Raw genomic sequence first — 72,089 nt, 5'->3', positions numbered from 1 at the left:
CAAATTGCAGGGCGTCCTGAGCTTATCTCATTGCAAAGAACAAATGTATTGACTACACTACGTTAGAAAAATGGTTGAGTTGTGGTTAGCACCATTATTTTTTACTGCGCTCATCAGGATATGACTTAGGGCCCGTATGCTGGAATTTGAATATTTAATACATTTTGGAAAATACATTTTATAATAGAATGATTTTTAGATTTTACCTAAGTATGTCTAGATTACAATTGCATCGCGCTATGGCAATGGGCCGCAAGACTTTAGGACGCGAACATAAGGACGCAGACATTGGGACGCGGACATTTGGACGCAGACATTAGGACCATTTGTGATTAGAAATCATTCTCCCCTTTACGGCAAAAAGTGTTAACAAACAACAACTCGGTGCACATATCAAACAATTCATTCTCTTCCACATATTTTAACGAATGATCAAATATATAAATTTAACCCCTTCTAATAAAATCGCGCATTTGCCAGCTGGCTAAGAATGAACAACATGGCGAAATCGGGCAAATTTGGAAACTCGAGCCTGTTTCCTATGTGAGAAGTGAGTCCACTATGCATTCGACGTTTTTACGCTAAGACATTTCAGGTCGCCTCTAATTTCCGCCTACAACTAAGCCGCACATCTATTCGTATAAGTCTTTCGTAGTATCTTTTCCATCGTTCCTTTTAAGTTTTAATGAAAAATTGCGCTTGAATTTACTTTCGTTGTAAGGTGTGTTGCCTATCTGTAGGGGTCTAACACAAGCTTTTTCTTCTTATTGGCGGCAGTCTAATTATTGTAATTGTCCATATATATTCAAAATACTTGATGGGATGCATATAACTTCGGGATATTTCTTGGCAAACAGCTGTGCATTACGCTTGAGGAGAAATAAAGGAGTGGTAGTCGCACATGTCATCCGAAAATCATAGCTTTCATTGTATATACATACAGGTTTCTCTACTGTAGAAATATAGCATCTTCTTCACGAATTACTACCTACTAGATGAAACATTTCTTTGCAAATCGTCCGAAATTTATAGTTAGCGAAGAATTGAAGGACTCGGGACCATTAAAGAAAAGCATGGTTTAGGCTTTAGGCTCACTCGATTCGCTCTTGCTGTTCATAGGACTTCTAGATGGCGCCGATAAGTATATCGTCTCGTCTGCATCCCGAAGAGCCGAAGCGAAGATAATTACCTAGGTAGTTGGCGTTGGCTCTTTGAGTCATTGAGTCAAGGGGATGATTTCGTTAATTAAGTTTTCTCCTAAGAGATGTTTATAATAAAAGTATGTGCGGCTATACTAATATCTACTCAATAAGTATAAAAATTATTCCATCTTTTAGAACAAACAGAGAATATATTCCACACCTATCGTAAATACATAATAACGTTATCTGTTCTATATCATAAATACGTAAACATTAATACGTGCTGAAGGAGCATATTTTGGATTTTAACCCCATTTGCTGATAATAACGTAGCGCCAGTAGACGTCAGAGTACGTAATGGGAAATGATAATTAATGACGACAGTTTTGAAATGAGTATTCGACCTCTATTGTTTACTAAATAAAATGTTGACTGAGATCAGTAAAATGTTGGAAGTTACAACATCGAAATTATCAAAATTATCGCGCAAGTCACTAAATAGAAGCAGGTGCGCCAACCCTAAAATACTTTAGCTCACTAATACACTCGCAATGTGTACTCAAAAGGGGTGTTGCGAGTTGCATTGGCCATACATGTTTCTTGGGATGCGCAGTTCGAATCTGAGATTTGCATGATGCAACAACGAAAATATATGTACCTAAATCCGTAAACAATGGCATTTGTTGGTGATTTATTTGCTTCACCAGCCCTTTGCAGCCGAAGCTGCTAATCTGGGAAACACAGCAAGAAGTTGTAATCGGATCTCAAGAAAGTATAAGCGATATTAGGTATAAAATACATTATAAAGAGAAGGTCAGATATATTTACGTGTGCACCTTTGTGTAGAAGTACCTACCGGCAGCATATATTTCTTCTATTTTCATTTTCAAGAGATCATGGAAACGGGAAACCCCATAGAGGTTAGCTTTCAGTGACCTTGGAATGAAAAAAGTTGGCCAGTCTCGAACGCTTGTCTTAAAATCATACCTACTTAAAATTTGTAAGATTGTTCATCCGTGTTTCTTAATGTTATATACTAAGTACTAATAGTTTTCAAGCACAAGAACTACAAAAAAGGGAGATTTGTGTGGTTCTTTTTTAAATTTATTTTGAAATGGTGCGAGGGTAAATGATAGAAAACTTCTTGCCCCACAAACTCCTATGGTTGGGGTCAGCTATCTCAAAGTTCTTTAAATAAGTTCGGTACACTAAGTGATCATCAAAGAATTCTCATCTCGTATAAAGAAATCTCTTTGCGTTGATTATCGATCACGCAAACGACGACATGTGTAGTGGAAACTTCCACACTAAACTATCCACATGAATAAATAACCTTTACTTTTTTTGCAATAAAATGTGTATTGCAAATACTTATTAATAAGTGACTAATGACCTTATGATTGTATTATGTAATTAATACTTATATTTACCGTTAATACGAAACCACTCTTTCTACGTCGGTTTCTTAAAATATAATAACTCGGAATACAGGGTGTCCCTTCTCTTTAAGCTGTATTAAATTGGCGTTAGCGTGTAGCAAAGATCATACCTACTACAATTGATCTTTGATCTTTGCAAGTAACAAAGATCATACTACACCCTGTACTACACTGATCTTTGCTAGTAAGAACAAATTAGCAAGTTCAAGTTCACATGTAGGTATAGTCTACGTGTTAAGACGTAGAAAACTGTAGCTGGAAGGCGGTGTTCCACCTCCTCTTTTATATTCCGGATAGGTAACAATTCTTGACGACCAACACTCAGAATAAAGGCAATGGATTAAAACCACTAGAATTAAAACAGTGAATATTTGTATAGCAGGTTTTTTTGGTTCACCCGATTTTTCTGATTCTGCGTTTCTCTGGATTCGGCAATTTGTTAAAAACCGTCCAAATCTTAACACCTTCTTTTCTGGGGGTTTTTCACATTCTTCGATGTCAGCGTTTTTTAATTCATGTTGCTTGTTATTGCTTAGATTCCTCTGACTTTTCGGATCCTTCCGTTTCTTCTAATTTTCTTCCGATTCCTTACTTTTTAAAAATCTCCGTTCCATCAGGCTCGGGAGGAGAGAAGGAATGCTTCTGTTTCTTTGAATTTTTCCAACCCGCAGCCACATTTCTTAAGATCATTCGCATCGTGTCTTTAGATTCTTTCAAAAGCTTCAAATGTTCCTTCAATAATTTTTGCGGATTTTTCCATTTCTTCGAATTCGTACACTTCTGACCCTTTAGTCTTTCCAATATTCTTCAGATTCTTGAACTTTTTAAAATTCTTTAAAATTTAAAAATCTGTTGAATCTTGGAAAACTTCTTCGGATTCTTCCGTTCCTTCGAGTTCATGAGATTCTTCAGCCTTTATTATAAAGATTATAAAGATTGATCAGATTCTGTAGATTTTTGTACTTTTCTATAACAAATGAGATTCTTAAAAATATTCAGATTCTTTAAAATCTTTTTTTACTGCGGATTCTTTTCATTCTTCAATTTCTTTAAATTCTTGTTGATTATTTTTAGCGCATTTTCCAATTCATGTTAGAAGGCGCTATTATGGCCACCTCCTTCCATCCGTGCGTCCGACGCCTTAACTAGTCCTGCAGTTTTTAAGATATTTAGTGCGCTCTTTTTGCATTCGGTAGGTTATAGCTCTGACGGCTGAACAAAGAAAAATGTTTACGATTAATGTGCGCATGCAATGTCAACTTCTTATTTGTGGAGATATTTTTTTGAAATTTTAACCATAGATGCTTCTAATAAAGGCAAACATATCGCATATTTTAAACATGGGGTGTGCGCATGCGCACATAAATAGTCCGTTAGGTGACCTTTGAGAAAGTGCTGATCAATTCATGGAAAATGCGCTATAGTTACTCGCCTTAAGAAGAAATCCTTTTTTTCATTTATAATTCGTTAGATTCGTCTGGTTGTTCGGTTTCTTCTGATGGTACACATTCTTCTCTTTTCCATGTGTTTAGTTTTCAGATTCTTCGGAATCTTCAGTTTCATCATATAAATTAAATGATTCAGAATTTAAAACTCCAAAAATTTTCCGTTTCTTTGAATCTTTCTAATCCATAATTAAAGTGCTTCAGTTTATTCGCATTCTTCTGTGTCTTCAGACACTTCGAGTTCTTTAATTCTTCAGATTCCTAATTGTTCGGTTTCTTCGGTTTCAGATAATTTTGGGCCCTTTTTCAAGTTTTTAAATTTTCCAAATTATTCAAATTCTGTCAGAAATTCTTCATCCTAAAATACTGTCAATTTTTTCTATCCTAGAATTACTTTAATTTCGTACTTGGGTTTTTAGATGCTTCAAATTCCTTCGTTCCTTCGATTTCTGTTCGATTTTTTTTATTTTCCAGGTCCATCAGATTCTTAACATTGTTGCATTTTTCTGTTTCTGCAAATCGTTCCTATGCTTCTAATCTTACAATCCGTGCTTTATTTCAAAATAAGTATGCGGAGTCAGGTAATAAAGATATTGGACTTAATTTCATATTTTAAATAGAACACCCTGTATTATTTTTTAAAGAGATAACATTAAATTCTCATTTGGAAATGTAACACTAAAAAATTCAATGTTAGTTTAAGAAGGTTCACAAGAGGTTTTAAACAAATGTAATAAATTTAAAACTCTTTTTGAAATTTTTTGTTTTTTTTAAATCATATTTAAACCGACACTTTTTAAGTTCTTTTTGAATCTTTTTCGAACTTGTTTTAAATATCATCTCCGGGGTTTGTATATATTTGTATATTGTATATTTTGGAAAATCGAATTTAATACGCTATGTGTTTAGATTATAAAATACAGGGTGTTCCATTTAGAAAAATGAAGTTAGGTCCGATACCTTTTTAGGTTACCCCGTATACTTATTTTCAAAACGGCAGATTATTCAACAATTATTATAAGAAACCTTTGTGTATCTCCTTAACTAAGAAAATATAGGATCATTCTGAAATTGATAATTTTTGATTTTCCCCTGTATCTCTTAAAGCGAACGAATATGTTCCGATTTTGATTTTACCATTTTAAGTTTGATCCAATGAAAGCACTTGACACCTATATTACTTTTTTGATACATGCTGATTCTGTATCAATTGAACCGTATAAAGAATTTGAGGAATCAGAAATTTAGAAAATAAGCTGTGTCATTACAATCTTACGAATTTTAGTTGCGGGTTGAAAGAATTGGAAGAAACCGAAAATCCAAAGCGAAGGAATCTTCGGGTAAAGAATTAATTTTAAAAAATTGGAAGAATTTTATTAATTTGATGAGTTTGAAGAATTTGAAAGATGAACAGTTGTGTCTGTGACAGAGGTGTCTGAAGAAGTTCAAAAATGTGATGAAACTCGTCCTTTCGACTTGGGTACATAAATCTAAGTAAAAGAAAGAGAAGTAAGAGAAGAAGAAGAAGAAGAAGTAAAGGGAAGAATTTTCTTAAGGTGAAGAATCGGAAAATTCCGAAAGATCATACAAATTTTAGCTAACAAAAAGATTAAAAAGATGTAAGCACTCGCAAGTACGTAATCAATTTTAATTTCAAAAATTCGGAACGGAATTGAAAAGCGTAAAAAATTTCAAAAACTGGAAATGTTCAAATTTTCAAAAACTTTAAAAAATATGAAGAATCTGCAGAATTCGAAAATTCCCTGAAGCATATAAATTTCCTGGAAAATGGAAAATTTCTCCGATAGGCATTCTCGCACGATTAGGGCGTTATGCGAGAGTGCACCATCGTGTTGAAACCGAAAGTTTCCAATTTCTGTTTTTTTGTGTCGTACATCGTTGTATTCGTAATAAAAATACAGCATGTAGGTACTTTTTTACGGGCCACATAAAAAGTAAAGTTGATGATGATTTCTCCGAAACGAAATGTTGTGTTGAAAATCCCTGAACGTTGCCTTGTAGAGCTCAAATAGTGGCAATTAGAAAATGTTTTTATTTTTTCGCATGTCTTCAAATAACGCCAGAAAAAATAGAAACAAACATTTAGGTTTTTCCGTCAATCTTCGGTAGCAATCAGAATGTTCTGGTTTTTATTTACAGCATGATAATTAGCCTTTAATTGCGCAACTTTTGCCTAATTTTCAATGGAATGGAAAAATCCAAAGGGTTCTAAGGTCTGAAAAATCTGATTGACATGGCGAAACGGAGACTAAGAAGCCTAAGAAATTGAAGAAAAATGAAAAATCAGAACAATGTGAAACATCAGGTGAAACGAAAGAACCTGAAAAACTTGAGGAATCTTAAAGAATTTGAAAACATTCAACAAAAATTTAGAGAAACTGAATGGGAAACTCACTGCAAAAAGGTAAAAATGTTAAAGAATCCGAAGATTTAGGGCAGTTTGAGGAATTCCGGGAAACCAAAAAAAGAAAAAGAAGTGAGGATTTCGAAAAATTTGACGGAAACGTGATTTATAAGTGCATTTTCAACCATAAACGGGACTTTTTGTGAAACTACGGTTTAGGTAGGTACCATGACAGTTTTCGTCGAGTACCTACTCTCTTTCAGCTACTACTTTCCACAGTCATTGTCGAGGTAAACGCCAATCTAAATTACAGCGTTATCTCTCCCTTACCGCGTAATTGATGAATTACTGCAAACATTTTTTGAAATTTGGTGTAGGTTTTCTGTGCCGTGCTCCTTTTGAGAATTTTAGGGAAGTCTCTTTTACTAACTTTTGGGCATTCATGCTGGAGGTACACCCTGTACATAATATGTATTTAAACGCGCACATTGTTTTTCCATGTAAATTTTGAAAAATAAGATAAACATTCTTGAAGATCGGCTAGAGGTCAATTATTAATCACTTAAGGCGAAGGATGTTAAGAAATATTGCAAACAAATATTCACTGATGAGAGTGGTTAATTAATCGTTTTTCTTTTTTGCGCGAAACGTCCTGTATCTCTACACGTCCAAGGATAAACAAAATTTGCGAGTGTTGCTTCGCAATTAGCTACAGGGCATTTCAGAAATTGTAAAGTAACCAAAACGAAAGGGTGTTGGTGGACTAGCGATCAGGATCGTGCAAATTTGAGATCGCCTTGGGATGGTGACGATATGATGTAACGATGATAAAATAAAAAATAACGTTAAGGTCGTGCGTTAACCCCCAACGCAATAAAAATTAATTGTTTGGAAATTCTTTTAGTTGCGAGATAAGACCATATGATAAGACGATTACGTGCGTTTTGAAGCATATAGTTGTCAAGAGACATTCTGAGGCCTCAAAACCAATCACTTTTGCAGCTTTTCCAAGGGTGATATGTACTTTCTGTACAAGTTTAAAATGATGTAGGTAAAATATAGTAAAAATATAGTAAACACCATATTATCGCGAAATCATGAACATTGGATCGGAATAACACAAAAAAAGACGATAAAATTACAATACAATTATCGATAACTGCTATTTACATTTTAAATGAACTACAAAATTACTTAAAGGAAATATCTCAGTATTACATGAAAACATGTATTTATCTCATTTTCTCACGTTTTACGATACAGTTTTCTATTTTCTAAAAGCCGTTTTTTCTTTCTAAATTCCGCCTTGAATTTGCACGGAAAACAGATTGCTGTTACATTTCTCCTACTCCATGATGCGACGTGCTAGTTAGGCTTCGTGCAAACTATTTGCCAACACCCTATATAGATAATTTAGTCTCTGCAGACAACCTTGATTAAGTAAAACTGATGTTTTCTTCTTTAAGTACAATATTTTGAAAACATATACGTTCTTGCACTATTGACTCAACAAACAAGATAAGTATCTCTACATTCTCGAGTTATGATTGTAGATCCGGTAATTAACATTTCGAAATCACATTATTTGCCCCAACTGTAGAGTTCAAAGGTGACGCTAACGATAACTTCATCAGTTTATCAGACTAGAACCTTTCCCAACTTGTAGCATGGGCTTTTTTTGTCTGGTTTCGTATCGGCCGTGTAATCTTTTTCGTTTTTTTCCTTAAAGTTCCAAAATTGAAATCAACGGTTAGTAGGTAGGTACCTACTTGCCGTTGTTGTAACTTGGTCAAGAAACGAGTATGGGGTAGCTACGTGTTAATCGCCACGTTTTCTGAGCAACAACTTTGAATATATTCAAAGGCAACAGTCCGATACTAGATAAACATGCAATCCAGAAAACTTTCCGGTTACACTAAAATTCACGTGCCATTTCAAAAGTTTCAATCGCTGCTGGATGTAAATTTGGACCATACTACGTCGTTCCTAATTCCTATATACGTTGTGAAAGTCGATTCGAAAATTAAGTAAATAACACACAAGTAGAACGCAATAAAAATTTGACACCTAACGAGGTTACGCTCCCCACACACAAGGGAGAGAACTATCAAGAAACCCCCAACCTTAATTAAAAGGAGGTGGGTAGGTACATAAATTTTACCAAATAAGATAATACTCAAATTTACTTAAGGTAAACTTGATTAAAATAGACGAGAACACGCTATAAATATAGCAAATGTAAAATAAATCTCTTATAATAATTAATATGTAGTAGACACATCTTGACACTATTTGCAAAATAAATAACAGCGAAATGCCAGCGGCTACCACGTCTGATCAGCTTTTGGAAATTGTGACCTTGATGTTTGTGTTGTTTTTTTTTGTAAAAATTTTCGAGTTTAATTTTGTACAGTTGAGGCTCAAAATACACACAGGAACGATAAAAAAGATAATTGATAGAGAGAGAGAAATATTTTAAATTATAAATTGGATGATGATTACTATACCATTCTTCAGAACTTAAATTTTTCAAGTTTAATTTTTTACCATAAAAGAAGTGATTTTAAAGAAATTATTTAATCAGTCATGGGCGTTCTTAAAAATACAGAAGCAATCGAATAAGTTGATTCGCCGAACTAAGAATCGGGTCAATTTGTAACTATTATTATTGTTGCAAATAAAAGTGAAGTATTAAATAGTTAAGAGTGAAACTTTTTTTTTTCCATATGATATAAGTTAAATAATCCGAGCGAAAAGAGTGCGGGGGAGGAGAGGAGAGAGATGTTATATTGCAAACCTACGCCACTCTTAAATAATGGCACATACTCATTTCGAATTTTACATAGAAGAAAAAGCGTTCAAGCAAAACAACTAAATGATTCAATAGGTACGTACTTACGTATAACTTTTCCTAGTTGTTATTGTTGTTTAAAACAGCCTTTTATCAGATTCACACTCAAAAGGGGCGCAGAGCAGAGATAATAATGTCACTATAATCGTGTAAACTCTAGGATAATACCTTAATGTTAACACGTCTTTGGACAACCGAATACTAACACGAAATAGACAGTATTTCTTAGACAGTGCAATTAAGAACGTGATTTTCTAAACGCATTCGAACAATGTTAACCTTACAACGTTGAGTGAAGAAATGCAGGTAGAGGCGCAACGTATATACTTGAAATCGTCACGAATGTAGGCTCTGAGATTTACATGGCGCTTACAAGTTTCTAGCATATATACTTCTCTTATATATATGGTTTCTAGTCGGCGTTCCAGTACCTACGTTGGATAGAGCAGGGAAATGTAAGAGAGTAAGAGATAAAAGAGACTACGATCTGTCTTATGAAGGTTGCGTCTCTACTTGATTTGTTCACTCAACGCTTACAAACTCAAATCGTTATATATTGGCGAGTTTCGATCACGTGGTCGATGATGTTTTTGGAAACTTATTTTATTGTCTCTGAGACTTTTGATTCGATCGATTAATTTATTGTGATTTATACTAAAGTCACTAGATATAGAAAGTACCGCAATCATCCGCCATTTTTGGGCAAATTTGCTGCCAACTTAAAAAAATTTACAAATAAAATCTGAATAGCTGTCATTTTTTATAACCTAACTTCATATTACTGTCATGTTTTATAAAAATATATACAGATATCTCCAAACAGGTGGAACAATCCCTAACATTAAAGTTACTAGAATCTGGTACCTTTCGCCATTTTTGGGCAAAAATCATGCGTTCTCTCTCTAACACACGAGCCCAATGGATTGCGGTACTTTCTATAGTTAGTGACTTTAACCTAAACCTAAATTACAGTAACTGTATAAAGATAGTATGACCATAATGCTCCATGCCGACCGTGTTTTTTCCAATTTATCATTGAGCTGATCGGTTTATCCAAATTAGTGGATGCTATGCTATGGTTACAATAATGCTCTTTCAATTGTGTCCAGCAAGATAAACTTACCATCTTGGTTTTCAGATTAATTTCTACCAATCCGGTGTAATTGGCCAAAACATGGCGGATCATCCAGCTACTAACATAACTACACTGAAAATAACACCACCGCATGACCACCTGTAACCTTTAATTTTTACAGTGGCAATTTTGCTGTCATATTAATTAATTGGAATTACTTTGGCTACGGTATTTTTATTTTCCTTCGTGTGCGATGTATTCAACTGAAGCAGAAGTTGCTATTGTCAATTGGTGTAGTGTAATAATTTAAGGAGTGTAAGATACTTATTTTCTGTATCGATCACTTTAAAATTGGTGGTTATTTAAATGCGATCCACATAAGAAACCGTAAGCAACCCTCAATTTTAACGGAGGATATGAAACTGAATGTTTTAATTTTTGTGGAAGAGGATCCCATAAGAAACTTAAGGGAAATAGCGTCCGAATTTAATATCTATATATGATACATGATATGTAATATATGATATGTGATATACGATAGGTATACTCCATCTATCGAATTTATGGCGCAACTTCATATGAAAATATTTCTTATTAATAGTAGTAATTCATTTTATCGCGGTTCCACTATGACCCCGTAGCACACCTAAATAGAAAAATAAAAATGATTTTCACTAAATATTGTAGCGACATCGAGGCGCCATCAAGTCGATAAAAAATTAGTCACCGGCGGTAAGGAATTTAAAGCCGATCCGAATAATAATTAACTGTTACAAATTAATCTGGTTTAAGGACCGTTATAAATTTATTAGTAATCAATTAAACATAAATAAATTACATTTATTTCATACTATCTAGTAATCGCCGCTTTCCCAGACTGATTTGAGTCTGGTAAATCGTATTTTACCAGACTGAAAATTTTTACCAGACTGGAAATGTTACCTAGCAACATCAACTGACATCCATCTAAACCTATATATTAATGTGTCAAACAACTGTCAGATCAAACAAATCAAGTGATCGACTTTTACTTTCATTTGAACGCGTACACATTCTAATAAAAAATTATATGGCATTTTAATTAAAAAAAGAGCAGTATGAAATAATAGTATATTAAAGTACAAGTGTCATTTGGCGAAGATTGTCGCACGAGGTAGTTTGCCGCATAAGCTGCGTAGCGGCGAATGCGGCAAAAGCCGAGTGCGACAAGTAGTCAAATGACACGTGTGCTTTATACTATTTTTTCTATTTCGACTTTTAAATAATATATACAAATTATAAATATTGCCTTTAGGCGTTGTTAGGTAATTTTAAACTATCATTCAGTGTATGTTGGTAATAGACACAGTTCATTTATTTTCACGTTGGCTAACCTGATTCCTGTATTTTCAAACTTCAAACTTTTAATTATTTGGTCATAATTCCATTTTGCGGCAGTTATGATGAATACGGATGACAAACACGTCTCTTGTACAATAAATTGTCATACCTTTGTTTATTTGAAATTTAGTTAAAAAGTCCTCTCTCGTACTTTATTTACACGTTACAGATTATGTTTAGTTTTGATTTGACGGATACCGATGACGGCAAAAAAGCGAGGGGTACCAATCCAACAAAATAAAAAAAAGAATACGTTTCTATTTCTTTCAGCATCATTTTTGTCTAGAAACGCACGCAAACTGAACCAATCAAGTACGGTTTCGGTATTGTTTCCACATCGAAATAGAAAAAATGTTTTACATTATTTGTATGTTAAATCAGTTAACGTTACTCGTTTCGAAATTCCTGCCTCAGCTACGCTTCGGCAGCAAACATCTCACTCGTTAACGTAAACCTTGATTTACCATACTCATATGTAAATAACTATTACGATACAATATTGACATTTGAAAGGCATTCTTGGATTCAAAAAAATGTTCAGAATTTAAAAATGCAATAATATACAAGGTGTTTCATTTAAAAATCCAAAGCCATCGGCACTTTTGGCGAAACCACAAGTAATAAGAAATGTAGTTATATGTCCAATAGCAATAGTCCTACTTGCTATGATTATAACACGTCCGAAATTTTAACTAAATATATTCATAGTAAAGTAGGTAACCATAGTCTTGTTACACCCGGTATACCTCCCTATCGAACCCTGCAGTACAGTTAGGTAACATACCTAATTAAAACAAGTTGTAAATCAGCATATGCATGATTAAAGCGCATTTTTGGTCATGCAGGTCAGTATTTTATTAGCGAAGTTTAAAATTATCGATCTCACGAGTAATTTTGGCTGCGTTAAATAATTAATTTTATTTAATTTCAATTGACGGTACGTCTTCATTTTGTAAAACAAATCATAAGGTAGGTAAATAATAAGTTTTTATACTGGTAGCGCTATCTAACGGTAAAATTATAGCACCTCCGAAACCCATATCGAAATTATTTTCTTCAATTAATTATCGATCTCACAAGTAATCTAACTCAAAATAGACTAGTGCCTGCACATCTACACTATAGCAGAAAGCTTTTTGTGAAAATTTGAATTCTCTAGCTATTGTAGTTGTGGAGATCTCACGCGGACAGCCGGCCTTCCAGCAATAACGAATATAATAGCGTATTTTTTTCAAAAATGCGCTAAAAAAAATAGTGGTTCCGGTATAATAAATTTTCGTCTGAATAGGTAGGTAATGGCATTGAATTTATGATAAATTCAATGGTAATGGGTAACGTGTGTCTTATTTTAGTTGCGACTGCAATGTGTATCAACTGTTTTTAAAGGTAGAGATTTGTGGTGTGTCACTTTTTTGTGAATCTTTTAATACCACAAACAGAATCGATTTAGAATCGATACAGGGTGAAAACTAACAGTTTAGCTTTTGGGGATGTTATTGTTATCGTATCCGACTACCCATGTAAGATAGAAAAATGGTAAAAACTACGCTATTTTAGATATTTTTACGTAGAATCCAGTGGCGTAGTTAAAAAATTGAACACCGATTCTGAGATTGGACCCAATGTTGCTATTTTTCAAATGCAACACCCTAATATATCTCAACGTCAATTATTTGCATTCGTTTTCCTGAATATACATATAATCTTGTATATCATATTTTTCAAAATTTTGAAATATCATGTTATTCTACCGTCAGCCATTTTTATTGATTGGTATCTGTTGTCATGAATACCTACAAAATACCTAGGTACGGTTTTTATTTTTGGTTCAAGGCTAAAATTTAAAAAAAATATAGGTTGCGATAGGTACATCAATGTAATTAGAAAAAAGAATGCAAAAAAATTGATGTTAAGATATACAGGGTGTTGCAATTCAAAATTAGGCCAGTGTAAAAATATTTAAAATAGGCAGTTTTTACATGGGTAGTAAGATATAACTTTCCATCAATGATTAAAGTGCTGCGCATTACCACCACGCGCCATAGCAATTAATCTCGCCACCAAAACGAATCGTTTAATTACAAAATAACGTGGGAAAAATAGAGCGAAATTCGTCAATTATGTATAAACATTGAGTTCACAACTTAGTCAAAGCTCAAAGGTTACTAAAATATGCTATTCCTGGAACATTTCCCTCGTATTACAGCAATATTTGACGTTGTTTTTAATAATGTAATCTACAAAATAAGTTTTTTATAGGACGAAAACAAACAGACTGTGTTGATATTATGTAAAAAATAAAGCCATTCATAACATTAAGTAATGGCGTTGTTCGTTTTTTATGGTCGGCGTCTCGACGATACTTGCTTTTGTTTATCAACAGAGCGACTAACAACCTCAATTTCATTAGGTAGATACCTGCGTTGATAATTTCGATTTGGAGTAGGTAATAAAGAGTAGGTAATAACTTTATGTCGTTATCATCAGAAACCTTCTCAGAAACATTCTGAACGGACTCTCAGCAATGAAAAGTTGTATCCCGTGATAAACACAGACTCAGTTTATTTAAGAAGAAGAAAGAATTGTTCCAAACTACTTCAGAACCTTTCCCCTGTTCTGTACCGCATCGATCCTGCATTTCAGTTTTCAACTTGCCCCTGCTCTAATGTCCAAATGCAGCCAAGAAGCATGCTGTTCATTAAGCTACTACGAGTAGAATGGAGAATGGAGAGGAGTTTCACCCCCAGGTTCTACGCTAACTTCGCCCTACAAGAACACGAAAAAAGTTAACCCGGCAACGTTTAAAAAATGGCCACCCGAATGACCATTCCCTCCAAAACTAAACAAGATCCCGCTTAAATTTGAAAAGTGGAACGTGATAAAACATCTAAAGCACAGTAGGGAAGGAACGTAAAATAAAACAAGTTTGTTTAATAATGTCGCAATTATTAAGATTGTGAAAGCACGGAAATGTAAGTCGAAATAAATTACATTGCAAAAATAAACTTTGAAAATGGTAGTTCACCGAATAAAAATAGAAATAGGCACATAGATTCTAAACTGGAGTTTGATTAGCGTAATCCCGCTCCGGCAAGATGGGTAACCCGCCCCTGGTTTCGGTGTTTTGAGCCTACAGTTGAATATCGAAGACAATTATGGAATTAGGTGTCGTAACTCAATGTTGACTAGTTTTTTCCCACCCCCGTGACTGCTTCATTCACGGAGAAAATTGTTAGTAACAAACAACAAGTCAGTACATACATCTACAATTTCCACATACGAAACAAACAACAAGTCAGTACATACATCAAACGAATCGGCAATTTCCACATATTAAAATAAAATGAAAACTTATACGAATGTTACTTCAGGGACAAGAACGATTACAAACAATAGCATAACGGTATCACCTATGTGATTATGCATTGCGGTTAAACCAAGTAAATTTTCAAAAACAAAGATTCGATCAAACACACAAAAAATATAAAATGTGCCATACAAAACACAAATACGATATATAAAGAAATGCATATACGCGTTATCGCTGCAAGATTAAATAAACACAAAATAACAACAAACATTTATGGAGCGACGCGTTCACCATCGCCATTCAAGACACGATGCCAAACGTAACCCCTTTAGATGGCGCAGGCAGCTTTTTCCCACCTAGAAATTGCATGGTTGCCAACTCTCAAAAATGTATGTATCGTCGTAAGTTGTATATACAGGGTGGAACCTCTCAGTACCATAGGATAGAAGATTTAAATACCTTTGACATTTTCCTTCATATATAGCAGCATTAACGAACGATACAGTTAACAGTTGGTCGTAATTCCTATTCATCCACGAAAACAACTTTTCATAATTTCATATTCTTTATAATAGGCTTGACTGGATGTGAATTTTGCACCTACCAATTTTTCTTCTGCTTTTGCAACAAGCCATTAAATGGACGGTGTAGACATTTATTCGAGTATAACGTCAATACGATTTGATTTTATTTCTCTTATTTTTAAATTTTATTGCAGTATAATAACTAAAAATACTATAATAAACACGTGTATAATTTAAAGCACTTGCAACATGGTATTTCATGACACAAAAGTTTGACATTTTTGACGTCATGTGCGTCAGACAAAAAGGTGCCCCGTACGCAAAGCTTCGGACTAAAGCACGACGCGCAATGAATCGACTCGACGCCACCGATCGATTTGCTATGCAAACATTTAAATAGGCATCCGCGCACTGCGTCGGTTCGGTTACGATATCATCGACCGGTTCGGATCGACTACACGCGGAACCGTGACCGTGACGGTCAAAACTCTTGACTGTCTGTCGGCGATCGACAATTTTTGCCTCTTCGGCCATTCTGCGTTGTAGTCGATCCGAACAGGTCAATAACCAATTCGACGCAGTGCGCGGATGTCTATTTAAATGTTTGCATAGCAAATCGATCGGTGCCGCCGAGTCGTTTCAATGCGCGTCCTGAGGGCATCGATTCCCGAAGTTAGTCGATATGCTCCGTGATGTGACCGGGCTGCCATGACGTCATGATCGTATACGATAGGGATAAGTTCAAGTTTAGCTGCATTCCCGACTCATGGACAAACTTTATGCGTTAACCAATCACAGACAAAAATTGAACTGTCATTTGTCATTAATAACCAGAAAATCCTCGAACAATTTCATCTTTTATTTCACAGAAAATATGTATAGGTTAGGGCACTGAATAACCCCTAGCAAAACAGCTGCAAGATCCGTCCTGTAGCTGCAACTGCGCATGACTTTCACGCAACGAGTGGTCTAGACCGTCGTTGCGTTCGATTAACTTATCGCTCGATTTGGTATTCTAGGTTCGAGAATGCAGTCACATTCACGTTCACATAAAGGTCAGTCGATGTAAACCCCAGAACAAAAAACTTAGAAGGGAAACGTAAACGGGAACAACTGAGTACAAACATAATTAGTTTGGAGAACATTCAATAGAGGGCGCATAGTTAGCGTGCGTGTTAAAGTTACTAAATCTAGTAACTTTAGTGCGTGTTCGCCATTATGACAGTTGAATTTTGAATTTTGATTGACGGCTTATTGTGCTTTAAGTATAATTACTATTCGTTATTACAATGAATTCTGCATACACAAGTCGAGAACGTACATGTTGTGTGACAAATTGTGAAGACGTTTCCCAAAAATGGAGCCCGAAGTTTTTAAGAATTGGTTTAGAATATAATGTGGAAGAAATTTACACAAAAGTTTTTGGTTTGTGAACGTCATTTTTCTGGATGCGGTTTAGAACCTGGAACACGAAGAGATTTAAAGCGTGTGGCAGTTCGCACATTATATTAGCAGGTAACACTAATTGAATTGTAATAAATTGCCACATAGGTATTTTATTTTTAGAACGATCTGGAGAGCATCATACAGTAGAGTTCCATGAAGTTGATCTTGTATCTTATATAATCGTATTAAATTAAATATAACTCCTTGATTGGATTAATTGGAGTTGTTACTTATAAAACAAGTGCCCTGTACTCTTTGAAGGCCCTGACTGGTGAGGTGCATCCGCATTAAACTGAATTTATTTGGAACCCTAACAAATAAAATTGGACTTCACTGGCTGGATTCATTTACCTTTTAGGTTTCAGCTAGTCAAATCCAATGTTATTGTTACAGATCCGGAGAAATTCACTATAATGCGGACGTAGCTTACATTTAATATTTAAATTTGGCGCCATTCACGCAAAAGCTGCTGAGAACATACACGAGATGGCGCGTCATTTTTACATTACACTACAGTTTCCATTCTAAGTTTGTTGTTCTATGGATGTAAACAAAGCACATCTTCGGGAATCGACGCCCACTGCGCTTTATTGTCGGCGAAAACTCACTTCTCGAAATTTTAGCAGTGTACATTAGGCCGTTTCAAACACGGTTTTTTTTAAATATTTGATTTGAGCTAGGAAGCTGTTTCGTCAAGAATTTGGCACCTGGTTTTATATCAAAACAGAATCAGAATTTTTAATACCTGGACATTTCATTCCTGGTTTTGTAACCCACAAACGAAACGAATTTGATAGGAGAAGAACCTGGAACGTCTGGACGAGACGCATATGGTGTTTGGGGATTATAGCTTTGTTGCACCATGTTCTGTTTTATAACGATATATCCTATACTACATTCATTATAAGAAGGTAGTAGATGGCGCTGTGTTTGCACATAAACACACACAGGAAAAATATAAAACGGCACCAAATTATTGTAAAGTAGAAATATTCAGCACTGCGAACAGAAATAAACCTTTGACAATAACAGCTAATGACACTTCGGCAGTTTAGTTGGCAACATAAACTACCACCTTACAAAATTCACCAGTCGTTTTATGTTTCATTGTAATACTGACTCATGTTTTAACCAATCACAGTGAAGGTCAAAGCTTCCCTATGCTTTCTACCGCTACCTTCTTAAAATGAATACATTCAAGATCCCAGATATAAAATTCTGATAAAACAATCGCAATATTTGGAATGTCTACACGTTTATAGTATCACATAAGCAATTTAGCATGGTAAAAAGATACATTTGAATGATCCCAAGAATGAACTTACCTACTGTGTAAGTGTATCCGCAAACACTGTATTACTGTCGATATCGCTTTATAAATGGAAATTTTTACTGATACCGCCAACATTTGAAAATAATTTTGATAAAATAGTGCTCAAAATTTGACAACCAAAAAGTCTATTCTTCTCACTCACTCACTAAAATTATTCCAGTTAAATGACACAGTTTTGCCACGGTTGTAAGAGAATGTTGCATTTTTATTCTTATAATATTATTCAACCGAACTAGTACTGTAATTGTTACTCATGTCAAGCACCAGATATAGATAGATAAACAAATATTAGCATATAATTTTATTTATTTAAATATACACATTACATGTAGGTATCTAAAACTAATATCACACAACCAAAATGTTAAGTTTATTCTATTTATCACACAGATGTGACTTAAACAACTAGTAAGATATTATATACAATAACAAAAAACAATACTCTGAAATATTACTCAGATATAATAAATAATAATATACAAGAGAAAGGTAATAATTCAGACGACTGTTTAATGGTATCTTATTTGAAAGTAATACATGAAGTGATTAAAGCTCTAAATATTTCAATAGTTTATAGACAAACAGTCTTATTTATTCCTCTGTTTAAGTTTCTTACACTCTAAATAGGTAGCTACCCGGTTCATTTGCTCAATAGCAGAAAAAACCGGTAAATATTTATAACAACAATTCGTTATCATATCCCCCACGTATTTGTGCTACACATATTTTTATAAAAATAAAACTATCCACTTAATTCCAGTTAATGCGCTTAGCCTTTTGCCACACACATATCAAAGATATCATTAAGACAGATAAAAAGTATTTGAAAGCCTGCAAAAATTATCGCATGGTCTCATTATTTAGTGTAGTTAATTGGTGATAAATCGCCACTAATTAGTTGTTTGCAAAATGACCCAAGTTAAAAAAATATGTTTACACATTCTTGAACTGGATCGGAGAAAAAGTTGAAACTTTCCATTGGAATATAAATAACAATTAAGGTCTTATACAAATTAATTATTTATCAGAGGTCGAGGTTAAAATGTGATGGAAAATTTACAGATCAGATTCCTATTTTTTTGTTAATGTGCAATGAAATGATAATTCAGCAACCTTTGGGATATCTTTTAAGGAACGGTTCTTTCTCACGCTTTTCCAGCGATGGTCAGCGAACTATGCTCGAAATACTGCTCGTCCGTGAAGGATTATTCATGCTCTCGTCGTCGGAATGATCAGGAGATATTCGAATCGCTTGATACCATTGATTGGTTAAGTCCGTCATTTGACTCTTGCAATCTTTTAATTCCTATATCAACAAAAATTCGTATCAGACGACTGTCAAGTGTAATCAACTGACATTTATAAATAATGGTCACAAAAACGGTGACGGTTGTAAGCTCAAATTTTGGTGTTTGGTCGCTAAGGGGCGTTGCTTACATTTTGTCGATTTTGTTTTGATGGCCCATAACCTTTTATTAATAATAGTCGTTGAATCAATATTCTCAAACTGGTTTTTGACACAGAATTATCTGATGTGGTTTTGTTTAAATATAGGGTAGGTGCACCAGTTTAAAAATGTAATAAACCTTCAGAAATGTTATAGGAATGTGGTGTACCAATCCAAGTAGGAAAAAAATATGATTTTTAAAAAATCAACATAATCATGATTTGTTTTATTTTTTGATAAATAATTGTAAATATGTATCATAGTAAAAGTATGGTTTAAACATTTATAAAGAAAAACCTACTGGTCCTTTTGATCAAGTAAATTATATGACATAGCCCCAGTTGCATCAACAAAATTAAGCCTTGCTTAAAGTTAAGTCGAACTTAAAATCAATGGCAATGATTATTAAGACATTCGTTGCTATGGTATTAGGTTATGCTTAACTTTAAGGGATACTTAATTTTGACGGTGCAATTGGCCCTTAATAATTTAACCTGGAAGATAACAAAAATACGAGCAAAAATATTTGTTTGTGTTTCATTGAGAAAGTTTACTTTGACCTATTCTGTACACCTTTCAAACATCATCATAGCGACCAACTGAAATTTTCGGTACACACCGATTTCGTGGCTGTTATTATTTTTCATTGTACCATGTGTCCTATTTTGGTTGAGAATGCGGTATAATTTTTTAAACTTTAGTCATTAACCAAAAATTAAAAAAATTACCTTATTTTTTTTTACTGTTTTTAAATAGTTGGCCATGGATTCATGGAGATTTTATTTTATTGTATTCATGGCAACCGATACTAATCAATAAAAATAGCTGACAGTAGAAATATGCCATTATGTAGTACATAATTATATAAAAAAATATAGGTTGTGATGCATCATTGTAATCAGGAAAACAAATGCATACAATTGACTTTAAGATATATAGGGTGTGTTGAAGTACCTAATATAGGTTTAACTCAGTTAGTCAACCGGTACGCCATCCTATAAGGTTGCAATTCCTCTAATGGAAAATCTCAAAGAGACATTAGGTCAACTGGAAAAATTAAAAACTATTGAAAAAGTCACAGAAAGTGCTAATTGGATAAACCCTCTAGTGTTAGTGAGAAAACCAGACAATAAATTAAGAATATGTCTTGACCCAATGGAATTAAACACAGTTATTAAAAGAGAGTATGCAACAATTCCAACAATTGAACAAATTACAAGTAAACTAGCAAATGCTACGATTTTTAGTAAATTAAATTATATGGGACACATAATTTCAGGGGAAGGTATAGAACCAGACAGTAGGAAAATTGATGCAATTAGGTACAAACATACCTAGACCTAAAGATAAAAAAGAAGTACAAAGATTGTTAGGAGTTTTCACGTATGTAACTAAATTCATAAAAAAATTTTCTTGTTCAACGGAACCATTAAGAAATCTGTTAAAGAAAGATGTAGAATTTATTTGGCTTGATGATCAGGAAAATGCTTTCAATCAGTTAAAAGAGGCGTTAAGCAAAAAACCAGTACTGCAATACTTTGATGCGAAGAAAGATACAATATCAGTTGATGCTTCAAAATCAGGGTTAGGAGCGTGCTTCTTGCAAAATAAATTACCATGTGCGTATGCATCGAGGGCTTTAACTGAAACACAATGTCGTTATGCTCAGATTGAACAAGAGTTGTTAGCGATAACATTTGGTTTGACTAGGTTTCATGACATTATATATGGAACAAAAGTAACAGTAGAAATGGATCATTTACCATTAATTACAATATTAAAAAAACCTTTGCACAAAACACCAGCACCAGCACTACAAATTCAAAAATATGATTTTGAAATAAAATTTATACCGGGTAAACATTTATTAATAACGGATACGCTATCAAGGGCATACGTAAACGATAACGAAAAAGATGAGTTTGAGGAAGAAATAAATGCACAAGTATGTTTGGTAGTGTCACAAATCAATGCAACAGAAGAAAGGATGAGTGAATTCAAAATTAAAACTAATAATGATAATGAATGACAGTTATTAAAATCAGTTATTATTAACGGGTGGCCAAAAAACATTAAGTGTGTTAATGATGCTGTTAAAATATATTGGAAGTACAAACATGAACTAACAGTAATAAATGATTTAATTTTTAGAAATACAGCTTTAGTAATACCACGTTTAATGCGAAAAGAAATGCTTGAAAGAGTCCATTACAATCACTCAGGTATTCAAAAATGCTTAAAGATAGCTTCAGAGTCAATATTTTGGCCTACCATGAATAATGACATAAAGCAAACAATAATAAACACTTGTATGAAATATTCCAACTCGCAAATAAAAGAACCATTGCAGAATCACGAAATTCCCAGAATACCATGGAATAAGGTAGGGTGTGATTGATTTGAAATTAGAGGGCAAAAGTATTTATTAGTAATAGATTATTATTCAAAATATTTGGAAATAGAGAAATTAGGTATAAACACAACTAGTAACAAAATACTTGAGTTGTTGAAAACTATGTTTGCTCGACATGGGATTCCATTAACATTGGTAACTGATGGGGGCCCACGATTTTCATCATGTGAATTTAAAGTTTTTGCAAAGAATTGGGAATTTAATCATATCTTAACGTCACCTACAAATGCACAATCCAATGGAATGGCCGAAAGGAATGTACAAACTGCTAAAAAAATGTTGAAAAAGATCATTGAAGATAATAAAGATTTACAAATGGCATTGTTGACATACCGAAATCAAAAAATTGACAATGATTATTCACCAGCTAGACTGGTCAATCTAGGCAGGTTTATACAAGTGAGGTAGACAAAATTAGTAACAAAGTGATCTCTGCGGAAATGAGTACTCAATAGGGTGCTTATTAATCCCTCAAAAATTGCACTTTGTCGCATTGGTGGAACTTGGAAAAAAATGGCCGCCATCTTGATTTTGTTCGAATTTATTAAATATTTCGTAAAGTATACATTATATCAAAAAAACTCAAGAGACTTTTTTATGGAGAATCAAAAGTTACCTATAATAAAAAAGTTTAAGTCTATTGATCAAAAAATAAAAAAGTTATTGAAATTTATATGATTTGGCAATATGGATTTTTTAAAAATTTGGTAAATATCTGAATTAGTTAAAACTGTTTTTGTATGCCCAATTTTCCAAATAAGGATTTTAAAGTAAAATACTCAATAATTGGGTAATTATTCACATGTTGGCAACACTGTCCGACACCGACGCGACGGCAACTTAAGACGACCGTGTTACTATGCGGTTTATTGTTTTAGTTTCCGCGCAATTCGTAAGCGAATAACACATGGTGTAATTTAGACGTGATTGTACGAATTCTGACTTGTTTAAACAATTTTTTTCGTGTTTTTTAATTACTTAGTATCCTTGAGCCTGCTCGAATATTCTTATTATTATATTTGTTTTTCTCCCCTAAAAAAGTTGGATTTTTCGTCGGATTTTTCTTATTACATTTTTTTTCGGGTTATGTAGTTTTTCATTCAACACATAAAAACTCTTCGAGCTTTTTTATAAAATGCATACTGTTCCAGATATTAACCAAATTAAAAAAAATCCCTATATAGACAATTCATATAAATCTCAATTTTTTTTTGTTTTTTGGCAAATATTCTTGAAAATGTCTCTATTATAGGTATATTTTGATTCTCTGTAAAAATGATCTTTTGAGTTTTTTTAATTAAATGCATACGTTACGAGATATTCAATAATTTCAACAAAAATCAAGATGGCGGCTATTTTTTTCTAAGTTCCACCAATGCGATAAAGTGCGATTTTTGAGGGGTTAATAAGGACCTTATTGAGTACTCATTTCCGCAGAGATCACCTTGTTACTAATTTTTTCTACTTCAACCACCTATTTTGACTAGCCTAAGCGGAAATATTAATGTCTAGAAAATTAAGATCAATCTTACCATCACAAATCAAAATCTTTTACTGATAGTAATTAAACAAAATCAATATAATAAATTTTTAAATCAGAGGCAAGTTACTAGTCGGCATTACTATGACAAGAGCTAAGAAATTACCAGAATTAGACATAGGAATGCATGTAATGGTACAAATAAAACCAAATACTGTATGGACACCAGGCAGGGTAGTTAGTATACTTAAAAATAGGACATACAAAGTAAACATGGAGAATGGCGCTATTTTGATAAGGAATAGAAAATTCATTAAAATTAATTACAAACGCAATTGTCCATCATTTACTATAAGACAGGAGGGAAGTGAGCAGGATGTATTTAGGAATAATATGAGACCAGAGCCTACTAAAGTATATATAGATATTGAGAACGAAAATAATAATGTAATAGAAAATAAGTCAGTTAGCTCCAGGGGATATAGTTACTAAAAGCGGAAGAATTGTTAAAGCACCTGTGAAGCTAGATCTGTAACAAAGGGGATGTTGGAGTACCTTGTATAGGTTTAAGTCAGTTAGAGTTACGTTGACAACAATGTTGAGAACTAGTGGGTAGATGGATAATGTAAGTAACGTTTCGTAGAAGCAAATTAAACTAGTCTAAACGAAGTATTATTCTTTACCTAACAAATACCACATAAAGAAACAGGGTGCACATTTAAAAAATACCAACATTGGGTCCAATCTTAGAAAAGGTGGCTCAACACATTTTTTTGAGTAGGTACGCCACTGGATTATACGTAAAAATATCTAACACAAACAGTTTTTACCTTTTTTCTATCTTGCATGGGTACTAAGATATGATAACATCCCCAAAAAGTCAAACTTTTTGTTTTCACCCTGTATCTCAGAAACAAAAGTAGCTAGATTTAATTCCGGTGTGTTATTAAAGAGTTTAAAAAAAAAGTGGCAGTGGGTCGTGTGAAGAGACACTGCAGCCTCAACCAAAATAGGACACACTGTACATTAATAAACATTCAATGAATCTTACCTGTTGAGTAAATCGTCTCGTGAAGAAAGGAATGAAGTACTTCAAGTCGTACTTGGCGAAACCCTTAATTCGCGACGAAACAAAGGTGACCTCCCCTTCCGCCTCCGTAGTTTCCGATAGATGCTCAGAGTCGATCGCCTGTCCCCACTCTCTCGTTTTGCTCAATGTAACCGCGCGATCCTTCTTGCGCCGCCTGGTCCTTCGAGCCAAGTTGTTCGAACTTTTTGTCGCCTCCATGAATTTCAGTAGCGGCATCGTGGAGCCGCCCAAAAATAGGGTCGTACACAGCACGATTATTAGCGTGGTCGTTATGATGACGTGCCTAGTTTCGTCGCTGAAATTCAAATGGAGGGACAGAGCGTACGAGATCGCTCCTCGCAGGCCGCTGAACCACATTATGAACATCATCTTCCGCGTTATTTGATGCTCGCGGAATCGGTTGACGAGAAAAGCGAGCGGGAAAATGTTGCAGGCGCGACCAATCAGGCAAAGGATTATGCTCCAGACGATCAGCGCCGGTTCCACGCGGTGCTTGAAGCTGAACAGCGCCAGCCCGAGGTAGGCGAACACGCATGTCTCCGCAATGAAGGCGAGCGTTCGCAAGGTCTGCTGCATTGTTATTTGCGTTACGGTGGAGAGATTGAAATGGGTATAGTGGGACATGACGATTCCGCAAAACAGAATCGCCATAATGCCGGACAGGTGAATGCCTTCGGCGAGTACGTAGGGGGCGTACGTAAACACCAACATCATGCCGAATTCCAAGGACGGATTTTTACGCAAGTCGACGTACTTCAGCAGCAAAGCACTAACGAGCGCGAACATCACGCCAATACCGGCCGAAGCAAAAAACATAAGACAGAAACGATTAATACCCTGCATTATCGCCGCCCCGGTCGAAGTCATCGGACTATTCGACTCCAAAATGGCCGTAGTTAATACTATAGAAATTGCGTCGTTCAAAATACTTTCGCCGAACACCAACATGTTTAAAATCGGATCGACGTTCAATGCGTGAAATATTGCAATCGTAGCGACCGGATCGACTGCGGAAATTAAAGAGCCGAAGGCACACGATTCTACAAAGCTCAATTTATAGACGACGTCGGCTAGCCCGAGAAAGTAAATGCCGAAGCCGGTTATGAAAGCGGAAATTGTGGTGCCGAATATCGCGAACACCAAGATCGAGCCGATGTTTTGGAAAAAATTACCCTTGTGCAAATTATAACCGGATTCGAAAATGATCGGCGGTAAAAGGATGAGGAAGAAGGCGGTCGGCGAGAACGCCTCTTCCTTTCGCCAGTTGCTAACATTCTGATTGGAAAGAGTATTTAATGTCATACCGACTGCCGCTCCCAGAATGACAATCACGATACTTTCCGGAATGTATTGGAAGCCGGTGTGCAGCAAAAAGTGAATGAGCAAGATTCCAAGCGCCAACACGCACAGCACGAAGAATATCGCCATGGAGCTGTTGTGCTCTTCTTCCGCCGCCGTTTTTGCCGGTAATACTGGATCGGGCGGTGGAGGTGCTGCTGTACTTCTTGTCGCATTATTCACAACCACTTGTGCTACAGTCGACGAAATGTGCTTAACATCGTTACTGGATGCGGATGGATCGACAGATGTTGAAATATTACTGATTGCGCTGCTTACCTCAGGTTTCGCAGTTGCGAGCGGGTTGCTGTTGTTCGACTCATTTTCGTTTAGAGAATTTCCAAAAACTTCCTCAGATGCGACACTGGTGCATAAGAATAATACAAGGAAAGCACCTCCAACAAACTTCATCTTCGTCAAAATTTGATTACATTCACACTGATAAAATGCACTTTTGATGGTTAAACTTCTCTTCTTAATTTGTTATAACTGCCTACATGTTAAATCGTCGTATTTATAAGAAAATGATAAAGCACAGGTGCTTATCACTGGAACGTCACGTGCTTATCATTCGTTGACGGCTGACGTAACAGAGGCACAAACATAAAAAATGTACAGTTCTAAAAGTAGTCGGCCGCGAGATCGAAAGTAGGTCTAAAAATTAGAACAAATCTCCGTATTGGAATTTGTTGTATCTTAAAAGTACGCACTCTAAGAATGAAAAGAAAATGTAAAAAGAGAGTTACGCATCGCACGTCATTCATAATAACATTGTATAATTTGTTCGTTCATAAGTTCAGTTCTAATAAAGAAAACTTGTTATGTTCTTGTGTTCTACCATCCAGAAATTATAATGGCCGATTGCACCGACAAATTTAAGCGGCGCTTAGCTTAAGCGTAGTTTAAAACCCATGGCAACCATTGTCTCAATAATCGTTGCCATAGATTTTAAGCTACGCCGCTTAAATTTGTCGGTGCAAACGGCCATAAAAGAATTTGAGTAGTGGACAACACACAAAGCACCATTGTTTCATAACAGACAAATTATTTTCAAAAGAGAAATGCAGTGAGATGTTTTTGGTTTCGTATAAGCGCTTTATTTATGCTACGCAAGGTCTGGCAAGCCTGTCAGTTCGAACAGTCCGCCTCAGCCGAAGTCGGTAGCCGAATGGGCTGACGACCCTCCCTATAGAGGAACGCAAATTCATTTAAGTTCGCGCAGATGGCGTATTTATCCCAATGACGTCACAAAAATCACCGCCAAGTTTGAAAATGCCATACGCTTCATACTAGAAGTAGATATCGCAAGTGTGTAATAATGACACTGGTCATATTTGCAATCCTTGGGAGTCTCGTTAACCAGCTCTAAAATATTTTTAATATTGGTTATAAAATTACATTGACTACATTTTAAAGTTATTTAATATTGGCCGCGTTATTGCACAGATCACATGTTAAAGCTTTAAATGTATTGTGGGTTAGCAAAGCATTTTGAAGCGAGAACTATTATTGCGTAATTACACTGGACGAATTTTAAATCCTTGGAAGTTCTTGTTCGTTAACAGATGATTTTTAAAAATACCTTTGCTTACTATTAGTTGCATAACTACACTGGACACATTTTATGTCTCCTTTGAGTTTGTTATAATCCACCCTGATGGTTAGGCAACACACGTTTACATCTGAAACAAAAATATAATATGTCCTGTATATCACCAACGACCGTTTTGGGCAGATGCCGAATACTAGGGATTTTTCGTAACGAAGCTAGGGGAATGAAGAAGATGGCGAGGAGGTCTCAATGAGGTCGACGGAAGGCACACGCTTTCCCGTTTTTTTTTTTTTATTTTTTGATTATTTTTGTTGGTGGTGTTTTGAAGGTGTATTTACAGGTAGTCACGATTTTATTCTTTCTGGTACTAGCTATTTAATCATTGAATTTGTTGCCACAATTTGATATTATTTACATTTTGCTGATTTTGCATAAACTACGATATCTCTATCATGGCGTACTCCATGCCTTTGTTTTGAGTCCCGTTAGATGAATCATGTTTGTTTGTTATACTGTACAGATGATTATCCATTATTTTGTTTAATTAAGTTTTTATTTCTGTATTCACGAGAAGTTGATTATCAGTGCGATGTTGCTCTGTTCGATTGATCTGTAACTATTCTGTGAGGAAAGTACCTGATACAGTTTGATTGTTCGCTGTATCTGTTACTTTCTTATTCATGACAAGCTACAGTTCTTGTGCGTTAGCTATACGAAGGGGGGCTCTTTTATTTGATGTTTCGATGTTTGTGTGTGCGAGTGGGTCATTCTGTCTCCGTGGAGTAGGTACATACCTAATGCAGTTCGATCTTTCGCTGTATCTGTTGCCTACTCGTCTCGTGCAGATTGTAGCTCTTAACATCTTAGCAATACGAGTGGGGGCCCTCTCATTAACATTTCCTCTATTTAAAATATGTGTTGCTTGAGCGATAATCGATTTTCACATGAATACTTGCTATTGGCATTCTCCCATGTACTTCTCGTGGTAAATTAAATTATGTTAACGGAAGGCTGGAGTAGAGCCACACCATACTTGTGCGGCCTATGCCGGGGTTTTTGTCTCGTAGAAGGTTTCCCTGGCATGGTCTTGTTGTGTGCGTTAATATATTTATTTGTTCTTGCCATTTCTTACGCACAAAAGTTCTGTCTTTTATTTAATTCCCTTCCCGACTATGTCTCACGTCTCAACACATAAAAGAACCAATTACACAACGTAGGAGTCCATTCGTGCCCCCCATATCGAGCCGATTGCCATCCAAATTCAAAAGTGCCGCGAAACGTCAATCGTTTCGACTTGAAAGGTAGGTGGCTCTACTTGTAGTTTTGGCATAGTTGCCAACGGTAAGTACAGGGTAAGTCAACGTTTTCAGTGTCGGCTTGATAGACCCCCTAGGATCATTACAAGTTCTATGCTTCAACAATAAGTGAGTTTTGGAACTGGATTTATAATTGGTTGTAAAATCAGTAAATTACACAGTGCACATTTTACAACCGTGAATTCTTGTGCATAAACGTATGATTTTTACCACTAGCAGCTAGCAAGGGTGATGTTGCATTAGATTAGGGTAAAAAATGACCCCTTACTTTTTTTTTAACAGAAATGGACGTTTTGAAGCACCAGAAATCCGAATCAAACAAAATCCCGATGATGTCGATCCGTCTGTCGGTCTGTCTGTCTGTACTCTCATTTCTAGGTAAACGCCTGAATGGATTTAAACCAAATTTGTCACACATATTCTTAGACATAAAACGAAGAGCTGAAAAGCTTTTGGAGAGAATCGCGCAAGCGCAAATGTGTCAAACTCCCATTTCCGGCTGAGCGGCTGAACCGATTGGAACCAAATTTGGTACACACATTCTTAGACTTAAAAGAGCAGAATCGCACATACGCAGGTGGGGGTGGTTGGTGGAATCTGTACTAGCCACAGCAATTTTTTTAAACTGTATTTATTAGTTGCATAACCACACTGGGTACACTTTCATCCCTTGGAATATTTGTGCATTAACCAAGGGTTGGAACCGGAACCGAAAAGAACCGGTACAGGAACCGGAGCCGATTGCATTTATAATCCCCTCACTTTGGAACCGATCCCGTACCGTTATTATTAGTGCCAAAGAACCGCTATTTTTCGGTTCTCTTTCTTTTTGTGAAAGGGAAATGCGTTCTATATTGTTGCTCTTAACATTTGTCTCTGAAGTGTTGGTGTTGTTGCTTATATAGCCATATAGGTAACAAACCAAAACCATCCAGAGAATTCTAGAGTCAGCATACTTACTTTCTGGGAAGTACACAAAACCGGCACCGGAACCCTAATTAAGCAAGTATAAATTGTGCACAACTCTTGTGCAGATAAAGCGCATTTTTTTAACCGAAATTTGTTTTGACATCATCAATGGATATATGTCTTGCAGACGTCTCAGTCGCCCTTTGTGAGTACCCTCTTCCGGCAATCCGTTCTTGAGGTATAAGGGAAAATACCCGATCACGTTAAGAGGTCGAGGAGGAGGGCTATGGTTAATTCCTTTCGTTGAAACCTTTCATTAGAGTACCATGAAGGATAAAACTAGTTCCCCCCCCCCCCCCCAGGGCAGTCGTTGGTAGAAAACGGTTCCTTTCGTTGAGACCTTTAATTAGAATACAATGAGAGATACAATTAATTTTAACCATTACGATATCGTTTGTTAACGACAATATACAGAATAGACCCTAAATATGGTTCGCTTTAGACCAAGAGCCAGTCAGCAATTTTAAGTTGTCATTTTAAGTCATGAAATTTCCCACAGTAAATCCGCTATACCTACTGAATATCCAAAGTCACTCTTGGCCGCCATCTGTGGCTGATGTACACTACCCCAGATGAAAAATATTTCGTAATTTATTTGCGTGTATAGGTCATGAAGCAATTATAACAGTTTGCAACGCTGTTATAAGCAAATGCCTTTTGCGAAACTGAATTCATGTATCAGTGGTAATACTTTGACTAAGTACGTTAGTATATTTATGACGGTGAAGATAAACAATTAATTTTTTTCCCATAATCTTATATACTTATGGCAGGGCAATTCACTTTTTTTAGAAGTGCTGTAAATTTAGTTAAAAACAAACTGTATACAATCGATGCAGAACGTAAGGTTACGTTCTGGTGGCAATCGCCCCAAGGAAATTCTTGGAAATAGGTAGGTATGATTTTAAACATTGTAAATACGATACGATACTCATCACACATTTCTGCACTATTTTCTTTGCCAGAAGTTTTCCCCGCTCAAAAACGACGGTTTCGCAAAATTCTTTTTTAAATAACTAATATCGGAAACTGGTCTACTCTCCATTTCTTCGATTAATTTTCCAACTTCGTCATGCAGTGATATGTGATAACGTACATTAATTTTGAAACGAAGTAGAGAACTCTAATTTGTTTAGAAATGTCAAACGCTGACTGAGTAATTTTCGGACATATAAAATGTTTGTTGCTGTTTGTGAGGAATGTGCATCCCAGTTTGTCGTATGTAAAAGTATCATTGAATTATACTGTATATAGTAGTTTAGAACTTTAAAATTTTTTAGAACCCTCTTACTTTAGATCAGAATATCGGTAACCACAGTTCGAATCAAGAGGGCAGAGTTCGAATTTTTTAACGTAACCTCACTTTACCAGCGATTGTCCGATTGCCGTTTGGTAATTTTCCTTTAAAGTAAAATGAATTTTCAACGCTTAAGTGCATGGTTTCTCAAAGATTCGGGGAAACAATTTGTGTTTGGCTGTGCAGTTGCCACCTCTATCGGGATAGGATGTCTTCAAGTGCTTCCGAATACTTTCCTCTTGGACAAATACATGGAAATTGTTCGCCTATATCAGTAAGTTATTATACCTCAAATTTTTGTGTTTAAATTAAAAAACTTTGTAGAAATGGTTTTACAGTTCCTCTCCCAAGACCACTGCTAGAACGGTTTAAGAAGGCAATGGATTTACTAGAGGTTGTCATGCTAGATACACTTATTCACTTTAACCATCTGCATTTTAGATCGAGGAAGTTGACAAAAAGCAGTTTCAACCGTTCATGGGATGTGGTTTTGATATCTTTAGTAGAGGAACGAGCTACAGTCAATTCGGTGCAGTAATCGGTTTACCCATCAATTACACTTACATCGATGAAGATCATATAGAAAAATCGAGAATCAAGGTAAAGTGCCTGCAACTTAATCAAAATGTCTACATTTTCAAATTTACAAAAGTTATAGGTTTTAGATCATTCAGTGGCGTGGGAGACTGATGACGGTGAACGTTTGTTGAGATCATTAATTGTCTCTGAAAATGCCCAGATATACGCAATCGCTCGAGAAATCAAAATGAGGCAAACTCCGAAGTATTTCATTGATTTAATCTCGTCAATGGGAATGTTTATGGGCATGTATTCAGTTGGCAATCACATGAATAATAAGTACAACTTATACGCCAAGTCGCGCGGTGTACGGTTGATTTTATATGGATTACTCGGTTCGTTCGCTCTTGTAAGTTATCTTTTTATCAAAGATGCGAATCAGGTTTTCTTTGAGAATAAAATCGATACGTTCTTAAAGAACAAGAGCCCAGTTTTTCAAGAAGGCGGTAAAGAATTTTATGACAGTATTTTAAATAGGAATATTGCCTTGCGTTCAATTATGGGAAAAGTTGGAGAATATCATTATACCATAGCAGGTAATGAGAATTATACCTTTAGGCAAAAACATTTACCATTAGTGCAAAGGAAGGCTTTTTTTGCTGACAGTGGTTTACCTTTGCAGAGTGCTTAAATTTAGTAATGTGTAATTTGTATTTTATGTAAATAAAAAGTATTCCACATTGGAGAACTTTATTTTCTTATTAATTGCACTGCTATATTTTCATGTGCAATGCCATAGATTAAAGGAACAAAATTCCTATACCAGTGTTCAAAAAAGGTAGGCAACACACCTTGCAGGGAAACTAATTCCAGAGATGCTGCGTGAATTGGAGTTATTTTTTGCACAAGAATGCGTATACCACACGCAGCACAGTTGGAGAAGAGGTTATTTCTAGGTTTAAGGTTCACTTCTTAATTTTTTTTGAAGAGCAAACTTAAGACCCATTAGACGATGCAAGTTATTATTGCAATTCTTGCAGCAATTCATTGCCACACGAAATTACCGAAACATTGTTCCGTGTATTGTCAAAGTTGCAAGTGCATGTTCTTGCAGCAAGACAATTTTCTTGTTTAGAGCTTGTGCTATTTTTCATGCCATTTAGTAATTATTTTAGATTTTAGTAACATTTCAATATGAGCGATACCATTTCTATTTGTTATTATTACATACAAAAGATAATACCACACATTATCTTTGTACATATCTACTTATGCATTATACGCGCACAAAATTTTGCACCAAGATATCGAAATGTTTTCATATGTATCTTAGTTTCGATGCCGAAGCATGCGGATTCATTTATGAGAATATGCTGATAGGATAATCAGAACTATCGCACGTGGAGAACTGAACAAAACTTTACCGTTATACTATCTCTCGGGCAACGTTAGAATAATATTTGAATACATGAACCGGAGCGTGGAACTGTGCTTGATAACTTAATTAATTGCAATTATTGTTTAGTTTTGCGTGTTAAAAACAATATAAACTATGATGCGCTTACAAAACCTTATAAAACAACAAAAATTATCCACCTACCCCTGTTATAAGTGACTGCGCTTATTCGATTAGACCTAATTAAGTACTATAACTGGCTTTAGAAACGGGTCACAAAAAGCTTTAAAAATCGTCATAAACGTAACCACCACACAAAGAGACCCTTTTATAGATTTGGTTGCGAAGATGCTAAAAAAACATCCTCTATAATTATATTTGTAACATATGCTGATGGTGTAACAAGCGGGAGTATGGTATATGCGATTTGCGAAGACAATTGTGTCTCCCTTCCGTTCTACAATCCATAGTTAACAACCTATGTTACATTTAGAAAATAATAAACTTTTAGAAAATCATGCAAAAAAAAAAAAAAACACTTTTGGAGAGACAGATTTGTAACGGTTTATTTTCTCCATTAGAAGCATTATTATTGTTCACTGTATATTTATCTTCGTAACCTTTGAATAGATGGCTCCATCTATTGTTAGAATGTAAACCACGCAATTTTAGTGCGCAGTGCGTTTCGATTTGCACTTTCTTTCTGTCGAGAACTTTATCCAGTTACACTTCGTTTTACTCAAACAACAGTTAGAACACATCGAATTATAATTGCCAACATCCATATTTTATTAATCTCTATAGATCTCCATCTCCATAGGAGGATATAATTGCGTTTTTCTATCATGCTATCGTTTGGTCATATTACAATTTCCGTCGAAGATTGTTGCATTCATCTATAATTAGCCCTCTTATTTGAGACGGTTTTAATTGTACGGCTCAAGTGTTAGCTCAAAATCTAGTTTGAATGAACCAGCTTAAGTTTCGGAAACGTTCTACTATACACACATAAGATTCTTGATTCTTGGTCGACGTACGAGTTAGCAGTTTATAACTTTGAAGTAAGCTCACCCATTGAGAGTGCAACAAGTAACACCGTTGCCATATCTTCCACATCTGCTGATAACGAGCAGCGATTTTCTGGAATTGGATCACCGGGTCATGAACGCGATTTGATAGCGAGAAGCGATCCTCAACAAAGAGACAACTTCCGTAATTTTTAGCGTATTTAGTATTAACTATGTTTTCTCCTTTTGGATTATATGCTATCACATTCAAGTAATTTGTTAACTTCTGGACCTATTATTTTTACGATCCCGGTTAAGTTATAACCGAATTAGTGACGCGAATGCTATTGGAGTCCGCCACTTCTTTCTGAAGCGGTTGGCCGATTAAGTACCGTAGCTGTGATATAAGCTACGAGTAAAGCGAGGGCCTTCAGGCATTGGTCAATTAATTGTGTACTCAGCTCTGCGGATTCGGAGTTTTTTTTTTGTTTATATGTTTTGGGATCCGAGAACAGAGCTCACTTCTTGGCGTCAACGTTTAATTTTATGCAAGGTAAGCGTTGCCTTCTATGTTTTACTTCTATTTTTACCCTGATTTTTTATTTATTTGTGGAAATTTAGTTTCGAGTTCATAAGAATGTTGTATGAATTATTGAATTTGGGAAAGAGAGGAGGTGGCTGTTTTTAGTTTGAAGTTCATATAATTTCGAAAGAGAATTGTGATAATCCACCCTTATGGTTAGGCAACACACCTTTACATCTGAAACAAAAATATGATATGCTCTGTATATAACCAATCGACCGTTTTGCGCAGATGCCGAATACTAGGGGATTTTGGTAACGAAGCTAGGGGAGAATGAAGAAGATGGCGATGAGGTCGACGGAAGGCATCACGCGTTCCCGGTTTTTATTCTTGATTATTTTGGTTGTGGTGTTTTGAAGGTGTATTTACAGGTAGTAACCATTTTATTCTTTCTTGTACTAGCTATTAATAATTGAATTTCTTGCCACAATTTGATATTATTTACATTTTGCTGATTTTGCATAAACTACGATATCTGAATCATGGCGTACTCCATGCCTTTGTTTTGAGTACCGTTAGATGAATCGTGTTTGTTATACTGTGCAGGTGATTATGCCATTGTTTTGTTTAATTAAGTATTTATTTCTGTATTCACGCAGAGTTGATTGTCAGTGCGATGTTGCTCTGTTCGATTGATCCGTAACTATTCCGTGAGGGAAGTACCTAATACAGTTTGATTGTTCGCTGTATCTGTTACTTTCTGATTCGTGGCGCGCTGCATTTCTTGTGCGTTACCTATACGAAGGGGGGCTCTCTTATTTAATGTTTCGATGTTTGTGTGTGCGAGTGGTGCATTCTGTCTCCGTGGAGTAGGTACCTAATACAGTTCGATCTGTTGCCTACTCGTCTCGTGCGGATTGCAGTTCTTAGCATCTTAGCAATGCGAGTAGGGGCCCTCTCATTAACATTTCCACTATTTAAAATATGTTCTGCTTGAGCGATAATCGATTTTCACATGAATACTTGCTATTGGCATTCTCACATGTTCTTTTCGTGTTAAATAAAATTATGTTAACTGAAGGCTGGCGTAGAGCCACACCATTTACATGTTTCCTATGTACATGCAATTTATTATTTTACGAATGGTGTTAGCTCAATTGATCGTACATGTATTTTGATATGTTTTTGTACTTAATTGACTTATTATGTTTTCAACTGCAGTTATGATGTCCTGTGTATTTTGTTTTTATGAACTTGTTTAATTGCATTTGATTTGATTATCTGATTTGTATCATACAATTTGAGATGTTTTATTTGTGAATTTTCTCTTGCATTTTATTGCCGTAGGTGATTTATTTCATGTATTTATGTGGCCTATGCCGGGGTTTTTGTCCCGTAGAAGGTTTCCCTGGCATGGTCTTGTTGTGTACGTAATATATTTATTTGTTCTTGTCATTTGTTACGCACAAAAGTTCTGTCTTTTATTTAATTCCCTTCCCGATTATGTCTCACGTCCCAACAGATAAAGAACCGATTACACAACGTAGGAGTTCATTCGTGCCATCCATATCGAGCAGACTGCCATCCAAATTCAAAAGTGCCGCGAAACGTCCATCGTTTCGACTTGAAAGGTAGGTGGCTCTGCTTGTAGTTTTTTTTGCCAGATTTGCCAACGGTAAGTATAGGGTAAGTTAACGTGTCAGCTTGATAGACCCCTAGGAACATTACAGAATACATGTCATTTTTTATAAAAAGTATCGTGTAATTTATTAATTACAGCAAAATAGAAAATCTAAAGGAGACTAAAATGCATAACAGAACAGATAACATATAAATAGTGTCTATATAAAGTTGGTTTTAGGTAAGATTTGTTTTAATTTCTAAACGCATCCACTTGTTTTAAGATTCAGTAATTAATGTTATCGATCATTCTTGATTAGTCGGGTTTTGATAAATTGGGGTATTTCAATTGTATTTAATTGTCATACGTTTATATCTGATTTGAATAAATTTGTTGATTTAGAAACAATTTCTACAGTACCGTGGCAGATGATTCGCGAGGAAGCTATGACTGAAACAATTGATGCAATGTAACTTTCCCTATGGCCCATTTTAAATAACTCAGCGCCTTTACATTGTCGTATTCTTATTCTTAAAAAAAACGCAGTGTATAATATTGTATTGCAGTGTACGAAACACATGTCTTATGTGTATTGTGTGTTGCCTACTTTCTCATTTAAATTTTCGATGCAACATGGCGGCTGGGCTCCTATTGTCGTCACTTTCGTATGTGAAACTCAGGGTAAACTGAAGTCGTGTAAACGCCACTTGAATGGGGTAAAAAGCGGCTTGTGTAGCAACGCAGTAGTATAAACGGAAGCTCTACATACTCTTCATTATCTTACGTCCACAAATAAGAATAGGTTTGATTTTTTGGCGATTCGTTAATTGAGGTTTGTTTTATCAATAACGGTTTGCACTTTACCTAAACATACAATTATTTTTTTCTAATTGTCACGGATCTTGGATTTTAAAAAACAAAAATGTGCTTGAAATTCTTTTCAGACCAAGCAGGCCGGGATGCCAAAACAACAACACCGAAATTCAAAAATGTTTGATCAATACACGTATAGTGAACTCAATCCGGGGACACATAATACGGTCTTTAAATAGATTGATTTATAACAATTAATAATTAAACAATAGTGCGGATTTAATTATCTATCACTACGACATCGATGTTAAAACTGAAACTAAACACAATTCAATTTGCTTATAACAAAAAGATTTATTGACAATTCTCGAACGTCACATCTCCTTTTATTACTTATGGCCTCTATCGACATTATGGCACCTCGAAAAAACGTTCTAGAAAGTTCGGAACAATAAATTTGCAAATCAATAATTCTTCTTATGACGTAGCACCCGAAAGAAGTGTAGTGGTCTATAGTGAATATGGCACTGGACTGAAAACTGAAAAGACTCGGATTTGTTTCCCTGTCCCGCCAGACCATCTGTAGCATTTTCTTGTTTAGTAATGCTAGCCACACAGCATCTCTGGAATTGGTTCCAGATACGGTCAGAGCAAAATTGACTATCCCTAGCAGTAGCACGCTTAATATAGCACACAAATGCTCAAACAAACGAGACTGGTGTCATTACTCATTTTATTGTATTAAATGAGCCTTATTATTATGTTGTTTCGATCCAGAAATTACCTACATCTTTTTCTCAAGCAGATGGACGTACGGTTTCAATCGCATACCCCGGATATTGCCGCCACAACCACGGACACACCAAATAGGGCAGATTTCCAGTGATTGCAAACTAGGGCAAATAAGCTATTAGGTATTGGGCGAAATTTACAACACAAATGGGCGGATGGAAATGTGGTAGGAAATCTAAACAACAGACCGACTCATAAATGGCAATGAAAAGCACCATGCATAAAAACATTGAATAACGAAATAATTTTTCACTCAATGATAAAAATTAGTATAATGAAATGCAGGGCGTTTAATTAGGCGGCCACTTCAGATGTTCCTAATTAATAAACAGGTAAAAAAGAATTTCCCAATAGCTTGCTTCGAGATACTGCCAGAGAGCATTTCGAGTAATGGGGGCATCCCGGCTTAATTTTTTATTTCTGATCTACAATGTACAATAAAAATAAAAAGACCCGTGTGTCCTCAATTTTTATTTGCGAGTAAAATAAACCCAAAATAAATTATTGGAAAGCTGTGTTTTTAGACCGAATTTGAAACGCTTCAGTCTAAATACGTCACGAACCTACAACCAATCACGTAAAAGTGAGCCGGCAACCTTGTGCGAGGGTCTGACGTTTGTCGGATATATTTGACGTTTTAAGAGGCATGTTTAACTGCATCACAGCCGTCTATAATTATAATTATAGACGGTTGTTGGATCTAACGCGAAAGTGAACGACAAGTGCCTGTGACAGGTGACACAAGTTACAAATGACAATCTCCTGCAACATTGCCAAGTCGTTATGTCATCTGAATGGTTCTAGGAGCTGATTGGTCGGGCTTATTACGTTACAGAGCCCGTCACAATCATATCGTTTTGAATAAACCCTTAAACCCGCACATGTTTATTATTTTTTTGCTAATCAACCTTTATTTTTAAATAAACTTTTACTGTCCAAAAATATGTTTTATGGTTTCAGGTACCTACACGATTATTAAATTAGAACTGTGGAATTTAACTATACTGTAAACCGCCATTCAAGATCGCGCCCGAAATATTGAACATGTTATTCTGATGCGAAATTAAGTTGTCGTATATTATTATTTATGTTTTTTGGGGAGGACTACAAATAAAAAGTCCAATTTTACCTACAGTTGACGTGAAAAATGTTATTGCCAGACTGAAGCTGCAATAAACTTATGTTGCAGATTGTGAGTTAAAATAATTAAGATGTTGATGCGGATACACGGTATCTACCACGGGAAATACCACAAATTATTTACGAGTACCTGACCGTACTATATCTTCCGATCATTTCAAAGACGATGATATATTGCTTTGAATGAATTCACACAAGAAATATCTAAAATCACTTCTGAAACATGAAGTAGCTTTGAACTACACAGTTTATATTTGAGTTTCGACGGACGGGAGTACTATTTCAAGAGAAGAAGAAGAAGGAACTTGTTTTGTCATAATCGGGAATTGCGAGTCCTATTTTATTGCGAAAACATTGCACATCGACATTAATAAGTAGGTACCTACCGAAAATGACGAAATATATATCGAAACACGTAGGACCATTGGCATCCATGATAAGAAAGAAGATTCAAAAGCCTGCAGCCGAATCTAAGTACCATGTTCAAATGAACATTCAACAAAAAACATATAAAATGATGTGCCACATGACAATATCGCGTCAAAATAAAATGTTTGGGAACCACCTTGGACGCCATCTTAAATTATTCAAAATGCTCAAGCCGGCAGAGTGGCATCAATCGAATAAAAAATCTACATGGCATAAGCATTCAAAGACAGTGCGAACATTTTATTCATACCTACCTCAAAACAATGTTAGGGTAAATGACCATATTTTTGACACCGTCCTAATATTTGACACATTTAGGCTTTATTCTAAAATAATAAGTATTCTGAACCATTACCTCCAAAAAACTAAAGTCCCTAGATTACTAAAGTCACGCGAATGGCAGCCATTTTGGCTCAGTTCGGGAGCCGCGAAATTTGAATTTGAACAACAGTTGGAAAGTAGGTATATTTAAAGGCACATCCACACTATAACGAATGGTGTTGTTCACCTCTTATTCTATTCGATTTTTCCGTTTGTTTCATTCTATTAATTATGACGCCCACACAGCTTTCTTGTGTGGACGAGTTGAAAGTTGTCAATCAATAAATCAATCAACACACGTTTATTATTTATAGTGGAGATGGATAACGGTTCCTAGTCAAAGAAAAGAACGAATCGAAAAAAATGAATGAAATAGAAAACGAAGAGGTAAAAAATAAGAAACCTTTGTCGGAGATACCATCAGAAAATCAAATAAAAACATAAAACCTAATGACTATGTTATTGTCAACTACGAAGAAAAGATGTTTCCAGGAATCGTAAAAGACATCAATAAAGAAGAACAAAAATATTTTGTAAAGGTTATGACTTCGAGTGGCACAGATAAATGGAAATGACCCACTCACGCTGACGAATTATGGTATGAATCTATGGATGTTTTAGAAAAAATAACAGAACTCCAATTAGCAAACATCCGGGGCGTTTTCAAAGTGCCTGAAATTGAAAAATATGAATAATTATTCATTATTTTTTAGTTTTAGTTTACACAAATTGGACGAACAATATTAAAATAAAAAAATATTAAAATTAGGTTACCTACTTTCCTTTTACACCCGAGATCTCCTGTTGTCAAATTTTGGTACCATTGTTTGTCAGAATTATGTACACTGTCAAAATAAGGTACAAATCTATGTAAAATATTGGCACATATTGAGCTATATCTTGGTGTCAGATAAACGTACACGGGTATCCAGATTGATTTTATTAATTTTTTATTGCAAAATATATAAAACTTAAATCAATATGTTAGTTCTATTGAACATGAACCTTGTTGAAATCGTGTCAAGGTGTACCAAAGTCAATTTTAATCCCGTTTATTAACGCAACCTGGTTATATAGCTTTGGTTTGACCCTTTAGCGCCTTAAGATGTCAAATATAATATAATACCTTATTATTAGAAATTTGACTACAAATATACAACGGAAAAGTTCAATTTTTGATACGTAAACCGATTTAGCTGTTTGTTTCCCACTTCGATAATCTTATCAAAGCGCGCAGGATAACTAACGAATAAAGTGTTTCCGTTAGGTATAATTTTTGCATCTCAGCCTAAAGAATTCTTATTAAATGGCAGACATCGAAATTGATGAAGAATGGTGTACAGAAACTATTGCCGGTTTACTATTATTGATAACCATGATGTTTTTAAACGCCATTCAACTCAAGGTAAAACTCCTAGCTGATGTTAATTAAATGTTAAGCACGTTGAACTTGCAGGAGGAGACAGGGAGTCTGGGGACAACAATAAAATTTTGTTTCCTGTTTCCTGTAATAATTTGCATGGTGGCGGTAATGCTGATTCTACAACCAGTGTTCTTTGTATATCGCATGGTAATCTCGATTAAACTGCGAAACAGGTATGGAAATAACTTTTATGGCTTGTTGTCCGGACTCGACGTTTGCGTTAACCACCCAGTTAAGCAATACGCAATGATTGGCATTTTGGTCATTTTTGAATTCGATGATAATGCCGAAGGACAAACTGTATTGGAATGCCTTAAAGATCTTGTAGATAAAAACATTCTAAAAGATGATCAGCTATCCAGAATGCGTACCACAATTAAATCATATGGAGGATACCCCTTCCTCGAGTATATTGATATGAAGACCGAGGACTGTGTTAAGGAATTGCCAATCGTTGACGGTGATTTGGATGACGCCGCGTTAACAAGGTTGCTCGGTCGGTGCCAGTACGAGCCATTTGATGGCCCTTTTTTGTGGGACGTTAAGGTTGGAACTCAACCTCTTCAAACGGAGAACGACCGTAAGCGGTATCCCGTAATGATCCGCGTCCATCACGCATTGACGGACGGTGTCACTTTAATACAGCTACTCGCGGGAGTGCTCGGTGACAAGCCGAATGGAACAGTGGGAAAACACGAGAAACTTCAACAGCAATCCCAGGATTATCTTATATTGCGATTGTTTCAATTCTTGGGCAAGATCGCCTGCGTGATCGTGTATTTCCCCAGCATTCTGTATTCACTCGCACTAATAAAGAAAGATGTGAATGATCTGCACCAAAAGAAAATGGGGAACGATGAGAAGGTTGCTTTACTCTTCGACAAGGGCGGCTCGTACTTCCAGAAAGTGAAAAACATAAGAAGGTTAACAGGGGCTTCAATTCCCGAAATCATATGCACGGCATACAGCGAAAGTTTAAAGGCTCACTTCGAGAGGGTTTGTTTCCCAACTCCTGATGTGCGTAAAATTGATCATTCTCTTTGCAGTACCAGAAAAAAAGCTCAAGACAGACAACGTTCCTACTGCCGGTCGTTCACAATCCGGAAGAAATCCAAAACATGCGAGCAATGAATATTAAAGATCTAAATTTGAAAAACAAATTCTCCGCGATGACCCTTGCAATACCGTTCTCTGTAGAAAAAAACGGTTACGATGGCAATGTTCCACTCTACTGTAAACTACAGGAAGTAAGGAGAAGAGTGAACATGTTAAAGCGATCAATGGAATTTTACGTACGTTCTCAACTCGTGTCAATGAAATTCGAAAATTGATTTCTTACAGGTGTCCAACGTTTTATTCCATATAATAGCGCCCTCGTTCCCGGGAGTTTGCCTCTTGCCCTTCGCCTACTTCCTAAATAATACTTCAATAGTTAGTCTGATTCCGGGAGTTCCAAAGGGATCTTACTACAACGGCAAGTTGGTGATGACCGATTGTATCTTCTGGGTACCGCATCTAATGCAGATAGGTAGCACTCAAATCAAATTACAATATTGATAGCACGAGAACATTTTTCAGATCTCGCCTTTGGGTCGTTTTCGTACGATAATCGTTTGATTCTTTCGTTCAACTGTGACGGTTTGTATATGTCTCAGGAAATGGCGCAGGAGATCCTAGAGGACGTTTACAAGAATATTGATTTACTTGGTAAAGAGCTGGAATACTTACATAAACGGTTTTAAACATAGTACGATATAATTATGTTGTTGTAGTAGTACTTACAATGTATGCCCCAGAGAATAAAATAATGGTTCTGCAGATTTGGCTAAAAATCATTTGGAGTTATGACGTCTTCAATAATTTGAAATTCGTATTGTATTGTAATTTTGCGAACGTCATCTTCTAGAACTGTAAAAGTTGCATTTTTCGGAAGCGAATACTCCGATGGCTGGTTTTCTTGGAGCTTGGAGGCGAAATTTTCTACAATATTCGTTTGAGATTGATAACCACAAGATCCATAGATTAAGTCGTGTGTTTCCATTTAAAATTTCTTCATTGTAATACAAATTATCAATACTGAGTAGATGTAGCAGCAATTGCGATAGGGAGGGGAGACACACCAAATCTGAGGAGTGTTCTTTCTACTCAAAATTACAAGTAACGGAAGCCAGCTACCACATTTTATTTAATTTGAACTCTTTTTTGTAACTATCCGTTGCAAATAGGGGCTCATCAGTGAGCCACGATTTAGCGGAAAGAACCCCGAGATTATGGTTATTTTTAAATTTTTGCTTTTTGCTTTTCGCTTTTCGCCTTTTGCTTGTCGCTTTTCGCTTTTAATTTCGCTTTCGCTCTTCGCTCTATTTAGCGGAATGACCTTTTTTTTGCTTTTCGCCCTTTGCTTTTCGCTTTTCGTTTTCCGCTTTTTGCTTTGAACCTAGGATTGCTATTTTCAACTTGGGATGTCAATGTTGGTTGGATTGGAAATATGGAACTTTTCTTCAACAGTTAGAAACGAATCAAAAGGCCTTACAAAGGATAGCAACCGACGCGCATTAGAGAAGAGGATGGAACCAAAAACAAGAGACGATTAAAAGAAAACAACAAGAAATTAGTTGAGACATTAAAGAAATGTTTGACAACGTGCGAATATTTAGAGGAAGAAGTGAGAATAAACCAAATTCAAATAGAAAAGAAAATCCATGCGCTAGCTAGGACAAGTTGAAAGAAAAAACTGAAGCTGAGCTGAAGGGATTCAAGCAGTTGAGAGGTTCCACCCTGTAAAATTCGCGCACACGGACAATGGGATGGTGTTATACGACAAAAACTGAACAAAAAGTTCCTCTACCAGTTTTCCATCAGACCGCGATTTTTCGAGCTACCCCCCTACGCTGCGCCACTGGTTAAACTTAATAACACATTTTTAAAAACAAAAGAATGTTCAAAATAAACAATAATTATGACGAGTACGTAATTAATAATTACAACAGTTGTTCAAAATATCCACCGTCTGCTAGTAAACAAGCTTCAGCAAGTCGAAAAAAAAGTGCCGGTCTGATCAAAAACTGGTAGAGGAACTTTTTATTCAGTTTTCGTTGTATAACACCATCCCACAGTCCGTGTGCGCGAATTTCGAAACACCCTGTACATTGTACAACTTACCTTACAACGATACATACATTTTTGAGAGTTGGCAACCATGCTATTTCTAGGTGGGAAAAAGCTGCCTGCGCCATTTAAAAAGCACACGTTAGGCATCTTGTCTTAAATGGCGATCCTGTACGTGTCGCTCCATAAATGTTTGTTGTTATTTTGTGTTATTTAATGCAGGTAGTAATTTTTGCATTTCTTTATATCGTATTTGTGTTTTGTATGCCGCATTCTATATTTTTTGTGTGTTTCAATCTTTCAATCATGGTTAATACCGTTATCCTTTTGTTTGGAATTGTTTACGCTTTTGGTGTAATGTTTGCTTAATTTATATTTATGTGTTGATTACTTGGTCTTGTCCGAGAAGTTATAGTCATATAAATTTTGATCATTTTATTTTAATATGTGGAAATTACCGATTCGTTTGATGTATGTACTGACTTGTTGTTTGTAACTAACAATTTTCTCCGTGAACGAATCAGCCCCGGGGGTGGTAAAAACTGTAGTCAAATTTGAGCTACGACACCCAATCCCGGATTGTCTTCGACATTCAACTGTAGGCTCAAAACCCCGAAACCAGAGGCGGGTTACCTATCTTGCAGGAGCGGGATTACGATAATCAAAGCTCTTCAGTTTGGAATCTCTGGGCGATAAATGAGTTACGATTCGTAATTTCCACATATTTTGTTTTAGTTAAATTTGCCTACAAGGCCATGTCATTTTCCATCTTGTTTTTAACAAAAGGTCTTTATTGCACCAAAGATGAGTCACATCTTGTGCATTTCACCCTTCCTTAGAATCTTGGTACCTGCTTACTTGACGCATAATTCCCAAAACTTGTTTTTAACCTATGTGTTACTTCTTGAAGTCTACATGCTGCTTTTTGTTGTTGTTACAATTTTATGTTACGCATTCACCTCATTACAAACAATTAATTTTACTACACAATTTAATATTAATTTGACGGCTGGTTTTTTTATTGGTAAGTTCTTTTTTTCTCCCAGCTTATTTCTATTTTTATTCGGTGAACTACCGTTTTTAAAGTTTATTTTTGCAATGTAATTTATTTCGACTAAAATTTCCGAGCTTTTACAATCAATAATAATTGCGATAATTATTAAACAAACTTTTCACAATTTCATTGTTTCATTTTACGTTCCTTCCCTACTGTGTTTCAGGTCATAACGTTGTTTACGGCTAACGTAAGGGGGTCCTGCCTTAGATGTTTGATCACGTGCCACATTTTAAATTTAAGCGGGATTTTGTTTAATTTTGGAGAGAATCTTCATCGGGTGACCATTTTTAAACGTTGCCGGGTTGATTTTATTTCCGTGTTCTTGTAGTGTGAAGTTAGCGTAGAACCTGGGGGTTAAGTACACTACACAGTTATGAACAGAATTGCAACAAAAACACAAGAAAACATACGACCAGTGGGAAGAAAAACTGGAAACTGACACCACCAGAATTGGAACTAGAGTGGAAAACCAAGGTAGCTTGATACTAAAGAAGTATAGCATTTTCAGAGGACTATAGCGCTTTCGCACCTCCAAATGCAGTATGGTGCTTATAGACATATATAGTACATGCTTGCCAAACGTGACAATGACAGCACAAGGAGATTATGTTCGGTTAGAAACAAGGATAGTATTATCGAAGAATGACGCAAACTAGTAAGAGAGGCATTTAGTCCATAAGACCCCATACTGCATATGGAGGTGCGAACGCGCTATAGTTAAGAATGTGGTCGGAGAAATCGAAGGGCACGATATACCGTTATTGGCGAATCGAGGACTAAGTGGGAGGAGTTTAGACAAGTAAGAGAGATAGAGGTGAATGCAAAGCGAAACTGAACAAGAATAAATGTAAAATTTGGCAGATGTTTAAAGAAGATCTTATAAAACAGTATTGGTCCAAAGAGGTCCAATGAAAATTTGGACTCCGACTCGCCACCCCACGCCTTTCCCAGGCCAAATTTGAAATGTGCAGTGACCACATCTGGTATTAAGTCAACCAAACGAATTATCTGCAGCTTAATTAGTCGTTTCCCAGGATAGAAGAAAATATACTGGTTGGATTGGGGGTCAGCACCTCCAAAAAACCAGTTCCAAAAAATCTCCTCTAAAAAAACTTCCTCCAAAAAACCGCCTCCAACAAACTCATGCTAAAACCTGTTCCAAAAAACCTCTAAAAAACCTCCCAAAAAATTTCTTCAAGAAACTTTTTTTTTTGAAGTTTTTGGAAGAGGTTTTTAGGGAAGTTTTTTTGAGGGAGGTTTTTTTGGAGGAGGTCTTACCATCCTTAGAATCCTTTGAATCCTAATCCTTGGAATGCTCGGAATTCTCGGAATCCTCCGAATCGTCAGAGTCCTCAGAGACCTTATAGAATCATCAGAACCCCCTTAATCCTTATTAGGAACCTTAGAATCCTTGGGTTCCTCGGAACCCTTAGAATCCTTGGATACTAAGGATTTTAATGATACTAAAGATTCCAAGGATCCCAAGAATTCTAAGAATTCTCAGGTTTCTAATAAGGCTTCTAAGGATACTAAGGATTCTAAGAAACCATCTTCCAAAAAACCACTTTCAAAAAACCACCTCCAAATAACCACTTTCAAAAAAACCTCCTCCAAAAAAACTCCTAAAAACTTCCGAAAAAACTGCCTTTAAAAAACTCCTCTCAAAATCTGCACAAACGTTCAAAACACATACAAAAAACCTACAACAATCCTCCAAAAAACCTTTTCCAAAAACTTCTCCAAAAAACATTTTTTTTAGGTTTTTAGTAGGGTTTTTTGGAGGTCTTTTGGAAAAGTTTTTTGGAGGTTTTTTTGGGGGAAGATTCTTTAGAGAAGGTCTTAGAATCCTTACAATCCGTAGAATGCTTAGAATTTAGGATGCCAATAAACCAGTTGCAATAATTCATTCTTTCCGCTAGACTTCTAAGGGCCGGTTGCACAAACGCAGTTTAAACCTCGTTTAGATTAACGCAATGGATTAAGACATATGATTAGTGGAAAATCGACAAAACGTCAAATTTCAACCAATCCTAGACCTTAATCCACTGGTTAATTCCAAGCGAGGTTTAAACTGCCTTTGTGCAACCGGCCCTAAGAGTCAGTGCATTGTATATATATATGAACAGTACCTAATTATTGTAGTCACTTGAGTAGTCGAAATTATTTAATAACTAACAATTTAATCAATATTTGCAATGGAAGTCTTTTGATGGCCCCTAATTAAGTGTAGGAATAATCATTTTATCTTTATTGCACTTTAGGCTATGTGTATAGTGCCTATATCGAATAAGCGTTTACCTATGTAGGTTTGCAACCTTTAGGGATGCTTTAAAATACCTTGAAATTTGGGAAGATCGCCGGAAATCGTTCCTAGGAGATCTCTTGAAATCTCCCTACTCGTACAGCGAAATCCCACGTCGGTTTCCCCCTCACATCGTGCAAAACACAATTTTTCCCCCAAAATGGAAAGCTGTTAATCGCCGAATCATTAGAATAAAAGGCTCCCTATTTCAAAGTGGTCATGAGAGTCAGTCACTCTATTAACCTGCATTTACGAGAATTAATACGCTGAACAACAGCAAACATATCGCCACGACCAGGAAATGTAGTTGGCCAATCGCACCTAATTTAACCACTTCTCATATTTTTTCCGATAAGTTAATCTATTACATGGAATTTATTCTTGTGTAGCTCTGGTCCAAGTTTTGTCAAAATAGGGAAACAACATGGAGGAAGAATGGTGCGATTGTGTAGTGGCGCTTCTGATTGTTTTACTGACAATGCTTATTCTAAACGTTGTGCAGATTAAGGTAAAGATAAAATACAGTACCTACGTGCGGGCAATTATTTAACGTATTTCAGGCGGAAACGGGGAGTGTTTGGAGAGCAATTCAATTTGCAATTCTCTTTCCTGCCATAATGGTCATTGTGACGACAATGCTGCTAATGTATCCGTTTTTGATCATCTATCGCGCGTTTCTCTCTATAAAACTACGGGTGATGTTTGGGAAAAAATTCTACGGGCTACTTCACGGCCTTGACGCGCCGCTCTCGCATCCGATAAAAAAGTATGGCATGATTGGCGGTTTGATAATCGTTGAAATCGATACTAGCGTCACCCAAAAGAGTGCGTGGGACTGCGTGCGAGAGTTTGTTGATGAGAAGGTTCTGACAAATGAGCATTTAGCCAAATTGCGTACGTCAGTGAGTTGGTATGGGGGGTATCCTTTTTTGGAAAACATTGATGTCAAGAGCAATGCTTTCGTTCGTAAATTACCAACGGTTGAGGGAATATTGGACGATGCAACCCTAATGAAATTGCTAGGACAATGCCATTATATGCCATTCAGTGGGCCATTGATGTGGGATGTGATGGTAGGCACGCAACCTCTGTTAAGAAAGCAGAGTTCCAACCCTTATCTAAAACAGTACCCCATCATGATTCGTGTTCATCATGGATTGGCAGACGCTGTCACGATAATGCAACTTGTGGCTGGTGTGTTTGGAGACAAATTTCGGGCAAGCCCAGTGAAACGAGTTGGGAAACTTCCGGAGGCAGAAGACTATATCATTGCGCGCCTATTTCAACTCCTCGGGCAGATTGCGTGCGTAATGGTGTACTTTCCGAGTGTTTTGTACCTGTGTACGTTGGTAAAGACGGATTTTAATGAGCTGCACCTTAGAGGAATGGGAGACGACGAAAACATAGCGGTGGAATTTGATGATAACGGAACGTACCTGCAGAAAGTGAAAAAGATCAGGAACTATACAGGAGCAACGGTTCCCGAAATCATATCCACCGCCTACAACGAAAGCTTGAAGGAGCATTTTTTAAAGGTTGAGTCCTTATACATTTCTATACACGCTGATTCTCTTTTCAATCTTACAGTATAAGAAAAGAAGGGAAGATCACTTTACGTTTCTCTTTCCAGTCGGCCATAACTACGAAGAGATGGAAAATGTGCAATCCATTGACGCTAAGGACTTGAAATTAAGCAACAGATTTGCAATATTGACACTTGCAATGCCATTTTCTATTGAGAGTGATACAGATTTCGACCCGAGAACGCCGCTTTACAGTAGATTATCGATTATGAGACGGAAAACAAATGCGCTGAAGAAGTCAGTAGAATTCCACGTAAGTTGATGCCTTGACTTGCCAGTCACCCATTTTGACCTGGGTTAAACGGGGTCACAAGGAAAGTTTCTAAGTTAAATATTTCAGGTATCAATGATTATTTATCACCTCATCGCTCCAGTTTTTCCCTCCGTCTGTTTATACTTTTTCTCGTACCTTACCAACATTACATCAATCATCAGTCTAATACCTGGACTTCCGAGAGGATCTTATTGTAACGGAGCGCTTCTGGTCACCGATTCCGCATTCTGGATACCCCATCTGCTCAGCATTGGTTGGTATGGTGTTAATTGAATTTTCTATTGACCGTTCATTTTAGATATTTCTCTAGGTTCGTTTGTGTACGATGATCGATTGATTGTATCACTTAATTGCGATGGTTCGTGCATGTCGCGCGAAATGGCACAAGAAATCGTCCAAAATGTTTACAAGAACATCGACTTACTGGAAGAGGAGTTGGGCTCGATTACTCCTTAATTAAAATTTAGGTTAGGTTTATTGTTTGGCACTACTTTAGAGGGAACTTTCTAAGCTGCAACACTTCGAAAGCGATTAGGCAATGACATTAGGGCAGGGGTCGGCAGCAAGTGGCTGTTTTGATATAACGTTGCGGCTCTCCGCATTTATCTAAAAAAATTAGTTCATTTTTTCGACATTCACCTTTTTAATTAATCTTATCTTATTACGAAATTGAAAGTAGGTACATTTACAGCAAATAATTACCTAATTTGTGACACTTGTTTACTTTCTGGTATTCTTTTGTTTTTTATTATCACAACCTACCAATTAACTTTTGTGAAAAATATTGAATAACCTAAAGACTATGGGGTTAAATCCCTTAAAGCACAGGACACCCCTTATAAAACTTGAAGGGAACACAAAAGACAATCGAATAGCGAAAAAAAATAGTGGTAGTTCCACTTGAAAAAAAGCAGTTATTTATTGACACCGTAAAAATGGGACACCCTGTATATTCAAAAATAATTTTTGTAGATCCACAACGGTATAGTATACGTATAGTTGACATTTGCACAAATGATTTTAAAAATATTTTTTAAACAGGTATGAGCTAGGAAAGACAGACGGCACTATTGCAGAACCCTGTACATAACCAAACACTATACTATTGAATTGAAAATTTTGAGTGAGTGGCTTTTTAAAAACTGGGAAATTGGCTCTTCCGTTCCAATAGGTTGCCGACTTCTGCACTAAGGTGTTACAAACCTGACTTATGCGATTGGAATCCAAACCATTATCTCTTAGATTTTCCTAGTTCCTTCAACAACGATAGATTTTACAGTAAATTGATTAAGTTTAGCTTAATTTGTAACGTTGCCTTAGCCAAGGTTATTCGCGAGGACCGTTAGTTAGCGATACCTACTACAAAATTTATAATAGATAATGAATAATAATAAAGATCTTTATTCTTGGAACTGTGCATCACAGCCATTGAAACGTCATACAAAGAGAGAAAGAATAACAAACTTTACGTACTTTTACTTTTACTATGAACTCTGTGAATTCCTTCACAGAATAAACCGATACAACGAAATATCGAAGGACCCTCAGTATTACAATCACTTTTAAGGACAATTTATTTTAATCTAACAAAATACATTTTATAGTTAACAAAAATGCATCAAATTCATGTCTTGGTCATTGAGATTATCTCTTGGTCTTTTTCCCAACGATCTTGGTGTATAAATAACGGTTTTGACATGTTTTGATCAAAATCCATGTGGTCGCCAAAAATAGATCAAATTCATGTCTTGGTCATTGAAATAATGCTCTTGGTCTTTTTCCCAACCATCTTGGTGCATAAATAACGATTATGACATATTTTGATCAAAATCCATGTGGCCTCAGAAAAACACAAGCGGTTTTTAAATGTTTGTTGGTTGCAGGTGGTGAATAGGGTGATTTATTATAAAAAGAGTGGTGGTGCTTCTTTGTGAAAATTTTGTCCTTACCCCTCGTATTGTAGGTGTGGATATCTCCCACTTTCCCAAAAGTGTTTATATTTTTGTGTATATAACAGAGCAATTTGAGTATACAGGGTGTTTTTTTGGGAGCTTTAGTTAAACGTTTCTGGGAAAGTAAAATAGGTAGGTTTTTGAAAAGTTGAACTTAGGAGTTACTCTGAAGGCCGAATCGATGTAAAATATTTTCAAAATGGCCGCACTTCCGGAAACACCGGAAGTAGATAGTAACTTCGTTATTTTAAATGGCAACCCCTATTTTTGCATTTTTGGATTCTACGTGAAATTTCAGTTCTTTTGATACCCATATGTCATATCTGCCATTTATGGTTTTTAAGTTATTTTGACTTTAAGAAAAAAAAATGGCGGATGCAGATGGTACCTTGATAATTGATTACTTGAAAAAGGGTATAGTCATGGCAACCCATTTTTATCAGTGCATAGAGAATGAATAGGGCTTTCTTTTAGTGTACTTAAAAAAAAGTTAAGTTGCGTACAACCGCACCTATGGAGATCCAAATTTAAGAAACTTTAAAGTCTATAAACTCAATTTTTTTAAATGGAATGACCCTGTTCTTATTATTGCATGAGATAGAAAATCGAAATTGGCATATTTTGATATTACATATTCCTATAGCTATCTTTAACAGTTTCTGATTTATTCCCATTTCATTGAATTGATCTAGGAATTGATGCGATTTTTTTCGCATTTTCTTTTTAGTAGTTGGCCATGATTTTAGAACAATCGAATTTTAAACAAATCAAGGAATGGATTCGTTAATATCATTTATTGTAGCCTAATTAATTCATTAATAAATAAGTTTTTTGTTAAGGATATAGGATGGAAAATTTTTGAAAAATCTAGACAGTCGTTCAACTGAATTTCTTAAACAACGTATAAGTCTGGAAATTAAGAGAGGTAATGCGATATCTGTTCTAGCAACAATTCCATACCAAAAATGTTTCAACAAAGTTTTTTATATTTTGCATTGAATTTATTTTGTTAATCTTGCATTTGCAATTCAATTCATTCTCTTAAATATTCTGTTGTAGAGCTTTGTATCACTTGTGCTTCAACGGTTTGTAGTGCATTTGGGGGTACAACATTTCCAAAATTGATACAATTTCGTTCCAGTGTTCGAATGAATGTACGGCAACCACGTGTCGCGATTCTGTCCATTTTACCATAAATAACAATTTATTAAATTCCAAAATAGATGAAACCACTCCGAGTCATCTTTCGATTTTTGAAAAACCTATGTTCACCTATAACAGTAGGTGACGGATTAGTGTCACTAGATTTGTTTAAAATTCGATTGTTTTAAAATCATGGCCGACTACTAAAAAGAAAATTCGAAAAAAATAGTGTCAATTCAATAAAATGGGAATAAGTCAGAAACTGTTAAAGATAGCTATAGGAACATGTAATATCAAAATATGCCAATTTCGATTCTCTATCTCATGCAATAATAAGAACAGGGTCGTTCCATTTAAAAAAACTGAGTTTATAGACTTTAAAGTTTCTTAAATTTGGATCTCCATAGGTGCGGTTGTACGCAACTTAACTTTTTTTTAAGTACACTAAAAGAAAGCCCTATTCATGCTCTAGGCACTGATAAAAATGGGTTGCCATGACTACAACCGTTTTCAAATAATCAATTATCAAGGTACCGTCTGCATCCGCCATTTTTTTTCTTAAAGTCAAAATAACTTAAAAACCATAAATGGCAGATATCGACATATGGGTATCAAAAGAATTGAAATTTCACGTAGAATCCAAAAATGCAATAAAAAAATAGGGGTTGCCCTTTAAAACAACGGAATTACTACCTACTTCCGGTGTTTCCGGAAGTGTGGCCATTTTGAAAATATTTTACATCGATTCGGCCTTCAGAGTAACTCCTAAGTTCAACTTTTCAAAAACCTACCTATTTTACTTTCCCAGAAACGTTTAACTAAAGCTCCCAAAAAAACACCCTGTATTGAGTATATACCGGCGACATCATACATGTTAAGTTGTAGTATCATGTACTGGGGCGAGGTAAAATTTTAAAAGTTTTAAATGACCCTCTGCATGATTGGAGAGAACTTAGATTAAATATTAAACGAATTATTCCTTTAACTCGTTTGCGTCCTTAGTCGCAAGTTTGGGATCAAGTTAAATTTACCCTTCACTATAACCCTATAAAACTATACAGGGTGTCTATTTTTCGAGTGCCACATGGGGTCTCGCTTATCTTAAGAGAAAGAAAGGTGGTTAAATCAGGGCAAAGTTGCGAATTTTGGTGCTAAATAATAATCTGAAAATAATTTTGAAAAAACGAAAATTTCTGATTTTAGATTTTAATTTTGTGATGATAAACTAGCGTACTAGACATTTCGAACCCAAACATTTTTTATGGAAAATTTAACAGTTTTCAAGATGACGGAGAGACGTGGCAACTTTATTTTTTCTTATTGTCGTCATTTAGGATTTTGACATTTTGAGATTACGTCTTTTCTTCTTAAAAATACAATTTTTTATTTTTTGCGAAGCGTGCTTTGGAAAAACAAAAGGTTTTTTGTTGTAAACAAAAATTTGACAGTTTGATCAATATGTTTGGTCGCGGCATTGGCACGGAATTAGTTGTGTTTACTGAACTGAACAGAATTAAACCTTCATCTTGCATGAAAATTGTATTCAAATTAGAACAAAATACATAAGAATAAATAATATTTAATTTAATCATTACATTATCTTGGCATTTTAATTGCTACAATTCTTTTTTTTCGCAATTAATCAATTAATTAATCATAATTAATAATAATTATTAATTGTAATTAATAATAATTATTAATTAATTAATAATTAATTCCGTCGCGAATAACTCGAAAAGATTTTACAAAAAAAGTGTATATGTAGAACACTTTTTGCTTAAAATTAATTTTTCTGTCAATTTCTGTGACCAAATTATAATACAAAATGTCCATCCCCGAGTTGGACTTCCAACCGCCCCCAACGTGAAAGCGCCTTTTTGCATATAGATTTTGACCCTTAGGCTATTCCCGACTGTAACGGCTTAGTTACGTTTACAGGGGTTAGAAACCCATCTTGCAGAAAATAAATGTTATTGTCTACGGCACTGGTATGAATTTTACTTTAACAATTAATTTTTTGTAAGGAAACATTTTCATTGATTCTTCCCTTGCGGAAAGTTAGTTGTTTATCTCCACTTGTGATCTGAAAATTAAAATCTAATGCTCTGGTATGATTGATTTGTTTGAATATATTGGTGAAAATAATCTCGTTCCAACTTCAGTTTTTTTTTCAATTTGTTTATGTATACAAATTAAAAATTTCAAGCCCTGTCTCGTGAACACGTTCAAATTTAATAACCTATCTAGATTTCTTTTACTATTTGTAATTACTCTAACACTCGGTACATTTTCCTATTCAAAAACAAATTTACACGCCTCTGGATGGTACATAAAATTTAACCCACACAAAAGAACGGTATTAATGGACTTAAAATTCTAAAAAGTTTACCAATATCTTTGATTTGGGTTCCCCTATCATTCTTCAAAAATACACAAATTGGGAATGACTTTAAGTGCAAGTTTATTTTACAAAAACCCTAAAAAATCGAGTCCTATGGATACATAATGCAAAAAATTTAAATAACTTACATTTATAGGTGCGCTAAAATATTTTCTCATTGACAGCTGATTTTCTCTTTTGGAAGAGTAGCAACAATTTAGAAAATTGAATGGTGGAACGCTTTGTACAATACAATCGGTCCTGTTGTATCGCCAGGTAAAAAATATTTGGTTACTCGTTGAAAGTGAATGGTTGACGAATTTGAATCTGGAACAAACCGTGCTTCAGGTTCCTCGCAATTTAATTTAGTTACTGGAAAAATTCCCAATGTTCCGCAGTATCGAAATGTCCATATTACTCTTGTAACTTACAGTTTTAACAGCCAACAAAAGCACGAATTAATTGTCTTTAAACCATTTAGCGGTTGCCATTGAATGTAAATTTAATAACGCCTTGTATACCTTAAACAGGTGTACATCAGTTGGGTTGACAAACTTGTTTTTTGACGTAACTAGCCAGCTTGGACCTCAACACTGTGGTGGTAACAATTTATTTCTATGCGAATACGCTACTCGCCGCTAATACTACGAAACGAATTTGTTCGTGTACGCTTTGAAAACGGCAAACACTTCGCACAATTCACGGTTGAAAATTATATCACTCGGCCGGTCCACTTTACAAACGAGCAATCTGAACAGACAATTGGATTGGTGTTGTAATTTTGTGTGCGAGCGCACCATCTTGGTAAAAATATAAGATATGTGTTTCATTTAAAAGAAAAATCTGCTCTTTACAAACTTTTTCACCTTGTCTGAAACCCCGCCCACTCAAAAATAAAGGCAAATAAATAAATAAAATAAATATAGAAAAATGTCAGTACCTATTTTGTTTCTAATTTTGGAGGCTTCAATTGCTCTGGAATGAACATGTTGGTGAAGACATTTTGTGTTCTTGTTCTGCTAAAATGACGCTTTCGAAACAAGCACTAATTTAAAATAAAAATAACTACACTATGGATACCTTTAATTATATGCACGCTGGGCCGCGCCTGGTGTATCCTTATCACAGCCCATGTACTTATAGGAGCCAGCAATCGGAGGATTGCAGCTTCGAAAGTTCCCCGTTTAGTACATATGACATATTTACTGTACTGCTTGTAAAATTAGAAGGAATGACTCGATGGTCCATGATAGCTAGTACCATGTGATTGCAAAACTATTATGAATAAAATAAAAAGAACTGAACTACAAAGTGGTTTTCCCAACGGAATCTCCAGTTTCAGCCTGTAATAAGAAGCTTACAAATCTTCCCCTTTCTCTGCTATCCGCTCATAGGGGATGTTATTAATCTGTTAGTTATCTAATGCACTGTCACACCTTTTTACTTCAAGTGACCAAATTACCTTGTTTGAGTAACAAGATTTGTCGCTTTTCCGTTTTTCTTATTTCCTTTAATTTTATTTCTCGTTTAATTACCCACTTCATCATGGTACAAAAAATGTGATTTAAATAAGAAAGTAACAATGATATTTTTCTCTTATTTGACGAACCTTTAATTTCTTTGGGATAGATTAAATTTAGTTGTAGCTGTATTTAAGGTTTTTGCAAGTGCTGTCACGTGTGCTTACGAACCCAGTAAATGTTGAGTTTCGTGTTGGTTTGAGCAATCCGAGTGGTAATTTGTAAACTAGGATGTTTATTGTGAAAAGGCGCAGCAAATTTTACTAAAAACTACATAAAAGACCAGCTTCGCTCGCAGCTAACTGAACCTTCATAACTTATTGTAATTACGTAACGGCATCGGTGTTATCTGACGCTCCCAACTTGCATAAGTTGCATAAATGTTTAGCAGATTGTGAGATTACTACAAAGTAACGAAATCTTCATGAATAATTTATACTGAGGGCAACGATGCATGATACAATGGGCAAACCTCGTTTTTCTTAGGTAAATGGATGTGGTCCATTCCAAAAATGTTGTCTGTTAAATCTTTGCACTTTACTCTATATGTAATAATGCCGTTCAGGAAATTCCATCCCAGCAATGCCATGTAAATTAGACTAATTATAGTTTATAGTTCAAGTAAGTCGTTTGTTTAGTACAGTATCAGTTAAGAGTGTGTGTAGTTACCAAGTTGCATATTTAGCACACAATCTATTTGTAGTACAATTTCAGAGTAAGTACGAGGGGTATTTTTGCACAAGCAACTGAGGTGTTTTGGGTAGATAGTTAGGCCTTTTACTGGCACCGACGCTTTCGCATCAGTTAATCTTTATTGTAAAATCTATGGCCAGTTGTTGGGATAGTTTATTCGCCGTGAACATTTAAAAAGGTAAATTTTTTCGTTACAATTATTATTAATATGAAATTTGAACATTTTCGCTCCCTTAAGAGATACGGGGAAAACCTAACTCTAATAAACGTTTAATATGACGCACACAAATAGATAAGTTTATTTAGTTCACTCTATTTCGCAATCAAACGCAAGTAATTAAACAATGAACCTCTTTAAATTGTTGCAATCGCAACAAATCGCCGACCTCAAGGGGGTGGAGCCCCTAACGCTTCGTTTCTAATTTCCACAAGTCTGCCGGCTGGAACACTTCACGTAGTGGTTTTGGACCCTAAGGTGTCTATACTGCTTCCATTCGTCGCGCTAAATTATTCAATGTTCATTTCCCAAGAGGAAGTTTTATGTTTCGCCTATTACTGCAGTAGTAAATTAATTTATTATCGCGTTGATATTTTTGGGCAAAGAATTTTGGCACTAAACGTCTCTTGCACTCACTTTTGTAATTCACTTAGCCCTTAACTATAGGACCAACCCGCTTTATAAACTGACTAATTTATCGCGTTAATTGTTGCATACAAATCGCAATATTTGCAATTGCAAGCTTATACCTTACGCGGCCGCTGGCAGAGAGGGAATGAATCTTTTTTTCGCCGCACATCCCTTACTTAATGAGTCATATATCCAAAATGAATGCAGACAGTTTTAATTTCCCGCAAAACTAAACATTTATAATGTTGGAAAACAGTAATAATCACAATTAATTAATTAAAGAAAATTAATTTATCAAGCACAGTGTCACTTTCCGGTTCACGTTTCCAAATATTCACTCATTGCCCGACAGATACTCCTGTTAATTAAACGATCACATCGTTTGGCCATGTTCGATAGTTCTGACTATAAGTCTTTTCTCATTAATGAACCTATGCAGTATGCTTCCTTATCGAAAACTTATATGAAAACATTCGGACATCTTCGTGCGAAGTTTTGCGCCACGTATCCTCGAAAGGCTGTAATAATAACAAATAGTGATGTTCTCGTTCACATTGTTATACCCACCAGCATGATTAGAAAATTTGCGAATTGTCTTCTTGGGGATACGTTCTCTTACATCTCCGACAACTTCCACTACCATGGCAGGTAACACATTTTTCGTTAAATTGGAGTAAACACAACCAACTAGAGTATAAACATCTTCTAAATGTGTGCGCCTTTAATCCTAAAAAGTAAGTTTACACGATCCTTATAAAGTATTTTCTCTTAATGTACGTTTCTTTGGGAAATGTTGCACTTTCAAGAAGCTTTGAAAAGAACAGTCTGGTTTAAAATGCATGGATTGTGGTATAAAAACAAAAAAATAAAAATTTAAAAAAAAACTCACCAAAGGATGACCAATGCCATAAGTAAAAAATATTAAGCGCTAAATTTGAACTGTCTGCAGTTATTCTGGATCACCTGGTATTATCCGAATCCTTTGCTTTTCATGGTAAAACTAATCCTACATACTTTAATACATACACTGTTAACGAAATTTAACCTTTAAGTTACACTGTCAAATTCAAATTTTACCCTACTGTAGGAAGTAAAAAGAATTTTTTTTAGAAACGGTAGGCCGTTACATAATGTCGCATATCTTTAGGTACACAAGTGGGGTTTGAAATTTTAAGCAACGGAAGTATTCGTTCCAGCAATCTGGGAAAATAGAAAACGTGTATTGCAAAAATTCATTATATGTGTAATTACTGGCAGCCTATACGGAATACACCAATTAATCAAATTAATCCCAATGCCATCAGGACTAATTGGCTTAGATTTAATGGACCAAAAGTTCCCAGGAACATATTAAAACTACGCCCCTGACAACCTATTCAACCGGACGTAAGCGCCCTATATTTAGGCCTACAAGATTATTATTCGTTGGTGTTACGCCACTGAATATGTTTAAATTCCGCCTAAAAAACTCAGTTTCGACTATTTCTCTTTAATATCCAAATTTTATTGTCAATTATATAGTTCATTTCAAGAAAAAATCAGCGTAGGTCTTAAAAAATATTAGGGCGTTGAAACTTCGTCTCCAACAAATAATCAAACCATTCACAGTATTACACATTCACATACTTCAGTATGCAAAATCCAAGGACCGTATTCTGCCAATTGATCCAAATTCAGAAAAGCTTGTGCATTAATAATTTGGATGTTACCGGAACCCCTATTGCTCCACACATTCGCGCTTTAGCAATTGATTATTTGAAATTCAACTCGTCTCCACTAGGTACACTAATTTCTTCCAAAACTACTCCAATTGAATCTACCAATTATCGCATTCCTTTTAGCCAATCATATCTCCAGAAACTAGTTTGTTGGTATAAATCAAGTCTGCGTGGACTCCCAAATTAGCAAAATCTGCAGTTTTAAATCTGTGTATCCCCCTTATAAATGCCATTGAGCTCGACCGCACCGTCTTTCTCACTAATTTCGTATATCTCGCGACTTCTTGTCGCCACCAAGCTTTCATACACAAATAATTTAAGGACTGTATCCAGGAACAATTCGCCCAACAACAAGATTTTGAGAAAATCAACCCTATATTAACTTTTTAGTTTTTACTCTTTAGATCTGGTAATCCTCGCTCTAAAAAATCCCGTCACTCCATGAAAATTTAACTACAGACCTAACTTGGAAGCTACCCCCCTTAAAACCGATTCAAACCTTTAAATTAAATCAGCGACTACAGCCATGTGACCTTTTTACTCTAACGGACCGTACCTTATTTGAAGAAGAAAAAATGGCATACGACATCTTGGAAGAAGCCTAATTGTGACACTGCAACAAAAACCTGTACCTTACCTAGGTAGGTACATAGGCAAGAAGTGCTAGACTTTAAACGAGGGCAAAAACCATTATATTGTTACGAAGTGCTCTCTGCGGTAGCCGGTAGGGTTATTCTTTGTCGTCCCTATACGAGGACGTATATATACGGAAGAATATATGTAGGTACTACACAATATCAAATATATAAATCTAAAGCAAAAATTAACAAAATACGAAGAATCGCATACGATTTTCAGTAGGAAATTTTTTTTGACACTCTGCTCTCATTCGAAAACCAGACTTTTAATTCGGCCCATATTCAATAGTACCGATCCTTAAACTTTTAGAAATCGATTGGCGAAGGACAGACAGACAGACAAAGCCATCACATACGCCATACCCCTAAAAATCGTGTTGCAGGCTCCCGTTACCCATTATACAGGGTATTAATTGATTTAGTGTCTAGAATACAGGGTGTGAATCTTCGGGTGATTTTAAGGAGAAAAGTTTATATCGACATATGTCCTAAATCTCTTAGTTTTTGAGCTACAAGTGAGTTTTTTTATCACTCTTGGATATTTTTATTATATTTTGTACACACCTTTTCATCATTAAGGAGCATTTTTTGAAGTAAAAGATTTTTTACAATTTTCAGTGACGTCCGTACGGGGTTTGAACTGACAATTTTATTTATTAAGTTTCTTTAGGACATATGTTGGTATAAACTTTTTTCTTTAAAATCACCCGAGGATTCATACCCTGTATTATCGGCACTCGATTATACACACCCTGTATAATAATTAATGCGGTGTACCTAATTGATCTTTATGAAATTTATTTAATTTTGAAATTCTACCGTGCTTAAAAACCCCCTAACCTTCTTTTACGAATCTATCTCTGATTTGGGTGTTGCTTCATCATTAGTCATTACCATTTTAAAGCCATGTTCCGGTTGTTACTTAGAAATTTATTGTAAACGTGTAAAGGAAAGTTCTTTTCGCTCCCTGGTCGTTATTTAAAACATCTTAAACGTGGTTTTTTTTTAAGTTAATTTTTTCCTAATTAAAATTTTCCTTGCCATCATCACAATAACCCCACATGAAAAGGAAATAAATTATCGTCTTCATTCTAAGAATCTATCATTAAATAACTGATACGATGCTTATTTTGGGAAAGTCACTTTAACGTTACGCAGTTTAGTTGTTTAGTTTTATTATGATTACAGTGTAGTTAGAGACAGTTAAAAGGTAAATTAAAATATTCAAATGTATAATCATTTCTGGTATTGCTGGAACAATATCTCTAAATTCCCTGTTTATGTTGAGGAATTTAGGAGGATAAAATAGACTAGACATGTGTAAAAAACTTACCCCCCACAGGGCAATAATTTACAGTGAACTAAAGGAAGTCTGATAACGAGCGATAGCAAGAATGTGTTGGGGAAAGCGTGCGCTGTTGCCGCGATGTCTTGGGGTTTAAAATTGCGTTCGTTCCATTTTTGAGCCGGCCGTAATGTAGGAATGCAGGTTTACTGTTGACCAATGGGCACGCTGGTTGAAGTTGTTGCGTTCAGTTTGGTGTCATGTAAATACGATCGACACGAGAAAATCAGTGAGATCACTGCATAGTTTCTATCGCAAGAGTGTGCCATTTCCTTCGGGCAATTTTATTGAACGGCAAATTTTAATCACGCCATCGCGAAGGCATTCTCACCCTAATAGTAACTTTCAAAAATTTTTAAAAGAAATCGTTGAAAACTGCGCAAATTGCGAGACAATTATTCAGCGTCCGGAGGTCTGAATTGAGTTAGGCTAAATTTAAGGAAATGGTATAATTTGGGGGTACCAATTTACCATTTTACCACGGTTAGACACATACATTAGGATGTAAAAAAACGATAATTATCTACCGTCCCAAAGTGGTAGCTAATAGAAATGGCGACCAATCCAAGATGGCGGATGCCGGCACAATATACACCTTTCCATCAATATTATCAAACTCTTTGTTTACGTTACAGCTAAAAGCCGTATTTCTTGCAAGACAGTCAGTCTTGTCAGTTGTAAAGTTCTTGTTTCAAGTTAAGAGGAAGCGTGTTTCACGTTATACGAAGACGCTAGTCGAAGTTCTGTGTTTATCAAGCAGTCCTTTTCGTCTGTAGTGTAATTATTATTCATGTTGGCGTCTTTATTAGAGATAAAAGTTAAATCAAAGAATTAGGTAACAAATGCGGTAGCTAAATCATGGCCGACCAATTTTTTACCACATCTTTGGATTTATTAATTTAACTTTTATACTTTTAAAAAAGTGCTTAGATACGCTTTTTTGGTAACATCTAATGGCGATTTTAATTATCTCTCCGAGGTTGTTTTTATTTTTTCTTTAGGTTAAAATGGGGAGCAGGAATTGCCGAAAATGTATTTTCCCATGTTATTTCCCTATGTCCCGCCGTCAACTTGCCACGCTGTATATCAAAACTGTTTGCATATTTTTCACTAATATTCTGCATATACAGAGTGGCCCAACGAGAAGTATACAGAGGGCTTTTAGGGTATTAAATTTAGAAATTTCGAAAAATCCTCGACCACGTCAATTTTGTGTTCGAGGGGGACAACTTTTGGAATACAAATCACGAACCCAAGTCTTCACCCCCTCTACGTACGTAGGGAGCTTAACCCCTAAAATTTTAAATGGAATCCTATGGCAAATGGCACATTATTTGAAAGCCAATTTAATCGTGATTACTAATCTGCTTTGCTTTTTAAATTCTATATTGATTCGTTTCGGAGAACTGACAGGTTCACTTAAGTTTAACAAACAAATTGAAGCGTCAAAATAAAATTTTAATAAAGGTGACTTAGATCGCATTTGTTTTGGTTTTTTTAGAAAAAACCATTTCAAATGCGAATATCTCCGAAACGAATCAATAGAATTTAAAAAGCAAAGCAGATTAGTAATCACGATTAAATTGGCTTTCAAATAATGTGCCAGTTGCCATAGGATTCCATTTAAAATTTTAGGGGTTAAGCTCGCCCTACGTAGAGGGGTGAAGACTTGGGTTCGTGATTTGTATTCCAAAAGTTCCAACATTTTTTAGCTACCACTTTGAGATGGCAATCATGGTTTTTTAGCATCCTAATGAACCTGTATACAGGGTCATTCTTGACAAGCGTCAGTTAGAAAGATATGGAAAACCTTTGAAAATGAAGATAAACTGATAAGTTCTTTAAGGGTTTTGGCACATGATGAATTGAACTAAAATATTTTCAAAATGGCGCCACTTCCGGAAATACCGAAAGTAGCCATCAACTTTGTTATTTTAAATAGGGACCCCCTATTTTTTCTACATTTTCGGATTCTACGTCGAATTTGGAGTACAACAGTTGACCCTTTGCTCCAAGGGCTTCACCGATATTCAAGTTTTTGTGTCAAAAATTGAATTTGCAGGGGTAATTTTAAAAATTTATTATTCGAAAATGGTGAGAGATATTGCAAAACAGTTTTCAATGCTTTATTAAGGAAAGATCGAATTTTCTTATGGTATGCGTAACAGTCTAAAAAAGTGAGACTACGTCACTTTTTCAAAGCTCTCAACTTTTAAATTTTTAAATATCCGTAACTCCATTTTTTCAAATGGCACCCCCCATTTTGTTTTTCACCCTTGTTTTCCTTTTTCCCAGACCTTTAATTTGATGCAAAAATGTCAAAAGCTGCTTCAAACGGTTTCCGAGATATTCCATGTTTTAGTTGCTTCTTGTGGAAAATTGATTAAAAAATTAAGTCGCTTGATGTTATTCTTTTGTTTTTATTCGCAATTCGCAAATTACTACATTTCACGAATAACGGTATCTTTCAAACAAAAATACAAAAAAGGAAGCCTGTGGTAGACTCTGAAGAACAGGAAATAACTATACTGATGTATTTTGCTGCAAATCCAACTGCATCGCTTAATGATATCCAAAGAGAAATTGACATATCAGACACGAGTGCACAAAGAATGGCGCCACTTCCGCAAATACCGGAAGTAGCCATCAACTTTGTTATTCCAAATAGGGACCTCCTATTTTTTTTAATTTTTCGGATTCTACGTCGAATTTGGAGTACAACGGTACCGTTATACCTGAAATTTTGTAGTAATTTGCGAATTGTAGCCTATGTGGGTTGCGCCTTGTCAGGGTATCTTTCGGAAAAAAGACGACAAGTCCTGGCAGCTATTCGATTACAATCACCGTGTATTAATATTAAATTCACAACCCAAATGAGCCATTATTGACCAGAAGTATAAGTTCAAACAGCGAAAAATTTGACGTTTAAACATTATCATAATAAAAACAAAAGAATAACATCAAGCGACTTAATTTTTTTATCAATTTTCAACAAGAAGTAACTAAAACATGGAATATCTCGGAAACCGCTTGAAGCAGCTTTTGACATTTTGCATCAAATTAAAGGTCTGGGAAAAAGGAAAACAAGGGTGTAGAACAAAATGGGGGGTGCCATTTGAAAAAATGGAGTTACGGATATTTAAAAGTTTAAAAGATGAGAGCTTTGAAAAAGTGACGTAGTCTCACTTTTTTAGACTGTTACGCATACCATAAGAAAATTCGATCTTTCCTTAATAAAGCATTGAAAACTGTTTTGCAATATCTCTCACCATTTTCGAATAATAAATTTTTAAAATTACCCTGCAAATTCAATTTTTGACACAAAAACTTGAATATCGGTGAAGCCCTTGGAGCAAAGGGTCAACTATGGGGTATCGTTGTACTCCAAATTCGACGTAGAATCCGAAAATGTAGAAAAAATAGGGGGTCCCTATTTAAAATAACAAAGTTGATGGCTACTTCCCGTATTTCCGGAAGTGGCGCCATTTGAAAATATTTTAGTTCAATTCATCATGTGCCAAAACCCTAAAAAGAACTTATCAGTTTATCTTCATTTTCAAGGTTTCCATATCTTCTAACTGGGACGCTCGTCAAGAATTGACCCTGTATACAGGTGATTCCTATAGTACCTGGCCACCGATTTGGAGCGTGTAGGTGGTGCGTTAGGGAGTATTTTGATATAGGACACTTGGGCGTCGGAAATCGAAAATAAGGGTGCCAGAGCCAAATTTACCTTCTGGAATTTCGCGCCTTAGGGTAGGGCAACCCACCGGCCGCGGTGCAAACACGGAGCGATCTCAGCGCATGTGTGGCTGACACTATGATCAGATTTTGTTTAAACCACGAAATCCCGATCGCAACAGACGCGTATCAAGTGAGATAAAACACATATGGCACGTTTTTACTAACACGGAATACGCGGGATCATGCACTTCATGTACGGGATTGGGCAAATGTAACGCACGACTGCGACACGAGCGTACGCTGAGACGGTATCCCAAACCGTCAGTCTTACCCTGCAGACAGGTCATTTCAAGAAATTCACTCGCGACTGGCGAGACAGGCAATTGCAGGTTAAGCTGACGGAGCTTAACTTACACAACAGATTCGTGACTCAACATCGATACTTGGGTCATTTACGCACCCATTCGAAAGTTTGTTGTGTTATACAGCCGACCTCCTCCTATTTCGTAACCACTAGCGCCGTGAATCAGCGATCGCACCGTTCGGTAAATGCCTTAGGAGAGGTGCATAGTGTGTTGGACGTTCGAGGCAACGCCGCGTACTAGCAATTCCGTGTTAGTAAAACGCTGCCATAGTGTTTATTCACTTGATACGACGTTTTCGTTTTGCCCAAGGGACGGGGATTTCGTGGGTTTAAACAAAATTCTGATCAAGTGTCAGCCACACATCGCCGCCTGAGATCGCTCCGTGTGCACCGCCGGCCGGTTGGGTTGCCTACCTACAGGCGCGAAATTCCAGAAGTAAATTTGGCTCTGGCACCCTTATTTTAGATTTCCGACCCCAAGTGTTCCTATATCAAAATACTCCCCTACGCACCACCTACACGCTCCCAAACGGTGGCAGGTACTATAGGAATCACCCTGTATAACCACTGTGAAAAGGAAAATTGGTACCCCCAAATTATACCGTCATGCGTCATTGTCATTGTACCTAAATAGTGTACGGAAACACTTTTTTAACGCATCCCTTCTGGGGACAGAGACAGTCCGTGTTAGTTAACACACGCTATTTTACCTATAATTCTTGTTTCACCTTCAACGAAAATAATAATTATTGTGAAATTGGTACGAGTGGAGGTAGATTTTAAAGTGCAAAGGTAATTGTGTCGCCGCAATGCAACAATACATATACGTTCATACGCTCAAGGTTACATTCATACCCAAATTTAGAATCTGCCTTGTTTCAAATTTCTGTATAAAGAAACCCTGTTACAAATGTAAAAAAATCCGACTTTACTTTTCTCAATATATTTAATCAATGCATTTTACACAGGGACCCGGACCGGAGCGAAAAAGAATCAAAAACCGGACCGAAACCGGTATGTTTTTTCTGGACCGAAAACCGAACCGAAACCGTTATTCCTTCAGAAATGGAAACGTATTGAGAACCGGCACCTATATTACTTTTTTCGGTTCTGTTCGGTTTTTAACGGTTCTTAAGAGGTTATTGGAAGTTGAAGGACGCGCCGGCAACCACGTCCTAAAAATTGATAAAATATTACTCCATGATTGCCATCGGTGAATTATAAATTTTTAATAAAATGTCGAAATTGAAGGCATTACGGGTGGCGGTGGCGCTAATTTAGCCACTACGTTAAAAAATAAACAAGTTAAAAAGTAATCGTAAACGATTTACGTAAAATGCAACTCTGTTAAAATCGTAAAAATCCGGTCACAAATATGAATATGGGCAATCCATTTTTGACGTGCTACTTCAATTTCAGTTTATAAGACTAGTAGCGTCTCAAAACGAGCGGACGGACGGACGGACGGACGGACAAAGTGGCCACAATAGCGCATTTTTTTTATATTCTTGTGGAAATGCGCTAAAAAGGAAGGGCGAGATTTTAGAAAATAAAATTTTCTGTTTTTTAGTAATAAATTAAGTGTAAGTACATATTTCCCTCTTCCTTCTTTATTCAGCTTGTTATAAATTAGCTACACGATACGTCACGTTTTGGTATTCATGACTTTTTTCAATTAAAAAATCACGTTGTTATAATGAATTTTTTGAATGCCATACTTTCTAAAAAACTATAACCGAAAATAACCGTTATGGACCGAAAAAAATATGCAGAACCGAACCGTTATTTCTTTTTAGAACCGAAACCAAACCTGAACCGTTATAAATATTTTCGCTTAAATATAAACAGAACCGGAACCGATATTTCATTTGGGTGCGGGTCCCTGTTTTTACATCGGCATTTATTTTGATATAATTGTTAAAATAACTTGCAATAGGACATTTTTTACCAGTGCCGCAGTAGTTGAATTTTATTTTATGCAAATAAAGGTCTTCAACCCTTGTAATGTAACTAATCGGGTACAATGTATCTCTTGTCCCTTTTTTACTGTACCGTCCTCCATTGTTACGCGCCCTGTATAGTTGTCACTTTTTATAATAAAACAGACTTAGATTTTTAGCCGTTCGGAACAAGTCTAATTTTGATGAATTTTTATATTTTTAACATTCACTTTGTTTGCATTGATTATATTTTAATATTCAGAGCTTCCCAAAGGAGCGAATAGTGCGCATAATTATGTAGATGCACGATAACGGAGTATAATGGAGTATAACAGAGTATAACGGAGTATCAAGGAGTATAACGGAGTATAACGGAGTATCAAGTAGAAAAAAATGGAAGTTGAGAAATGAAAGATCAAATAACTATTCTTTATTTTCAGACTATGGAGGTAGCAGCCATACTCCTAACGTGTACCTTTGTGTTACTAACGATCACAAATATCGTCAGAGTTAAAGCAAGTATCACTAACAAACGCACATAGGCTTTCAACTACCTTTTCAGTATGTGATTAGAAGCAAATGGTCGATGCCCGTAATCGTTTTACTCACACCCGTCGCCGTTTTTGCGTCAATACTTCTTCTGCCACTTCTTTCGGTTTTCTGGGTTTACCGTGAACTGATACGACTATATTTAATAATGAAGCAGCGCTCTAAGTTTATCGGATTGATAAAAGGCGCCGATGTCATCTACACTTGCGGACCTCACGAGAAGAGCGTGATGACGATACTGTTCATGTTAGAATGCTCGACCGCGAGGAAGCCGGAGGATGTCTATCAGGATTTCAAAGGAGCGGTATTTAAGGCGTTGTTTTCGGATCCTCGCAAGCTTCCAGAGTTTCGTTCCGTAGTGAAACGATGCGGTGGATACTCGTACTTGTGTAACGGAAACGTAACTGTGGACGAATGCGTGAAAAAAATGAAAGTTGTTAAATGTGAAAGAAAGGAGCTCAATGAAGACGAATTGAGGGTACTACTTCAGAATTGTGTCGCGGAAGAGTTTCCCAGAAATAACACCTTGTTTATGGATAGCTTTGTCGGCACGCAACCGGTTGAATGGAGTGGGTACACGAAGACGAATGTTAGTTACTATCCAGCGTTAGTACGAATTCATCATGCCATTTGTGACGGATTTGCCGTGACACAAATGTTTGCAGCCATGAGTGACAAACCAAAAAACGCCGACGAGAGTCGCAAAACACTGTACAATGAGAATCTGAAGCAAGGTTCCAGAATGAAATCGATAGCCTATTACTTTCTTCTGTTCTGGACCACAATCATCTTCAATTCATCAGAGGTATTGCTAAAGTTTCTATTAGATAAACCAAAACCAAACATTTTACGTGGTGGCCGATTAACCGGAATTGAAATGTTATCCATGAAAACCGACGCCGGAGCGTACTACAAGCGTATCAAGGCAATAAAAAATAGCCTGGATGAGGTTGGTTTTGCCGACGTTGTACTCACAGCATTTTCGGCAAGTTTGAAAGATCACTTTCGGAAGGTAAACACGGAGAATGCGACGGTATAAATCCAACTTCTGAAATTGCAGCAATCTTCACATCACCCCGAAAGTATTTCGATCGTGGTACCTTTTCTACCGAAAGCGACCACTATTCCGCTATTACCCATTGGTGAACTAATGCCGCATGACATTTCATTGCAAAATAGTTTCGCAATGTTAACATTTGATCTGCCTCTGTTTATTGATGACGATAACGCTTCATTGTCTTTCCGTTTGCGAGCAGTACAAAGAGAAAGAAAAAGGGCATACAATTCGATCGGCAATAAGGTAATAGTTCGCTTTAAATTGCAGAAAATTGCTGTATCATTTGCAGATCCTTTACTTCACATCGCACTTCTTAATGCAAGTCCTTCCGTTGCCGATCTTGACGATGGTGCACGATAAGTTGCACTGGTCCGCTGTGCTAAGTATTTTACCTGGACCGCCAAAGGCATCCGTAGCTAATGGTAGCGCCGAAATTGAAAACATAGTATTTTGGCCACCTCTATTGACGGGAATAGGTACGGTTTTATGAAACCCACAGTACGAATCCCTTCTTTTTAGGGGTTAGCGTTTCTATACTGTCGTACGCCAACAAGATGCAATTAGGTTTGAAGTTTGATAAAGCGCTCATGGGCAATGAAGAGGACGCCCTAGATATTTTGGATGGTGTCTTTAAGTACATAGATTTGTTCACTGAGGAAATTAATTTGTACAAAATCAATTAGTTTTAAATTGTAAAATCAATCAAACGACTTTGATCCATATTTTTAGTGCATTTTTTATGAATTAAAAAAAAATTTGCTATTGTTTGTGTTTTGTCCGTCCGTCCGTCCGGACCCACTTCTGCCGTTTTGAACTACTTCTAGGGGAATGTTCCTAGCGTCCTGGAATTTTTTGCAGTAGGTAGCCTATACCTTGAAGGTGTGCCAAACGGCCATCAAATTTCACTGTCTAAAGGGGGGGGGGGGGGGGCTCACGAATTATTTCCTGAGATGCTGTTTTTGAAAGTTAAACGTGCATAACTGTTACATACGACAACCAATTGGCCTCAGATTTTGCATACGCATGCCTTTAGTGGTGCCAAGTTAAACTGTATGTGGGGGGGGGGGGGGAAACACGTGATCGAAATAAATTGGTTTGTACTAACTAGATTACAGGCGAATTCTTTTAATTTTGCAGTGATCATTGTCAAAGTCGCTATATGGTATGGGAACTGTAGATTTTGTAGGAATTTTCCGTCAATGTAGGTTTGAGGTATCTGGCAATCTGGGTTTCTAGGGATTTGATTGGCTAAAATAAATTAATTCTGTTGGTGGAACATATCCAAATGTTCGATGGGCATAGTTTTGGAAAGCCTACCGCACGAATTAAATCTGAGAATGCAAAACGTATGTCAAAGTTTTCAAATTTCAAATTCAAAAAAAGAAACTCCTGGGGACTTCAATCAGACGAACTCCATGGAGGTCGATGCCGCATCGAATTAAGAATTTAAAAAAACCAACCTTTGTCTTTCAAAGTCGGTGACTCCCAGAGTGTTCTCAATTCTTTCCGTTATTGGAACTCTAAACCAACCGTTTCCAAAAATTGTCCCGATGGAAACGTAAACGTATACGGGAACGTACACGGAAACGTTAGCGGAATTGGGAGCGGAAGCAGAAACGGAAACGAGCGCGGAAGCGGAAACGGAACTAGGGGCGGAAGTGGACGTGACAGTGGAAACGGGCATGGAAGCGGGCGCGAAAACTGAAACGGACGTGGCACCGGAAACGGAAGCGGAAGTGTTTGCGGAAGCGGGAACGGGAGCGTAAGTAGGGGCGGGCGTGGAAGAGGAACCGGAAGCGGTAGCGGAAGCGGAGGCAGAAGCGGAGCAGAAGCAGAGCAGAAGCAGAGCAGTAGCAGAGCAGAAGCAGAAACAGAAACCGAAACAGAAACAATTTCTAATTGGGTTAGTAGTTATCAATCAACGGTAGTATATAAAAATGGTGGTTGGGCCAGCACAAAGCAGTTGTCTTGGTCATATTCAACTTGAGTTTAAACTTACAGTCTGTAAAGTGCAGTTATGCTTAAGATTAACTGTTTGCTTTATTAACGAGCTCCTAGCGAGTTTATAATTTTGCGGTGTCTGTCCGTCTATCCGTCCGTTAGCTCATCCGCACGATAACTCATAAACGAATGGACCGATTACGATGAAATTTTGCAGGTGGATTCTTTATCAAATTTGTAGATCGGAGTTCGTGAATTGGCAAGGTAGTCTAATCGATCAACAGTCACAGTGCCCTTTTCGCATCTCGACCATTTACAAACCGGATTGCAAACTTTCTTATTTAAGAAGGTATTTAAATGAAATTTGCTACATAACCACTTGGAATAAAAGCAAATATAACGCCAGTTTCAAAATTTCGTTTTGCGCATGCGCAGTGCCAACTTTCTTATTTATGGAGGGATTTCTAAGGCACCTCTAAAAAGCATTATGCGGGTCACTCTGTAATTGGGCGAAAGCCTGTTGAGGGCCCGGAACAAGAGAGGGATAAAATAAAATATAAAAAAAATTAAATGAAATTTGATACATAACCACTTGGAATAAAAGCAAATGTAGCGCCATTTTCCAAATTTGTTTTGTGCAGGATGTGCAGTGCCCACTTTCTTATTTATGGAAGTAATTAAATGAAATTTCATACATATATACGTTAAATAAAAGCAAAACTAACATCAGGTTTGAAATTTGGTTTTGCACATGCTATAGCCATACCCAGGAGCTCGTTTTCTATATTTGTTTAGTTTATTTTATTTTTAAGTCTTATGGTCCTATCACGGATTTTTATCGCCGGTTATTATGGTTTTACCGTTGTGTATTTTTTCGATACTCTAATTAGGGCTCCGTTCCGTTCCGTTTGAAAAAAAGTTAAAATAATATTTCATTCGTCTCTTTTTTAGTCTCATCGTATAGGTTGATAAAAATGAATCGCATTTTAAAACTCCGCTAGAAAATCGCATAAAATG

At 36.1% G+C, this 72,089-nt stretch overlaps 5 protein-coding genes across 8 annotated transcripts; 4 read left to right on the top strand and 1 right to left on the bottom strand.

Annotated features, from left to right (window-relative positions):
• Positions 1-18,948: 18,948 nt before the first annotated feature.
• Positions 18,949-26,659, bottom strand: LOC116173278 (sodium/hydrogen exchanger 8). The gene is made up of 2 exons (XM_031490643.1): positions 24,702-26,659; positions 18,949-19,616 (listed from the first exon to the last, which is right to left on the bottom strand). The coding sequence occupies exons 1-2, from the start codon at positions 26,487-26,489 to the stop codon at positions 19,476-19,478; spliced, it is 1,929 nt and encodes a 642-aa protein (XP_031346503.1). The 5' UTR covers positions 26,490-26,659; the 3' UTR covers positions 18,949-19,475.
• Positions 26,660-31,249: 4,590 nt separating this feature from the next.
• LOC116173740 (transmembrane protein 177) lies at positions 31,250-32,479 on the top strand. Its single transcript, XM_031491413.1, has 4 exons — positions 31,250-31,486; positions 31,537-31,606; positions 31,654-31,812; positions 31,871-32,479. Exons 1-4 carry the CDS (start codon positions 31,329-31,331, stop codon positions 32,420-32,422), a joined length of 939 nt encoding a protein of 312 aa, XP_031347273.1. The 5' UTR covers positions 31,250-31,328; the 3' UTR covers positions 32,423-32,479.
• An 8,492-nt stretch (positions 32,480-40,971) lies between these two features.
• Positions 40,972-43,016, top strand: LOC116172958. Its single transcript, XM_031490241.1, has 5 exons — positions 40,972-41,178; positions 41,230-42,192; positions 42,243-42,488; positions 42,538-42,724; positions 42,775-43,016. Exons 1-5 carry the CDS (start codon positions 41,080-41,082, stop codon positions 42,936-42,938), a joined length of 1,659 nt encoding a protein of 552 aa, XP_031346101.1. The 5' UTR covers positions 40,972-41,079; the 3' UTR covers positions 42,939-43,016.
• Positions 43,017-48,052: 5,036 nt separating this feature from the next.
• LOC116172959 lies at positions 48,053-51,022 on the top strand. Of its 2 annotated transcripts, none has more exons than XM_031490243.1 (5): positions 48,053-48,171; positions 48,224-49,198; positions 49,251-49,499; positions 49,587-49,773; positions 49,831-51,022. In XM_031490243.1, exons 1-5 carry the CDS (start codon positions 48,088-48,090, stop codon positions 49,974-49,976), a joined length of 1,641 nt encoding a protein of 546 aa, XP_031346103.1. In that variant the 5' UTR covers positions 48,053-48,087; the 3' UTR covers positions 49,977-51,022. The 2 variants fall into 2 exon arrangements, with proteins under 2 accessions (XP_031346103.1, XP_031346102.1); XM_031490242.1 differs by having other exon boundaries at positions 49,819-51,022.
• Positions 51,023-57,133: 6,111 nt separating this feature from the next.
• LOC116174931 lies at positions 57,134-69,895 on the top strand. Of its 3 annotated transcripts, XM_031492966.1 has the most exons (7): positions 57,194-57,230; positions 57,280-57,386; positions 67,966-68,040; positions 68,088-69,086; positions 69,135-69,374; positions 69,421-69,607; positions 69,651-69,895. In XM_031492966.1, the coding sequence occupies exons 3-7, from the start codon at positions 67,969-67,971 to the stop codon at positions 69,812-69,814; spliced, it is 1,662 nt and encodes a 553-aa protein (XP_031348826.1). In that variant the 5' UTR covers positions 57,194-57,230; positions 57,280-57,386; positions 67,966-67,968; the 3' UTR covers positions 69,815-69,895. The 3 variants fall into 3 exon arrangements, with proteins under 3 accessions (XP_031348825.1, XP_031348826.1, XP_031348827.1); XM_031492965.1 differs by lacking the exon at positions 57,280-57,386 and having other exon boundaries at positions 57,134-57,230; XM_031492967.1 differs by lacking the exons at positions 57,194-57,230; positions 57,280-57,386 and adding an exon at positions 61,384-61,402.
• Positions 69,896-72,089: the final 2,194 nt, after the last annotated feature.

The sequence above is a fragment of the Photinus pyralis genome, unplaced genomic scaffold (genome assembly GCF_008802855.1).
Source record: "Photinus pyralis isolate 1611_PpyrPB1 unplaced genomic scaffold, Ppyr1.3 Ppyr1.4_LG6, whole genome shotgun sequence".
Lineage (NCBI taxonomy): Eukaryota > Metazoa > Arthropoda > Insecta > Coleoptera > Lampyridae > Photinus > Photinus pyralis.
Note: the sequence above shows the minus strand (reverse complement) of the source record. Positions and strands in the feature narration are given on the sequence as shown.

Excerpts from the sequence above, each read along its gene's own strand:
- LOC116173278 (XM_031490643.1), bottom strand. The coding sequence starts at position 26,489 with ATGAAGTTTGTTGGAGGTGCTTTCCTTGTATTATTCTTATGCACCAGT. Across the intron at positions 19,617-24,701 it reads CGAGACGATTTACTCAACAG|GAATTAAAAGATTGCAAGAG; the intron begins GTAAGATTCATT and ends TTGTTGATATAG.
- LOC116173740 (XM_031491413.1), top strand. The coding sequence starts at position 31,329 with ATGAATTTTCAACGCTTAAGTGCATGGTTTCTCAAAGATTCGGGGAAA. Across the intron at positions 31,487-31,536 it reads GAAATTGTTCGCCTATATCA|AAATGGTTTTACAGTTCCTC; the intron begins GTAAGTTATTAT and ends AAAACTTTGTAG. Across the intron at positions 31,813-31,870 it reads TAGAAAAATCGAGAATCAAG|GTTTTAGATCATTCAGTGGC; the intron begins GTAAAGTGCCTG and ends CAAAAGTTATAG.
- LOC116172958 (XM_031490241.1), top strand. The coding sequence starts at position 41,080 with ATGGCAGACATCGAAATTGATGAAGAATGGTGTACAGAAACTATTGCC. Across the intron at positions 41,179-41,229 it reads TAAACGCCATTCAACTCAAG|GAGGAGACAGGGAGTCTGGG; the intron begins GTAAAACTCCTA and ends TTGAACTTGCAG. Across the intron at positions 42,725-42,774 it reads ACCGCATCTAATGCAGATAG|ATCTCGCCTTTGGGTCGTTT; the intron begins GTAGCACTCAAA and ends AACATTTTTCAG.
- LOC116172959 (XM_031490242.1), top strand. The coding sequence starts at position 48,088 with ATGGAGGAAGAATGGTGCGATTGTGTAGTGGCGCTTCTGATTGTTTTA. Across the intron at positions 48,172-48,223 it reads TAAACGTTGTGCAGATTAAG|GCGGAAACGGGGAGTGTTTG; the intron begins GTAAAGATAAAA and ends AACGTATTTCAG. Across the intron at positions 49,774-49,818 it reads ACCCCATCTGCTCAGCATTG|ATATTTCTCTAGGTTCGTTT; the intron begins GTTGGTATGGTG and ends CGTTCATTTTAG.
- LOC116174931 (XM_031492965.1), top strand. The coding sequence starts at position 67,969 with ATGGAGGTAGCAGCCATACTCCTAACGTGTACCTTTGTGTTACTAACG. Across the intron at positions 69,375-69,420 it reads ACAATTCGATCGGCAATAAG|ATCCTTTACTTCACATCGCA; the intron begins GTAATAGTTCGC and ends TATCATTTGCAG. Across the intron at positions 69,608-69,650 it reads ACCTCTATTGACGGGAATAG|GGGTTAGCGTTTCTATACTG; the intron begins GTACGGTTTTAT and ends CCTTCTTTTTAG.